We start from the raw sequence: 60,948 nt of genomic DNA on the forward strand, positions 1-60,948 counted from the left end.
AAGGAGGCAGATTAGCCTCCTCCCCCACCCTCCGCCAAAAAACAAGTACATACTGTAGGATGCCACTCATATAAAATCCAGAAAAATGCAAACTAATCTCTAATGACAGAAGGCAGATCAGTGATTACCTAGGAACAGGGGTGGAGGGAGGGATGGTTTACCAAAAGACACCAGGAAATGTTTGCATTTGATGGAAATATCCATTATCTTGATGGTGGTGATGGCTTCAAGAGTGTGCACATGTCAAAACTTATCCAATGATGCGCTTTAACTATGATCAGTTTACTGTAAGTCGATTGTGCCTCAATAAAGCTGTAAAAAAACAACAAAAAGAACCCCTTTCAACGACCTCTTCCACAGGATCCTGGTTGTGCCCGCCTGCAAGGGAGGCTGGGAAATGCACCCTCTGGCTGGCCACTTTCCTCCACTAGGCTTACAGGGGTTCCATCGGTAAGGAAGGAGCCCAGATGGATGGAGAGGCACCTGACACTCCCCAGGCTCTGAGATCAGAGGGACAATGGGGCCCTGTCCGGCCTCTGCCTTCCTGCTGTGACAGCAGATCCCAGTTCAAACCCCAGCCCCTGACTGCCATGGAACACACTTACCCCGTGGTCCCACACCTCGGTTCCCCACCTGTAAGGTGGGGTTGAGACCCCAGGGGAGCTGGACCCACGGTGATGCATAAAGGGCTCTGGTGGCCACGTGAAGCTGCTCCAGGAACTTTTCATTCCTGCCCCTCACTTTCCATGTGTGGAGCCCAGAGGGAACACACTGGCCTGGTTTGGGGGTCACCAGCACAAAGCCCAGAGCAAGGCGATCACAGGATCGGGGGCTGCTGGGAAGAGCCCTGTCACCTGAGAAGGTCAGAGGTGGCCGGAGATGTTGGTGGAAGAAGACTCGGTCCACAGGCCTGGGCCAGGATGGCTCCTACCTCCTGCCCCCGAGTCCTGGCTGGAGCGGGGTGTCCCTGTCCACACTGTGCCTTTGAGGCTGGCCATGGCCACTGTTCCATGAGCTGAGCAGCCCCTAGATCCCTTGCAGGCACTAGAAGTGGCTGGAACACAGAGGAATGGCGGAAATAATGTTCCTGCCCAGTGGAGTGAGGCAAATTAGTGGCCGCCTCTGTGGCCCCATTTCCAACAAGGGCAGCCTGGGGCATCCCGCAGCCGCAGCCCTCCCGCCACCTCGTGTCCCTTTAGGAGGAGCTCAGTGCCTGACACAGAGGGTGCCCCAGCATCAGAGTCTCCCAGTTATTTGCCCCCAGGACCGAAACTGCAAATGCCTCCTGGACAAGCCTCTTGTTTGCTGCCTCATCCCCTGCTCACAGGGAAGGTTTTCTGGATAGTCAGGTGAGAAGTGGACCGCGGCTGGGGGTGAGTTTCCAGCCCACAGGAGAAGAGACAAAGAAACTGAGCTCAGAGAGAAGAATGTCTTGCCCAGGGCAGTCGTGGGCAGGCAGGACCAGGCCTGAAGTTCCCTGGGGCCCGGGCAGGAGGCCTGACCAGTGGCCGTGTGGACATCTGGGGGACGTACGGGTCACCTATGCCTTGACTGGCACTGTCCTGTGTAGGAGCCAGAAGAGCAGCAGATGCGGGCATACCCTCAAGGGGCCACCGTGAGGCTGGGAGGAGCGCATGTGGGGCCATTAAAGGATGGAGTAGCGAAGACAGATGCATCTTCTGGGCCAAGAAATAGTGGTCTGGACACAGGTGGGGTTGCACAGACTGAGCCCCTCCCCCCACCATTCCAGGGGCCCTGGATCACATGAGTCTCTTTTTTTCTTCCTTTTTTTAAGAGACAGGGTCTTGCTCTGTCACCCAGCCTGGAGTGCAGTGTGCAATCACAATTCACTGAAGCCTTGACCCCCCAGGCTCAAGTGATCCTCCCACCTCAGCCTCCTCAGTAGCTGGGCCCACAGGCACCCGCTACCACGCCAGGCTAATTTTTTAATTTTTACTTGTCGTAAAGATGGCGTCTCCCTATATTGCTCAGGCTGGTCTCGAACTCCTGGGCTCAAGTGATCCTCCCACCTCGGCTACCCAAAGTGCTAGGATTACAGGCATGAGGCACCAGACCCAATGGAGCCGCTTTTTTCGTGGGAATGTTGCCTCCCGTTTTGAGCAGGGACAAGGGGAAAGGAGGCTGAGTGTGTGTGCCTGTGGGTGGTCAGGGTAGAGGGCAGCCTGCAAGGGGAGTGAAGGGGCAGGAGAGCCTCGGCATCTGCCAAGAGGGTGAGTCACATCGGAGACACCAGTGAGCCCATGGAAGGCCTTGAGTGCCTGGATGGGATGCGCAGGCAGGCAGGTGAGAACCATGGTCTTGAGCAGAGGAGGGGCAGGACGAGAGGATACTGGAACAGACACAAGACAGGTTTCAGAGACAGGGGCAGGCAGGAGACAATGGGGACTCCCCAGAAGGAGGAGGGGGTTTCTTGGCTGGGAATGGGGGATGTGGGGGCCTGCCGGGCTCTGGGCACCCTCAGCTTCCATCTTTCAGGCCAGCATCCCAACTCCACACTGCCTTGGTCTCCACCTCCAATCCATACCACTCAGGGCAGTGTCAGGCGAGCACAGTAGGAGTTGGTGCCCAGCCTCCAGGCAGCCTGGCTTGTGGCCATCCCTGACCTCAGGCACTGCTTCTTGCCGTGTTCCTGCCACCTAAGTCTCTTAGAGGTCTGGGCTCCGTCTCGCTGCCCTAGAGTCCAGGACCCTGCAGGACGCTCCTCCTTCCACCAGCTTGGCAAGGCTTCCCCAGGCCTGGAGTCCTGCCCAGAGGCACTGGCCACGCTGCTGCTGTCTGGATGCCACATATACCTGTGGGGCAGAGTGCAGGGGCAAGTGTGTTCTCCTTGTGGTCCTATTGCATCAACCACAGAGGAGCTGATCGGTGCCGGCCTCTGGCCGCACACTCCGGTATGGCCAGCCGGTGTGCCAAGGCTCTTGGGGAACCTTCTTCAGCCCTGCCTGCTGACTCCCCCTCACATTGGGGTTCAGCCCTCTGGTGTTCCCACGGTCACTCCGTCCCTCCCTCATTTGTTCATTCATTCAGCTCATCTCTGCCTGCACCTTCAGTGGTCTCAGCTCTGGGCGACAAGCCTCTGCAGGTTTGGGGAGGCACCTGGAACTAGGGCCGGTCCTGCCTGGAGGGCCCATGGTGGGGCAGAGAAGGACATCCCGGGGCAGGGACACTCACTGAGGTCAGAACCAAGCTCAAGGGCACACAGAGAAACACACCAACTAGGGATCAGGGAGAGCTTCCTGGAGGAGGGGGTGCCTGAATGGAGACCAAAAGGCCTAGCTGCAGTGCAGGAGATGAACGGGCAAGGAAGGCTGCTCCATGCTGAGGAACAGCATGTGCCAATGTCCCCTGGGGGTCCTTTGCTGTAGCTGTCCCTTGCAAGCTTGGTGAAGACCCTGCTGAGGAAGGGGTCCATGTTCTGCCTCCCAGCCAGGGCTGATGGGATTGAACAGCACCCGGGGTGGGGCCCTAGTCCGGGCCCCTGGAGGGGCTGATGTGTGTCCTGGAGAAGGGACTGGGAGAAATGGCCGGGAGAAGACGGGAGGGCGCGGGTGGTTTCCAACCCCCTGAAATACTGTCCTGCCTCGGCAGAGGGGGTTAGCTCTGCCCCCGTGGGGCCACAATTGTAGCTCAGAATCTTCTGGGCCACTGTTAAACTCTAGAGACTTCTTGTGGGGAATTTCTCATCACCTGAGGGGTGCAAGGAGGGGCTAGATGCCTCTTTTAGCCTGATGTATGGTTTTGACTATGAGCCTTGCCAGGCATCAGCAGTGGGGTAGGTGGGAGGGGGCTAGCTGGTAGCAACCTGGGAAAGCTTCCAAGAGGAAGCAACTTTGGGAGCTGAGATGAGGAGGTTTCCACATGGACACTCCACAAAAGGGCATCTCAGGATGAGGGAACTCCCTGTGCAAGGACCCAGAAACAGAAGGTATGGACAGGGATGATGTAGCCGGAGCTCAGCCCGGCTGGGGAGGGCACCACAGTGGTGGCAGGGCCGAGCCTGGCCCAGGACCTAGCAGGTGGGCCCCTGAAGGAGCCCAGGCCCCCAGGTGGCCTTGGTGAACACCTGCTGACTGTCTGCAGCAGCATCACACACCCAGTGGCAGTTTCTGTCTCAGTGAGGCCACCTTGGTGCCATCCCCTGCTCTGTGTCCCCTCCCCTTGCCCAGGCCCAAGCATGGGAGGCCCAGGATGGTGCCCTCTGTACCCAGGCCCAGTGCATAAAGAGACAAGCCCAGTCACACTGAGATGAGATGGGATTTTGCTTTGATAAATATTTGTTTGAAAATGGTTTCCCCTATTTACAGTTTTGAAGCCCAAGCCACAGCGCCCAAACCACCTCCACCTGCTGGAAAGGCCTGACAGGGGCAGAGGCTCAGGGAGGCCACTGCTGCTTCCCATGGAGACAGAGCAGGGCAGGCAGTGGGGTGGAGGCCAAGGGGCTCACAGCACCACCCCAGGAGGAGCAGTGGGCCAGACCCTTGCTCCTGGAGGGCCCATGGTGGGGCAGAGAAGGACATCCCTGGGCAGGGACACTCACTGAGGTCAGAACCAAGCTCAAGGGCACACAGAGAAACACACCAACTAGGGATCGGGGAGAGCTTCCTGGAGGAGGGGGTGCCTGAATGGAGGCCTGGGACCTGCCTCGGACAGAGCACCTATGAGGCTCCCAGCTGCCCCTGCCCGCTTCCTATGGTCCCAGGCACCCCTCATAGTTGCTCGATTTATTTTAGAAAATGCTCCCAGGACAAACGGGTGAAGGAACAGGGCAGCAGGGTATGGTTAGGGTTAGGTTTGGGGTTGGGGTTGGGGTTGGGGTTAGGGCTGGGGTTAGGGCTGGGGTTAGGATTTGGTTTGGGATTAGGGTTAGGGTTAGGGTGGAATTAGGCGTGGCGTTGGGATTACGGTTAGGATTTGGGCTAGTGCTTGGGATGTTGTTGGCAGTGTTTGGTGTTAGGGTTAGGGCTAGGTTGGGGTTTGGTTTAGTGTTCCTTTTGGGATTTGGTTTTGGGTTGGCGTTTGGGTTAACTTTAGCGTTTGGTGTGGGTTGAGGTTATTGTTTTCTGGCAGGACAGTGTTGGGGTTGGAGTTGGGTTTAGGGTTTGGGTTACTGTTACTGTTCGGCTAGCATTGGGGTAGGGTTAAAGTTTGCTTTGGTTTTGGGCCCCATTAGAGTTAGGTTTAGCATTTGATATAGGTTGGAATTTGGGTTAATATTGCAGTTAGGGTCATTGTTAGATACACCCTTGGGCCAATTCAGGGCCTTCTCACCACCTGTGGAGGGCAGCTGTAGCCCGATTCTGCAGGGGACCCCAGAGTTTCAGCTGGAGCACCTGTTGTTTGTGGGAGGATGGGAAGACAACTCTCACCTTCCCAGAGTCTCCAGGGCTCATAGTCAGAACCCTTGCTCAATCTGTTCTTGTGGGTGGGGATTGGAAGATGAGGCAGGGAACTGGTCAGCATGGCTAACTGATGCTGCAGCCCCTGTATGTGGCTGCCTGCGGGTGCCTCACTGTCAATGACTTCACTGACATGCTGTCTTTTCTTTTATACTCAGCCACCAGGGCCAGAAGCCTGGCATCACACCAGGCTATTCCTATCCCCCCCCCTCCATCCATCCATGCATTCTTTGGCACATTTAACCATGAGCTCCAGTGTGGTGCCACTTCCTGCCCTGCTCCCCGACCCTGGTAGAGGACCACACATCCCAAGGGGGGAGATTGGTGTCCACATCAACAGACAGATCAGATAGCTCTGGAACACAGTAAGAGACACGCAAAAAACAAAATAGGGCAATGGGATTGAGCTATGGGGGTGGTGATGTCAAACAGAGTGGTCTGTAGAGGTCTGAATGAGGGCAGGGGCCTGAGGAGAGGGTCCTCCACAGCCCCAGGGCATCACCTCCAAGTCCTGCCACTTTCATCGCTTCTTCCCAATCCGGCTGAAACCTTGCCTCCTCTGGGAAGCCTGCCTGATGCCCCAGGCTCTGCTGCACTGATTGTAGTTTCCCCATCTGCAAAAGGGGGCTAGTACCACTTCCCCTACAGGGGCATTACAGGGATGCTCCCAGACCCACAACCAATGCCTGCTTTCTCTCCGCCTTCCTAGCATAAGGGGGCTGGAGTGGGAAGGATAGAAGAGAGGGCAGGGAGGGTGGGGACGGGAGGTGCGTGCAGCATGGGGGAGGGGCTCTCCTGGGGCCTTCCCAGGCAGGCCTGAGCTGAAGCCTGCAAGCTGCTGGAGCTGAAGCAGGAGCCGCCCCCACCCCACCCGCCCCTCCCCCGCCTCCCCAGCCATCTGTGGCGTTGGCAGCAGCAGTGCCAGGGCGGGCGGTGAACATTCTGGCACCATATGAGCAGGACCAGCCTCTGGGGAAGGGCCGCAGCCCAGGAGGAGGCAATGTGGGCAGAGCCCTGCTTGTACCCCAGGTTCCACATCCCCCAATGATGTTCGTCCCCTTGGGGACTGGGGATGGAAGGGACACTGGAGCTGGCAGGCTGGGCCCCCACTACCTCTCACAGGATGCCTCCACTGCTGTGTGCTGCCTGAACGGTGTCAGAACCTGAGAGGCCAGAGTGGAGGTCAGGGAGCCTGTCCCTACTCCTGCTGGGGAAACCAAGGCCCCCTGAGCAAAGAGGCTGGTCCCATGGTGCACACCAGCGACGGTTTGGGCGAAGTCTGTCCACGCCTCAAAGGACTGGGAGAGCCCCGCCCTGAGCTGCCGCCTCTCATTTTGTCTTGACTGTGGTGGGGTGCACTTGGAGGCGCCTCCCTCTGTCCATTGGTTACCCAATCATGTCCCTGGGACCTGAGAGGGAGCAGAGACAGGACTTTGCTTGACACTAAATGGCTCCAGTCAGCTGCCGGTTCTTTTTCTTGTCTCCTTTTTTTCTGGGTTTCCCCTCTTGCCTTGCTCTCAGTGCCTTTTCTCAGCACTGACACTGCCTGAATGTAGCAACCTACTCCCCAGATTAAATGAGAGAGCGTAGAAACTGCAAAGCATACAACATACAGCATATAAGGATGGTGGTGATGGTAGCTCAACAGTGGGAACTCAATGTCCCAAACTGTTTACTTTAAAAGTGGTTAAAATGGTAAATTTTATGTTTTCCATAACTAAAAAACAAAAACATACAAGGTACTTATTGGCAGCATCTTCTAATCTGCCATGTACTTGGAAATGATGAAAGCATGTGTGAACCGTGAGCCCATAGGTCCCGAGGGAGGATATGAGCGAAGCACACGGGCTTTGCCAGCTCTGTTTCCACCATGCGGGACCCTCCCTGGCTGCCAGTGCTCCTCCCCGGGTTCCCACGCTAGCTGCTGCTGGGCTGGCTGGGATGGAAGACCTTCATGTAGCTGGCACCCTCAGGGCTGCCCCTTGCCCACTCTGGGAGGAGAGAGGAGGCTTCACGCCGCACCTTTACCAGGGTGGGACTGGGCCAGCCTGGGCTCTACCCGGGCAGGTCGGTGGGATGCTTCAGACTAGGGGGATAGGCAGGGGGCAACACTGGTCCTCCTGAAGCCACCTTCCCTCCCTGAGAGCTCCTTGGGGAGGAGGCAGGCCCTGGAAGCCACCGACTGGGGGCTGGGGCAGAGCAAAGGCAGGGAAAGGGGCAGCTTGGCCAGGAGGCACCCTTGGGAGCCAGGGTTTCCTCATCTGTAAAATGTGACTCCGCGAGGGCAGGAGCTTGGTTTCGCTGGCTACTGTACCCCCTGGGGCCTACAGCAGGGCAGGGTGGTACACAGTAGGTGTCTAATAAATGTTGAGGGATTGAATGGATGGACGGAGGAAAAGGTTGGGCAGGTCGTTACTGACAGCCTCTGGGTTTCAAGGGCCCATTCACTCTGTCACTCACCTTCGCGCCCGTGCATTAGTTCTCTCATTAATTCATTCCCCCCTCCCCCCCGCCCCCCCCCCCCCCCCCGGCATGCTCTACCGCACTCATTCATTCACGCGCTCAGCCATTCAAGCTCGCGCGGGTTCATTCATTCCCTGCCCCTCTGCCATTCCTCGCCTGGCCCCCGCGCACGCCGCACCCCCGCGCCCCTGCCCGGCCCTGCGCCCACCACTTGCGCCCCGGCCGGGCGCTGCGGGGAGAACGCGCGGGCTCAGCCGCGGCTGCGCGGGGCCAGGGCTGGCGGGGAGCCGGGCTGGGGGCGGGGGGCGGGCGCTCCTTGCGGGAAGCCGGGCGGGGTGGGGGAGCCCCGGCCGCGCCGGCTCCCGGCGCGCTCGGCCTCGGAGGGGAGGGGGCCGCAGTAGCGGCGGCGGCGGTGGGACCCGAGCGCGGCGGCGGCGGTGAGCGGCGCGGCTGCCCTGGGGCCATGTGGACTGGCGGTCGCCGGCCGGGCCGGCTGCGCCGGGCGGTGAGTACCTGCGAGCCGGGAGGGCAGGGCGCGGGCGCGGGAGCGGGCGCGGAGGCGGGGCGGGCGCCACCCACGCCTGGGGCGGTCCCTGCTCAGCGCGGGAGGTGGCCGGCCCCCCGCCCTGCTCCCCTCCGCGCTGCGCCCCCGCCGTGGAGGCTTCACTGGCCCGGGAGGAGCCGGGCCGGGTCTCCTGGGAACTGGGCACTCTCGGGTGGGGCGGGGATGCCCGGCCTCCGCGCGCCGCCGGGAGCGCCCGGGTCCGATCGCGGGGTCCTTGCGCCCTGACACGCGCGCCCCTGCGGCGGGAGGAAGGGAGGGACTGGTGATCCAGGGCGCGGCCGGAGGACGGGGGACCCGCCGCTGTCCCGGGCGGGTGGCGAGGGTGCGGGCAGGCCTGGACCCGCCTGCGTCTGGGGGCAGGGCTAGCCCCTGCTCCGGAGGCCGGAGAAAGGCCCGGGAGCCGGAAGGAGGCTGGACCCGGGGCCTCCTCATTGAGCGTTTGCAGCGCGTGGGCGCGCACGAGCCTCGGACACCACCATCCCATTCAGTACCTCGCGGCAGGTACTATCCTCCTGCCCCTTTACAGGCGAGGAAACTGAGACTCAGGGAGGCCAGGGCCTCGCCCAGAGCGGCACAGCCGGCGCGCTCACCCTCCCTGAGCCCCCAGCACGTTGGATGGGAATTTCTGCTCCAGCGTTTCCGCTTCCTGCTTGGTTTAGAGGTGTTTCCTTCCTCGTCTGTGCCCCACCCCATCCCCAATGTGGTTTCCTCAGGGCAGGAACAGCGTGGGCGACGCACTGGAGTCTCCTGAGCCGGCAGAACGGGAGCAGAGTAGGCACCCGGGAGCGGGGCCGGATGGATAGGGAGCACTGCACGTGCAAAGTCCGCATGGCCAAGGTCGGCCGCCAGTGCAGACTGGGGGCCCAGACCTGGGGCTGTGGGTGGGGCGGGGTCTCCACAGCCAGGCTCCGTCGGAGGCCCCAGTGCTCTGGCTCTCTGGAGGCCATGGACAGGTTCTTCGCCTTCTCTGGGCGCTAGTTCCTCTGCCTGCCAAGAACAGTAGAGACCCCCACTACTCCCAGGGCCAGGCTCCCACGAGGACTGGGCAAAAGCCCCTAACAAACTGCGGTGTGCAGCCCTGCCAGGCTGGGCTTGGTCTCGCCAGCAGGGGCAACTGGCCGTTGGGGGTGGCTCTGCCTGGCGTCTGTGACACGCAGGGCGGGGAGACGGCAGCGAGGGCCCCAGCAGCATCCTGCAAACCCTTAATTTTCCCGACTCTCACTATAATCAGGGCGGCTTGGAAAAGCAAGCACCGTGGCAGATGCGGCTCTGCCCGGGCTCAGCACGCGGGCTCTGGGCGATGGGCGGCTGCGCTGCCGCCAAGGGCCCTCCCCAGCTTTTGTCTCATATTTATAGATTCCTAGGCTCCGCGTTCCGTTTGTCGTCAAAACCTGGAGCTGTTCGCACCTGGGAACTGAGTGGGGAGGGGAGGGCTGCCTAGAACCTCAGCCTGGAGGATGAGTTTTCCATGGGCTAGGGTGGAGTAGGGGGACACCTGTCAGAGCCCAGGGCCGGGAAGAGGAAATGAGCCCTAAGCAATCTGAATGATCTTCCATCCACTTTCCCAAGACTTGGGCGCAGGGTCTGGCCCACATAGCTGCCATTTATGGAAAGCCTGCTATGTACTGGGCCCTGGATCAGCATTTCCACGCATCATCTCCACGGCAACACTTTGAAGGAGCTTCCCTACTCCTGCAGGCACTCCTGATGTTGAAGAGTGGATGGATGGATGAACGGATGGATGGATGGATGGATGGGAGGGAGGGATGGATAGATGGATGGGAGGGAGGGAGGGATAGATGGGAGGGAGGGAGGCAGGGAGGGATGGATGGATGGATGGGAGGGATGGATGGATGGAAGGGAGGGAGGGATGGATGGGAGGGATGGGAGGGATGGATGGATGGATGGATGGATGGATGGATGGATGGGATGGAGAATGGATGGATGGATGGATGGATGGGAGGGAGGGATGGATGGATGGATGGATGGGTGGATGGATGGATGGATGGATGGATGGGTGGATGGATGGATGGATGGATGGATGGGAGAGATTGACTGAAGCCCATGAGTCCATGGCTATTGGACACAGTCCACAAATCATTAACCGGGGTCCGAGGAGGTGGGGCCCAAGGGCTGAGTAGTTGCTGAACAGATGAAGGGGTCAAGGCATGTTACGGGAGCCTGGCCCAAGGCCTGAAGGTGGTGGGGAGAGTGTAGAGTGTTCAAGTCTCAAGACTTAGAGAGGCTGTGTCCTGCTGAAGTGTGGAAGCCATGGCGGTGGGGAGGTGTGGCTCCTCCCCCTAAGGGAGGTAAGGATCGCTGGGACAGATCGGTGCGTGACCCTAGGACTCGCCGTGTTGGTCTAGAATCACCCCGCAGGGTTCTCTTCTGGCTCCCCCTCCTGCCGCAGAGCTGGTCGCTAGCCTTGGTGGAGAGGCCTGGACGGAGGTCTGCAGCCCTGGGTTCTGGTTGCTCCTCTGCTGCTGACTGTCTCCTCTCTAGGGCTCCATATCAGAAGCTTAACACCCATTACAGTCAAGGGAGTGACTTCTGTGGCCTGAGAGCAGGCATCAGATTGTAGCCTGTGGTGGGAGAAGCTCGCCAGAGGTGTCTCTATTGCTTTAATCATTATAGGAATGAATGAATGAATGATGAATGATTAAGTGTGTGAATTCTACACTCACCTAACATGCCGTCCCTAAGCACGCACTCTGCACTGCTCATTGGGGTCACTTAGGTGAGTCTGACACAGACCTTGCCCTCCACGAGTCCACAGTTTGCTGGGAGACATGGACCTTGGCCAGTACAGCAGAAGTCAGGAGCTGCTGGGGCTCTTCTCTCCCCTCTAGCCAGGAAGCGAACTCAAAAGTGGCCCTTGCCTCATCAGGCCATGAGTCTAGAGGACAGTACAGCAGCCTCTGGGGTCTGCCTGGGGTGGGGATCAGCCAGGGCCCAGCTCTCAGCCAAGCAGGGGAATTGCAGTCATTGGTTCAATCAGCAAGCCCTGAACCCAAGTCAGGGATGGAGATGGGTCAGGCCTGGGCTTTGCCTGGGGAAGCCAGACATGGAAATCTGGTCATCCCACAGTGGGTGCATGCTGGGATTAAGAGGTGCATGAGGTAGAGAGGCAACGCAGATATGCTGAAGGGGACGCATGGGTGGATGATACTGTATGGAAGGGAAGCACTAGCAGGATAGAGCAGCAGATGGATGGGTAGAAACCTAGAGGGACAGGCTGGGTGCAGCGGCTCACGCCTGTAATCCCACCACTTTGGGAGGCCAAGGTGAGTGGACCACCTGAGATCAGGAGTTCAAGACCAGCCTGACCAATATGGTGAAACCCCGTCTCTACTAAAAATACAAATAAAATGAGCTGGGTGTGGTGGTGTGCGCCTGTAGTTCCAGCCATTTGGGAGGCTGAGACAGGAGAATTGCTTGAACCCAGGAGGCAGAGGTGAGGTTGCAGTGAGCCGAGATCGTGCCACTACACTCCAGCCCCTGGGCAACAGAGTGAGACTCCATCAAAAAAAAAAAAGGAGAAGAAGAAGAAAAAAGAAAGAAAGAGAGAGAGAGAGAAAGAAAAAGAAAGAAAGAAAAAGAAAGAAAGAAGAAAGAAAGAAAGAAAGAAAGAAAAAAAAGAAAGAAAGAAAGAGAAAAAGAAAGAAAGAAAGGGGGATAGATGGATGGGAGGAAGAGGTTGATGGATGTAAGTAGCAAGATAGGGATGGATGGGTGGACAGATGGAAAAGTTGCTATGGATACAAGACTGGATTGATAGAACAAAATATCACTGGATGGTACATGGGTGGAGGGAAGGAGACTTCTGATACACAAGGCAAGATTGGTAGATGAATGGATGGGAGGATCTTTGGATGGATGGATGGATGGATGAAGGGATGGATACATAAATGGATACAGGTAGTGCCTGGATGCCGGGATGGATGGATGAATACTTGAATATATGTCGATGAATGATGGATAGAGGAATGAATGGACACTGGAAGAGTGACTGCATGGATAGGGGATGAGTGTATATTGATGGATGTGTGGATAGAGGCCTGAGAAGGCAGCTCAGTGCACAAATGGATACAAAGCAGTGGATAGATGCATGGATACGAGACACAAGTAACAGAGGAATGGACAGACACGTGGAGGGATGGGCAGGCGGACGGATGGAGACGGGAGTGAGAGGACCAGTGGATAGATGAGTGCCCGTCAGCGGGTGAGGGACACAGACATAGAGGGATGTGTTGGTGCGTGGATGGCACCTGTAAATGAGTAAGCAGTCACAGGGGTGGATGGTGAAGGATGGTTGGTTGAATGGGTAAAGCTTCAGGTCACTCATGCCTTGATTTCCCAGATGCCAGTGTTTTGCTCACAGACCCCCATGTCCCTCTGCTTCAGAGACATATACTACTCAGGCGCAGGGTCAAGAGGGGGCTGATCAGACACGGAGATTTAACCCCACCTTGACTATTTGGTGGGAGAAAAGCCAACCCAAACTAACAGCTATTCGGCCTTTCCAGGCCTGCGTTGCCCTGGAAGACCCACTCAGGAAATGAGGAAGCAGCAGTGAGGCCTCTTCTAAAGGTCAGCGGCCAGCCAGGGTTCCTACAGGGGCGTCCTTGCCCAGGGATATCCCTGGAAGACCTGGACAGCTGTGTACACGTCCTATCTGAGGAAGGAGAACTGGGGCAGAATTCATGTGCTGACGGCACAACCTGTGTTGGGTGCTGGGGACTCGGAGACATCGAGACCATGGCTGCCCTTGGAGATTCTCAGGCCAGCATGGAAAATCCAGGGACAGCGGGGCAGGTGATTAGGAGCACAAGTGTGCAGATTCCCAGAGCCTCAGTGTCCTCAACTGCAAAAGGGGGATAATAATAGAAACTTCTGACCGGGCATGGTGGCTCACGCCTGTAATCCCAGCACTTTGGGAGCCTGAGGCAGGCCGATCACGAGGTCCCCACGAGGGACCGTGGGGTGGGAGGAGGACACTGTGGCCTTCCAAGATCCTGAGATTCCTCCCCTATATTCTCATCCTGTTTCCAGTCAGAGTAGGCCCACACCAGGCTGGGGATGTTTGTGAACTGACAGCCTGAACCTGCTATGCCATTCGTTCAGTCAGTCATTCAAGAACTACGTATTGAGCACCTGCTATGTGCCAGATCTAATCTGAGGGACAGAGGGGGACAGGCTGTGAAACTGGGACTCTGAAGGTCAGCTGGGAATTAGATAATGGTCAGGAGATCAAGACCATCCTGGCCAACATGGAGAAACCCCATCTCTCCTAAAAATACAAAAATTAGCCGGCCGTGGTGGTGCGTGCCTGTAATCCTAGCTACTTGGGAGGCTGAGGCAGGAGAATCGCTTAAACTAGGGAGTCAGAGGTTGCAGTGAGCCGAGATCGCACCCCTGCACTCTAGCCTGGCAGCAGAGCGAGACCTGTCTCAAACAAAAGAAAAAGAAAAAAGAAAGAAAGGAAAAAAAGTAAACTTCTGTGCTGGGACGAGGGGAATGTTGGTGAAGGTGACCACACCCCTGCTGGCCTATGCCGCAGCCCCTGGCGCATGCCCGCGCCCTGGGGGTTTACCCAAGACCCCTCGGAGCCCAGTTTCCTCCTCCGTGAAGCGGGGTAGCTGTTCCTAGCTTTCAAGCCTGCTGTAAGAATGAAGCAAGGTGATGTTTGGCACTGTTAGCAGAAGCCCGGCACGCCTGCCCACTCGGCAGGCTCCTCCTGACATCCTGTGGCCTGGTCTTCCTGCTCCAGTCCCAGCAGACACTGGGCAGCCTCATGCCCCTTCTCTCGGAGCTGGCAGGGGCCAGCTTTCCAACCACAGGGGCAGTGTGTGCCAGGCAGCAGGAGAGGGGCTTGGGCATCTGGAGAGGAAGCGGGTGTGAGTGCCTGACCGTTGGGGTTCTGTCCTGGGCCTGCCATGCCCAAGCCATGTGACCTCCGACGGGTCACTGCACCTTTCTGAGACCCTGCTTCTTTTAGCAGAAAATAGAGCCTTTGGCTGTCCTGCTGCACAGAGGCAGGTGGGGATTTGGGGTGATGACGCATGCCCAGCACGGAGCTTGGCACGCAGGAGGGGCTTGGGAAGCAAGACTGAATCAGATGAGTCAAGAGGCAGGGGCTGCAGTGCCAGGAGCCGGAAGCCCCTCCAGGAGAGGTTGTCCAGGCTGCTGGTAGGTGAGCAGGCCCAGGCCGTGAGCCCGTGGCAGCCGGCAGCATCCTCAGAGCCTCAGGCCCAGGCGCCTGAGAGCCAGCAGGTTGTTATGACAACGGAAACTTGCCTGATGCAGCCTGAAACTCTGGAAGCAGCTCAGAGGCCTGGTTGGCCACAGCCCCCAGAACACTCCTGCAAGCATGCATGCTAGTGAAATGGCCACATCAGAGCCCCAGTGCTAATGAGTCCTGAAGTCCCTTGCTCATGCCACTTCCCAGCGCTGCCATGGGCTGAGTACTGCCCCATGCCCACCTGACAGATGAGGAGGGGATGTGGCTTGCCCACGGGCCTGTTGGAGTGTTAGAGAAGGGATTTGAACTTGGATCTGCCAGCCTCCAAGTCTCTTTCCCACTGGTGATAGGGCAGGAGCTGAACAGCTGCTGCTAGGGAAGGGCTGTCCAGGTGTAGAGGGGCGACTGTCGGGGACCGTGGGGTGGGAGGAGGACACTGTGGCCTTCCAAGATCCTGAGATTCCTCCCCTATATTCTCATCCTGTTTCCAGTCAGAGTAGGCCCACACCAGGCTGGGGATGTTTGTGAACTGACAGCCTGAACCTGCTATGCCATTCGTTCAGTCAGTCATTCAAGAACTACGTATTGAGCACCTGCTATGTGCCAGGCCCTATGCAAAGAGCTGGGATACAGTGGAACTTACATTCTATGGGGGGACACACACACAGATTATAAATAATTGCAAACATTAATTACAGTTGGGGGCCAGGGCTATAAGGGGCTGCTGCAGGGGTACTTGATCTAATCTGAGGGACAGAGGGGGACAGGCTGTGAAACTGGGACTCTGAAGGTCAGCTGGGAATTAGATAATGGGAAGGAAGGGAAGGGAGAGAGTGAGAGTGTTTCTGGCAGAGGGAAAGCAAGTGCAAAGGCCCTGAGGTCAGATAGAGCTTAGCACATTCAGAACCTGAGAGACTTTCCTTGGCAGGGGGGAGCACGGGGCAGGAGGATAGCAGAGAGAGAGAGAAGACACCAGCAATTATCAGGGCCTTGCAGTGTATATGAAGGTGTGACGTTGTCTAGTCACCTGATTTTATTTATTTTTTATTTATTTATGTATTTATTTTTTAGATAGAGTCTTGCCCTGTCACCCAGGCTGGAGTGCAGTGGTGTGATCTCAGCTCACTGCAACCTCTGCCTCCCAGGTTCAAGTGATTCTTCTGCTTCAGCCTCCCAAGCAGCTGGGACTACAGGCGGGCGCCACCACACCCAGCTAATTTTTGTATTTTTAGTAGAGATGGGGTTTCACCATGTTGGTTAGGCTAGTCTCGAACTCCTGACCTCAGGTGATCTGCCTGCTCGGCCTCCCAAAATGCTGGGATTACAGGCGTGAGCCACTGCGCCCAGTATGATTTTAAAAGGTCATACTCGCCGTGTTTGTGGGATGGGCCAGGCTGGATCCACATCGACTCAGGAGCCGCAGGAAGGGATCAAGTGTCCAAATGAGACATGGTGGTGTCTGGTACCAGCAAAGTGATGGTGAGGATGCAGGGAGGTGACAAGGCCTGAGAAAGGCTGAATCTCCAGGGCCTGGCAGCCAGGGGCGGGGACAGGGAAGAGGGGAGAAAAGAGTTGAAGCAGCCCCTGTTCCTGTCTTGGGTGGCTGAGGCCATGGTGAGGCCATGCACTGAGTTTTGCAGACTCAGTCAGGGGTGCCTTGGGCATTCAGAGAGGTGTCCCGCTGAGCTCAGAAAAGCAGGGGTCCCCAGCACCTGATGGAGGCATCCAGACAGAGCCCAGAAGTACAGCTATGAGCATGCCACACAGGGCCTCGGCCTCACTCCAAGCAACACCACAGGCCAGGCCAGGGATGGTGGTAATGCCCGCCAGGCCAAGGGCCTGGGCTGCCACCCCTGGAGAGCCTTCCTTCACTCTAGCACCCCAAAGCCGCACCCTAGGAAGGATCTCTGTGGAGGGTGCAATGGGCAGGCGTGTCTCCCTTCACACAAAGGATGGAGGGTCCAGGTGTGGCTCTAACCCTTCTCTAAGTTTATCTCCCCGACCCCACTCCCACCTAACTACACCCCAGGCCTCCATGTGCCAAAGGCTCTTGGTCATAGCGTTAACAACTGCTTTTTCTCACCCTAATCCTGTATATTATTGGAGAATTGCACATAGCTGCTACCAACAGAGATGAAATAACCATACCTTAGAGACAAGGGGTTATTTTTCTTTCAAGTTAAAGGAGTACCAGAAGCAGGCCAGGCACAGTGGCTCACGCCTGTAATCCCAGGACTTTGGGAGGCCAAGGCAGGTGGATCACCTGAGGTCAGGAGTTCAAGACTAGCCTGACCAACATGGTGAAACTCTGTGTCTACTAAAAATACAAAAATTAGCCGGGCATGGTAGCAGGCACCTGTAGTTGCAGCTACTTTGGAAGCTGAGGCAGGAGAATTGCTTGAATCTGGGAGGCAGAAGTTGCAGTGAGCCGAGATCATGCCATTGGGATCCAGCCTGGGCAACAAGAGCGAAACTCCATCTTAAAAAAAAAAAAAAAAAAGTACCAGAGGCAGATGATGCAGGGCTGTTGTGATGATGATTCAGTGGTCATGAGAGATCCGGATTCCTTTTGTCTTTCTGCTTCTCCATCTTTTATATATGGCTTCTGCCACAAGTTTGTCTCATGGTGCAAAATGGCTGCCACAGCTCCAGCCATCACTTCCATGTTCTAGAGAAGAAGCGGGAGGTTGGGGAATGGGAAAAGGACACAGGCTGGCTGGCTGATCTTTTTTGCAGAGCTCTGCCAGCAGTCACACCCAACTTCTGTTTATAGTTCATTGGCTACCTCCTGGCCTGGCTGCATAGGCGCCCGGGAAAGGTGGTCTTTTGGCTGACTACCCTGTATCCCAAAAGAAAATGAAGCCTCTGTAATAAGGATGCATGGGAGGACTGTGGGCTGCCCGCAGCCTCTGCCACCCCCTCCCATTTGCTGGTTTGCTGCAGTTCCAGTTTGCCCTGCTTCAGGCCCAGTGCTCACGCCGTCATGGTGGCCATCGTGGCCATCTGTCCACTGCCTGTCCTCTGTGCCCCTGCACCCTGCACCGCACCTGGCAGAGGAGATGTGAGAGCAGGAGAGGGGGAGGCCCAGCCCAGGGCCCTGTGCACCATGGGAGCTCACTCAGGGCGGGCTGCCTCCCCAGGCAGAGCCCAGGACACGACCTTCTCCTCTCTAGCACTTTCTAAGCCCTGAAGCTCAGCTCTCATTTAGTGAGAATCGATTTGGGGGTGGGAGGCCGAGAGGCCCTGCCACTGGATCAATGGGCAGGCGGGCATCTGGCTGTGGCCCTGGCCTGTGAGGACGGGAGGCACAGCCCCAAGAGGGCACAGGGATCCCAGCCCCATGGGAGGAGAGGAGTGGGTGACGGCACCCTTGGGGAGCCCGGACCTCGGACTGACTCAGGAGGATGCTCTCAGGGGCCAGCTCCCAGGCATGGGGCTCTAACCCTACCTGTCCCAGGCAGGACGGCTACGGCTCCCTCCTGGAGCCCAGGACAGAAGCCCCCATCACGGAAGTGCACAGACAGGACCTTCGAAGCCACATGCCAAGCCCCAGCCAAGGTCGGAAGCCCGAGGGCAACGCATCTTGCCACAGCTGGGCAGCTCGGTCCAGCCAGGAGATGGCCCGGGTGTTGCCAGCCAGGCCATCCTCCCCAGAGTCCCTGAACACAGGCAGCCGGGCTGTCACGGGCTCCCTCGCACGCCTGGGCCGCCGGCGGGAGGCCAGACTGCCCTTCTCCAGGTTCCTGGATGAGGTCACTGTGCGGGTTCTGGACCCTGGGACCCTGGAGGCCTTCAGGGTGCCCAGAGGCCGCAGCCCAGAGCCCTCTGCAGTGGATCGAGGCCAAGGCCTAGCCCAGGAGGCCCTTGCAGGAGCTGCAGCCCCAGGGGAGAAGGACCCAGCCCTGAGCTCCCAGCTTTCTTCGGAGGCAGCCGCTGAGGCTGCAAGCAGAGTGGGGCCAGGCCAGGCCGTGGGAGCTAGTGGGCCTTGCTTGGGCAGTGGCCAGCGTGGAGGCCGGGCTGCCCCCCCTCGGAGGCCTCCAGGTCGGGTGAGTCTCAAGCCCAGAGGTCTTTCCCTTCCCATGTGCCGCTTCCCCACAGGTCCTGGCTGACCTGCTCCGATTTCCCTCCCCACACCCCTTTTATAATATCTGTAATGGGAAAGACCTTAATTGCCAAAGCAATGAATCTCTAAGGTGAAATTTCTGGCTTTGGGGCAGGCAGACTATTTCTGTATGGAATGCACATGCGTGAACAGTAATGGTAACAATAGTAATAATCCCTTCCCCACTGCGGCAGAGCCTGGGTGGTTTACCTCGGGCTGTTCTGTGATTATCCTTTTACATTTTTGAACCTGAGACAACCCCACATGAGGCAGGCTGTCCCACAGGCCTGTCAGGCGGGGAGGTGAGCTTTCATAGCTGCCCCCATTATATGGAGTTGGAAACTGAGGTTGTGAGGGGCTGCCACTTGCCCCAGGTGACACAGGGAGTCCGGGCTTGGGCTGTAGAGCTCTTTCCTCGTACCCCGTCCACGCACTCACTCCGGCCTCAGATGGACAGGTGGATGGGCAAAAGATGTGGTGAGATTTCCTTGGCTGTCCTGGGGATGGAGCTGTGCAGAGCGTCGGGCAGATGGGACCTCATCCAGGGGCTGGCACCCCTACCTTGGTGCTGACCTTCCATGCCCTGCACCATCTGTGTTCCCTGGGCCAGGGAGGGTCCTCCTGGGCTGCCCGGATGTTGCTCGTGCCCCAGTTCCACCTTCTCCCAACATAGGATGGAGACGGAGGCCGTGGGCTGGGTTTGTGGGATATCAACCTGTAGCCGCCCAGGAAGGCTTTCCTGCTGGGAGGGGGTCTGTTCTGAGTGAGCATGGTGGGTGATACTCGCCGAGCATTGACTAGTGTTCTCAGCTTCTGACCACCAGCTTGGGTGCAACCCCAGGAGGTCGGCGCCATCATTATGTACCCAGTGCACAGAGGAGGAAGGAGGTGGAGGAGGCGGGTTGGGCCCAGGCACTTTGCCCTCCACCTCTGCACCTCTGCCACCTGTGTGCTGCTGGCCCTCAGGTGGCTTGCTCTGTCCAGGGATGGCCAGGGACAGGCTGGTGGGTGGCAAGTTCTGGTGATTTGAACCCCTGCCAGCCCTTTCCCTGTAGGTCTGCATGGCCAGCTGGGGCCAGGCAGCTCAGGGTGGAAGTGCATCTCAAGGGTCAGTGGCCTTCTATGTGACTCTGGACAGGTCACCCATCCTCGTGCCTCAGTTTCCCCAGCAGTGAAAAGTCAGTCATGACCACAGGCACCTAATAAGCACTGTGTCCCCGCCTGATCCTCCGGGGCTGGTGAGCTGGGAGCCCCGCTTCTCTGCTGCTCTTGGCTCTGCTTACCATGCAGACCACCCTCTGGGGAGTGCTGGGCCCCGGGGGAGTCCTGGTGCCACCCAGGCCCTGTAGGATTCCATCCCAGGGCTTCTTGCACATATCTCTCGGGGCCTCAGGACCTGTTGGGGCCCAACAGTGTGTTCGGGAGGCGAGGCTGCACCCTGGGGCCTGGCCAGGGTGGCCCCACCCAGGAGCCCAGCTTGACTCCTTGAAGCGGGAGGTGGCATCAGCCCCAGCAGGAGGGGCTGGACCATACCTGGCCTTGGAGGCCTTGGTCTCCAGGCCTAACTCCTGCTGCACCCCACCTTCCCCCACCAGCCCCCCAGGATCGTATCTCATGATGGGCGCCAACTCTGAGCTCCCCAGCTCCAGCCTCAACTCAAATACAGCAAGCCCGTGAAAGTGATCCTAGGGTCAGGCTCATTCTATAAACCAGGCACTGAGGCCCGGAAAGCTGAGTCCAGCAGAGTCCTGGTTGGGCTGTGCCCTGGCTCAAGTCACACTCCCCCAGTGTCTCCATGGGGACATTAGAGATAACCGGGGAAGGACCTGGCACAAGGTAGGGATTCAGCCGCCGGGATGATAGTGGTGATAAAGATAGTGATGCCAGCCCTTCACAGGGGCTTGTCTGTTGATTTGAGTACCCACTGTGTGCCTCGCACCTTCCTGGCCTGGACAAGCCTGTGTCCCCAGAATGCTTTCTGGAGGGGGTGGCTCTGGGGAAGCAAGGCAGATCCCTGGCTTCCAGTCACCAACCTGCAAACCATTTCTGGAGAGACAATGCCTGGAGCTCCAGCATGAACCACTTCTGGGAGGAAGCTGCTGCCCCAGGAGGGCCCTGGGTTTCAGTCCTGTCCTGTGCTGTCCTGTCTGGCTGAGTGCCCATGGGTGAGTCTCTGGTCCTCCTCTTCACTGGTCAGCAAACAAGAGGCTATTGTAGAAGGGCTCTAGACCTCTGGTTATCACAGACTTGGGACTGAGCCTCATTTATACTAGTGTGAATGACCCGATCCAATGTTTATCTGAGAACAAAAGTCAAGAAGGAGCAGGAAGCACAGGGCCAGGGGCATGGCCCTGGGTGGGGTCATGACAACACTCCCAATGCAAGTCCCCAAGGCTGCAGTTGGATCCTGTCTGAGAGGCTTTCCGGCTGAGTGACCTTGAAGAAGTCACTCTGCCCTCCTGGCCTCAGCCTCCCGATAATAGGGAAAGCTCAGATGTGGATGGTCCCCTTCCTGAATGGGGGACCCCCAAGATGCCTGGAGAGGGGGCAGCTGCTTCCCAGCCCCGCTGACTGTTGCCATGTGGGAATGTGGGCCGACGTTGCCAGATCTTCCAAAATTTTCAGTAGAAGCCAAAAATACGGATTTTAAAATGTAAACTCCCAATTTTTAAATGTTGGCTCGAATGTTTAAAAAAAAAAAAAAAAAAAAAAAAAACCTTTGTGCAGGCCAAATACAACATGCTGGTGGGCCAGATTTACCTCCGGGAGGCCAGTTCGCAGTCACTAGCCTAGCCCGGTGGCACCGGGGCACAGCTGGGAAAAGGGAGGCCCTGTATGAAGTCACACAGAGCCTAGACAAGACCCAGGGCTCAGGTCACAGGTGGGACAGGGTCACCTCTGCAGCCGAGACCAGGTGCCCGGATTCCCCAGGGGAAGGACATTCTTGGCCCCATCTGGGGACAGCCCCAAGCCAGGGCCTGGGTTCAGATCCTCAACTTGCTGGGTAACCGTGGGCAAGCACTCTTCCTTCTCCCATTGATCAGATAAGGCCAGGAAAGCCCTCGGCTCCTTTGGGACTGCAGCGGAGGCTCTGGGGAACCCCCACCATGCACCCAGCACCAGCGAGGCCCTTGGGGATGCCTGGGGTTCACGAGGCCCAGGCGGCTCTCCGTCCTTGTCCTACCTGTGGGTCAGCCCGTGACACCGATGATCCCGCTCTCCTCCTTGAGACAGCCCCTGAAGGACCACCTCTACCCTTAATGCAGATTCTCCTCCCACCTCCCACCCACCCTTTCCCAGTCTCCTTGGCCGGTCCTGCTCACCTCCTCACCACCAACAGTGGCAGAGTCCCTGGCTCCGTCCCAGCCCCCGTCCCCTTCCACGACGGCTGCCCTGGTGGCCTCCCCAGTGCTGCGGCTGTGTCACCTCTGATCTGACCATTTCCGGGTTCACATCTCCTGGAGCCTCCCCTGAACTCCAAGCCCATTTCCCAGCCCTCGATGTCTCCCCTGGGATGGCCAAGGAGCACCACCAGCCCTGAATTCCCCATGTTCCCCTGCCTGCCTCCAGCTGCTCGGGTCACAACGCTTCTGTCACCTCAGGGGTTCTCTTCCTTCCATGTCTGCTTCTAGACTGCCTGGGAATCTAAGAATCCCTCCCACCTCCACCCCAGGCCCCGTGGGCCTGGCTGGATGCCCTGGGGTCCTGCACTTGCCCCTCTCCACACAGTGATGTGAAGGAGACGCCTCCATTCGTCCCTCCAGGGGCTCCCATCCACCTCATGGCAGAAGCCAAGGTCCTGATGAGGGCGCACGAGGCCCCGCACCCCAGCTGCTCCTTCCCACTGGTTACTGGGATGCTTCCCAAACTCACACCAGGCACAGCCGCAGGGCTGCTCCTCCAGCGACCTCCCAGGACTCACCGCCCCTCCTCTGGCGGCCCCCTCGGACTCACCCGCCCCTCCTCCGGAAGCCCCTCCCCCTGGACTCACCCACCCCCTCCTCCGGAAGCCCCTCCCCCTGGACTCACCCGCCCCTCCTCCGGAAGCCCCTCCCCCTGGACTCACCCGCCCCTCCTCCGGTGGCCCCTTGGGATTCATCTGCTACTGGGCTCAGCTCACTTCATCCGGGCCTCTGTGTTCATCACTGCACCCCTTTCCTGCCCCACCCTGCCTCCCATCCTCCTCTGTACACGTATCCCCGTCGGACATACAGGGTGAGAGGGGTGGTGTACTGATCCCTCTCTTGGGGTCTGTCTCCCCGCATGAGAATATCAGCACAGTGAGGGCAGAGAATTTCATCCAGTCTGCAGCGCTGAATCCCCTAGAACAGGGCTCTGCACACAGTCAGTGTTTGCCAAGTGAATGTCACAGGCAGGGTACCATGAAAAACATCGTAGAAAGCTGCCCACCCCGAGCGATCAGTTGGAAGGCTGGCTCTCCAAAACAGCCACACCCCTTTCCCAGCCCTGTCCCCAGGACGGTGCCTTACGCACAGCCGCCTTGTCGCTCCCAGTGAAGGATTTTCCATCTTTCTTTCCTAGACGAGTAACTGAGGGTCAGAGAGGTTGAGAGCCCTGCCCAGGGTCCCACAGCTGCGGAGGAGGCCCCACCCCCCTAGGGCTCACCTCCGCCCTCCACATGTTAGGCTCATTTCCTCCCCTCAAGGAGGGGTAAGGGCAACAAGATTCAGCGGAAACTGAGGGAACTAGAGCCCAGCATGGGTGTAAGGAGTCCTGGGGGGCCAAGCACCGGGGTTGGGGTCGGAGAGGCCAGCCCCATGCCCTGAGGGAGGGTGGGGCTGGCCTGAGTGGAAGGCAGAGCTGGGACAGGAACCCAGGCCTCTGTCCTTGGCATGGCCCTCACCACCTGGCGGGCCCCCTGCAGAGGTGGGCTCACTCTCCTCTTCATGGTGTCAGAAATCAGCCAGATTTAGGGGGCAGTGGGCAGCCGTGCAATGGGGCCAGATGGTCCGGCAGAGGATTTATGTGCTCCATTATGGGGGCCACAGCAGGACTGACCCACATCTGCAGAGGGGTTTCCCAGGGCAGAGCTATGCAAAGATACGATGCCGGGTACCAAGGGGCTCCGTGCCCTCCCGCACAGGGGCAGGCTTGAAGAAGGGACGCGGATGGTGTTAGAGTGACGAGGACTCTGCCGTGAGAGCAGGAAGGATGCTGCCCAGGGCTGAGGAGCAGGTGCCTCTGGCTGGGGATTAAGACGCACTGCGTTCGTTCAGGCCAACACCACCTGCTCACTGCAGGGCTTCCACGCCAGGCCCTGGACATAGGGAGATGCAGCGGCAGAACGGAGGAGCTCTGCTGTCGGGGTGTCACCGATGCTTTAGATGGGTAGTCAGGGAAGGGAGGCCCCGGCCGTGCAGAGTCAGGGCAGAGCATTCCACATGCAAAGAACCAGTGCAAAGGCCCTAAGACAGGGATGGGCCAGGTGAGCCTGGAGCCAGCAAGGCAGCCAGTGTGGCCAGTGTGTGCCTAGTGAGGGGAGGCTGCTGAGCATGGGGGTCGGATGGTTAGGCAGGGCCAGGTCAGTATTTACCAACCCCTCATGGAGGCCTGACAGGTGGCACAGAGTAACCCCCTCCACCTTGTCTGGGGAGGCCCTACTGTGTGCCAGTCTCTGTGCCCGGGTGCCACAGGGAAGATGGCAAGGGCCCTGGCCCCAAATCCCCAGGCTCCTGCCTATAAACTGCAAATGCACAGCCGATGAGACCCACCCAGCAAAGCTGCTGTGACACTTCAATGGAACTGATTTCTGTGACCGGGCCCAAGGCCACCCTGGGGACAGAGCAGTGGAGGAAAGGGTGGACGGGCAGGTTTCTGACCCGGGCGGCCCTCCCGACGCTGGTAAGAAAAGGAAGTAGGAGGTGGGAGGGAGGCAGCTGGGAGCTCCACAGGGTTCAGCCCATGCAGGGATGGGCACATCATCAGGACCCAAATGGCCACAGGTGGGAGTGAGGAGACAGCAGGGGCCAGTGGCCAACAGGCAGGGCTCCTGTGAGGGGTCAGGAGATAAAGGTGGCTGCTGGGCTGGACCACCAGAAAGAGGTAGGGACTTAAGGCAGACGATGGGGAGAGGTGTGTTGGAGGAAGAGGCAGTGGGTGTGAGTGGGGCTGGACAGCGCCCAGGGGCGGGGAAGGACTGTGCCCTGAGGACTGTCCCCCGAGAGTGCCCAGTGTGCACCCTGTGTTCCCAGCCTCCCTGAGGGAGATCCCGCCCCTTCGCTTCACAGTGGGAACCCTGGGACACCCCACAGACTCCTCATCCTCATGGCCCCCACCCACTGGCCCAAGACCCAGGCAGCGCCACGGTTCTCCAGCCCATCAGGCAGGCCTCGGCTAACCTCAGGGGACTTGAGCAAGCCACTTCATGCGCTGGCCTCCGTTTCCGCACCCATAGCAAGGGCCTCACAGAAAATCATCGAGTCCTGTGGTCAATGAATGGCTGAGTCAAAACTTGCGCTGGTCCCATGCAGGAGCCTCATGGGAGACTGTCCCCGAGGGCACAGCACCTCGGCCAGGGAAGCTTCCCTGCTATCTCCTCCCTAGCCACCCATAAAGATGCCTGTGTCACTCCTGCATGGAGAGCATTAGGCACAACCCGTCTTTTAGTCCCCCCGCCCCTGCCAGGTGCTGGGCTGGTCCAGGGACACAGAGCTGGGACACAGAGTCCTGTCCCATCTGGTGTGGGGGTGAACTCAGTGACTCCACTGAGTTCCCACAGAGGGCCGCAGGGAGGACACAGCCGCCAAGGGGGAGGGCAGTGGTTGCCCCGAAGGCAATGGGTCAGAGGAGGATTTGAGCTACAGTAGCATCAAAGCCAGGCTTCAGGCTCTAGAATAGGCTTGAAGGGCAGGGGCTGCCTGTTCCCTGCCTATCTCTTGCCCTGCCCAGCCCCCACCACTCCGCCAGGGCAGCTCAGCAACCTCCCCCGTCTTTCCCCCCAGTTCCCTTCTGGGGGTGGGGGGAATTCCTATCCAGGCCTTTTAGAAGGGCTGAAACATTCAATGTAAATAATTAATGCTAGATTTTTTAAATTAAATTTTAATACGTTCTTATTAATTTTAGACAAACTCCGTGGCAGGTCATTCGCCGTGAGTGATTGAGGCAACCAGAGACAGCCTTTGGGTGGGAGAGGCTCCTGAGCAGTGGGGTCCAGGCGCAGCTGGGCCCCTTCAGCTGCGGGATGTCCAGCAAGCCTCTTCTCTCTTGGAGCTTTGCTCCCGCATAGGGGGTCCGGGGCTTCCATGGTAGAGCTGTGGGGAGGAGCCCTGGGAAGCTCTATGATGTGTAAGGGGCGGTGGACGTTATTGTTATGACTACTGTGGCCATTCTGCTGAGGGTGGCCTCCCAGGACCGGAGGCGGGCAGCGGAGTTTTTCCTCATTAGCCCCTGGAGAGCAGAGCTTGCTTCCTCTGCTGTGCCCTCTCTGCTTTGTCTGCTGTCCCCTGAGCTAGTGAATGAGTGGGTGTCTGTGGATGGAGGAACACTTGGATTTCTTGGGTTTGGTTTGATCCTGGTTCAGGTCTGACCCTCTGAGTGGACGGCTCCTCCCACCTTGCGCTGGCTCAGCGCAGGCCAAGCCTGCTGGGTGCTGGGGGTGTCCTGGTGAGAACACGGGGCTCCTGCCCGGGAGCTCACAGCCAGGATGGGAAAGGGCCAGGAAAGACAGGCTCCAGTGCCGTGGGATCCAGGCATGCACTGTCCGTGTTTATTGAGCGCCTGCTGTATGCTGGAACCTAGCATGAGAAGCGCTGTCATGGGGACCCGGAAAGGTGGGCCTGGGGAAGAGAGCGGTGTGGGGGTCGCGTTGGCCGGCGGCAAAGTCTTTCCGGCAAACTCCTTGTCTTGCAGGAGGAGGGTTTATGGAGGGGTCCAGGCTCGTGGTCTTGGACAACTTTTAGAGCGTCTGGGGAGGGGAACCGCCATCCGGGCGCCTTAGGGATCCCCTCCCCTGAAATTCCTTCCCCCACCCCAGCCGCTCCGCAGCCCGCGGGTGCGGAAGGGCAGTGGAGCGCCTCGTCCAGCTGCCTCCCCCTTCCCCCCAGCTTTCAGGTGAGGAAACTGAGGCCGGGAGAGCGCCGGAAGGCCGGCCCGAGCACCCGGGAAGTTGGTGGCCGAGCCTGGCCGAGGCCCCCGGGCCCGGCCTTCTAGCTTGGCGCTGCGGCCGGGCTGCGCCCTCGCCCGGCGGGGCGGTGGGGGAGGCGGCGTGGGGCCCGGACCCGAGCGGAGCGCGCTCCCGGCGGACGCGGCGGCGGCGCCCGGCGCGAGGGGCCGGGATGGGCAGTCATCAGTCTTCCCAGGTCTGTCGCGTAGTCCCCGAACTCGGACCCCCGTCCCCCTTGAGTACCAGTCACGGCATAGAAAGACGGGGAAAGCCCCGGGGAGCGGCCTCTCCCGGGTGATGGAGAGCCCGCCCTGCGCCCCCAGCTCCACGCAGGAAGTGCGATCCCGCCCGGGCCGCTCGCTGTCCCCGTCGCTCGCCCGCGCCCACAAGGTTAACGGCGGCGGGTGGGTCCCCCTGCCCGGCGCGCGGAGGGGCTGCCCGGCTGAGCGGGGCTGGGCAGAGAGGGTCTCCAAGCCGCGCGCGGGTGGGTCTGCGCAAGCCAGGCAGGGAGCCCCGCCGGGCGCTCACGGGTTAATCCCTGGGGCCCGGGAGGGGCAAGCCAGGCCCAGAACCCTAGAATCTGAGGGCAGCGGGTCCCTGATTGAGGAGTCGAGGCTCCAAATGCCATCGCCCTCGGATTGTGTGAGTGTCAGGTTCTGCAATCCTGCACGGCCCCGAATTCCCCAACATTCTCCGACTCGGAGGTTCTGCGATTCCGGGGCTCGGCTTCCTCCGGGAGGGAGCGCGGGACAGGAAGGGTTAACGGGCGGGGCGGGGGGAGCAGCGGGGCCGCGGCCGCCGGAGAGTTAACGGGGACAGGCCGAGTCCCCCTCCTCCGGGCGAGGCCGAGATCGCCCCTGGCCGGGCCATCCCGGGCCGGCCCCTTCTTCGCCCCGGGGGGCGTAACTCGGTGCGGGGAGCGCGGCGGCCCGGGCGGGCTCACCTGTTACTCGGCCGCGGCCCGGAGCGCCCATTGAGTCACGGGGGCCGCGGCCGGGACTGGGGGCTGGGGACGCGCGGCGCCGGGCTTCCCACGGACGGGGCCCCGCGGGGTTGCCCGGCCGTGCCCGCTGTGCCCGGCTCTGCCCGGCGCGGGCGCGGAGCGCACGCCTCCTGCCTGCTGACCCTCTCGTTTGGTTTCTCGCAGGCCTCTGCCGCAGACATGGAGAAACTCAGGTGAGTGGAGCGTCTCCCGTGCCGCGGCTCGCGGGGGCCGGGTCGGGGGTGAGGGCGCTGGGGAAGGCGGGGGAAGGGGGCTGTACCCGAGCGCACCCCCTGGGCCCGCGGGCGGCCTCGGCGGGGCTGCGGGCCAGGTGCGTGTGTGTGGTGCGTGTGTGCGCGCCGCGAGGCGCTGGGGAGCCCCGCGCGGGGGCTCCTTCGCCGGCCCGGGCCGCTGCCGCTGGGGCTGGGGCTAGCGCCACTGAGGGCCGGGCTGCCCCCTACCCGGGGCCGCCCGATCCTGTGCGGTCCTCAGCGCCCCTCTGCTCCCTGCCCTGGACTCTCGCTGGTCCCCGGGGACCCTCCGGGTTCCGTTCGTGCCGTTCCGCACTGCCCCGGCGCTGGCTCGCCCCCCACCCCACCCCCTACCCCCCCGGGCTGCCAGTTGCCTGGCTCTGAGCTTTTAAGTGTCCGCCTCTGGGGGGCGGGGGTGGGGGATGGAGTCCTCGCGGCTGGACCAGGCAGCCGCGTCTTGGAGCCATTTTGGGGGAATCCCGCGACAGCTTCTGGGGAGTGTCCCCCGCGGCCTCCCTCCCGGTGCTAAACTTTAAGCCTTGGTAGACTTCACGGGGCCACCTGCGCGGCAGGCCTGGGATCAGCCCGTTTGAATATTTGCCACTTCCTCCACGACTTCCCCTGGCACCCTGACCCCTACTTTGGGAACACCCCTCCCATGTTTTCCTTCCGGAGCCTGAGCCGAGGCGTTGTGTGGGCGGCAGGCCCAGCTCTGGCTGCTGGGTTTCAGCACTATCTCCCCTGGCCTACAGGGTCTTCTTGCCACTCCCTCCCCAGGCCAGAATTGGCATCCTGGGGAGGAGGCCGGGTAGAGGAGCACCCCTCCCCCAAGGAGCAGAGCCCCAGCAGAGCCCAGGCTGGGCCCAGGTCTAGGGCAGAGGGGCCCTGGGCCCTGCCAGCTGACCCTTAGTGCCGTGGGTGAGTGGCTTGGAAATACCCAGGTGGGAGCCTGGGGACAGGTGGGCTCACACAGAGATCCAGGGTGGACTCTCAGAGCAGGGCCATCTCCTGGGCCATGGTGCTGATGTGCAGCCCCCACTGTGGGTCCCACAGGGACAGGACCAACATGTCTTGTGCAGGGAGGAGGGGTCCAGTCTCTGAGGTGGTTCAATCTCAGACCCCAAATACCCGATACTCATCAGCCAGGCCCACCTTGTCGTGGCCAAGGTCCAGGTGGGGGCAGTGAGGCCCAAAGAGCGACAGCCCTGGCTGTGGTCACACAGATGACCTCGGGCCCAAACCCAGGCTCTGGCCCAGGCCGGGGCCCTTCCCTGGCGCCCCACATCGGCTGTCATTTCATCACCTGGGTTGTACCGCCTGTGGGGGAGGAAACACTGCTTAACTCAACTGAGACTTGAGGAAAAACTTAGCATTCATGGGGTGCCCTGAGGCCAGCCTGGGGGTTCCCCGCGGTGGTTCTCTTTCTCTTTCCCTCCTTCCCTGTGCCCGGCCAAGGCTCTCCGGCACCTACTCCTGTGTGCCAGGCACTAAGGACAGAGGCATGACCCCACCCGCTGGGTGCACAGGTAGGCAGGTGTGCCAGGTGGGCGGATCTGCTGCCTGAGCTGCTGATGGCGTCAGCGTTGCTGTCCCAGGCGGGCTGAGGCTTCCCTGGGCTAAGCCATAAAGGCTGGAGGCAGCGGCCAGGGCCCCGGGCTCCGGGGCTGCATCGGGCCATGTGGCCTCTTTCTGGAGTTGCCAGGGGTGGCGTCGGGCAAGGACTCCTAGAACTGGGGAGGGGCCCCGCCCTCCTCTCCCTCTCACCCAATTAGTGTTCTCAGAGTTGCCTGAAGGGCTTTTCCAGAATCTTCCCTTCTGGCCAGTGTCGGGGCTACCCCAGTGGGTTTCTATCCTGCATTTGGTGCCTGGGATTCGGAACCAAAAGCCCAGGGGAGTGGAAGGGAAGGTGGTCAGCATGCCTTCCTGCGCAGAAGGGCACAGGGTTTGGGGTCCCACAGACCCAGTCACTGGCAAAGTCCTGGCCCTGGTTGGGCCTCAGTTTTCTCATCTGTAAAGTGAGTTGTCCTAACCACAACCAGGTTGCAGGGGTGTTGGGTGCCATGAGCCCCTGTGGTGGAAGCATCTCTTCTGGGACCTGGCCCAGGTAGAGGGTCTCTGGGGAATGTCAGACCACACGGTGGTCATAGTGAAGGGGTCCTGGGGTGTCCAGAGGGCTGACCCTATGGTCGGCCTTGCCTCCTGGCCCCTGGAGTGTGGAGTCTGCACATCACAGGCTGGGTCTGTGGGTCTGGATTGAGCTCTGAGAGTGCTGGTCCTGGCCCCCTCCTCTCCCAGACCCCACAGGGCCTGGAGCCAGGACTGACTCATGGGACAGTCCTGTAAATATTTGCCGAAGAGCAAAAGGACCATGTCACCTGGTGGCACTGTGACCCTCGATGGCTCCCTTTGGTGGGCAGGTGTACATGGAGGGGTCTGTCTTCCCTGGTCCCTTCCGAGGGCTCCCACGCCATGCTGTCGCCATGCTTCCGAGTTCCCCACAAGCTGCCACCTTCATGCCCCTGCCTTTGCCCACGCAGTCCCTGCTGTAGAGAATGCCCTTCCCCGCCTTCTTGTCCACATGACAAACTCTGTGTCTTCCCTGTCGCCTTTTCCCTGGGGTTTTCATGACGCTCTTGCCCCTCCCTCCCAAGTGGACTCCGGCCCCCTCTGGTTACCAGCTCTGTGAAAAGACCCAGGTTGGCCCTCCAGTGCTGGGGACAGAGGCGCACAACAGATCCTCCTAGACCAGCGGACAGAATACAGAAGGGGTTTGCCCAGAATGCTCTGGAGTCCCAGGTTGTGAACTCTGGCCTGGGGTATTGGGAAGAGCTTCCGGGAAGCAGGGACACTTGAGCCAAGGCATGAAGGATGAGTAGGAGTTTCCAACGACAGACAGGCCACCCTCCAAGAGGTGCAAAGGCCTGGGGGCTGCCCGGAGCAGATGTGTTTAGGGAAGACAGGTAAGGGGTGGGGAGTGGAGGTCAGTGGGGCTCCCACTGACATCTGGGGTGTCTTCTGTCCTCCCCAGGGCCCCAGATGGGCACCCCAGAGAATAGAGCCTGGGTCTGGCCCCTGGTGTTCTGACAGCCCCAGTGCCTGGCAGAGGCTGGTGCACAGTAGGGCTCCCACAGGCCGGGGGGGCACACAGGAGATATGCAGCCACACCACTTGATGGCCTGGCCACCTTGGCTCTTGTCCTTTGACCCTTGCTCAGCCACGCTCAGCTATCTTGTCTTCGACTGCTTGGAAAAACTATTCTTGTGACTCTCAAATATTTATAGACATTAGCAAGTCCCGGCTGGCTCTCTGTGTGCTCAGAGCCGCTGTGCCTCTAATCCCTCAAATTAATCCCCTCCTCTCCCTCCAAACAGGGTCCCTCCTGCCTGCCTCCTGCAGCCTGCTGCTGGGCAGCCCCTTTTTCTATTTGAACTTCGGTTCTCTCCTCTGTCAAACAGAGAAGTGGGTCAGTCGCCTCTCATGGCTCCTGGGGTGCCCAGAGCTACTCCTGTTTGGTGTCCACGTTTTTCCCCCAAAATAGAATTTGTTTCAAAGTCGTGAACTGTGATAGCCCTGCAGAGACATTAATACATATCCGCACAGTTCAGCGGTTAAGTTTAGAACGACCTCCTGGCGACCACCACCTGTATCAAGGAGTTCAACATGGCCAGCACCCGGAGATCCCCTAAGACCCTTCCCCACAGACAGCCCCATCCTGCTCCGAGCGGTCACCGGGACGCCGACATTGTGCTCAGTGCTTCCTTGCTGTCCTCGTGGTTCTGCCACCTGAGAGGGCATCTCCAGCAGAGATAGTTGTATGTTGCCTGCTTTGGGACCTCATACCTGGATTCCTTCAGCCTGTGTTTTGGGGGTGGCTTTTTTTCACCAAAACTATTCTGTTTGTGAGGGTCCCTTGTGGTGGTAGGTGGAGCTACCAGTAGCTGTCGTCATGGTGAATGGCCTTCCTGGTGGCCTCCCTGAGATCCGTTTTTTCCCTGGCAGACTGCCGGGCAGTGTGCAACCTGGGCCACCTTAGGAAACTCCTGTGCAGGTGTCTGGGGATGTGGGCTGCGATTCTGGGTGTGCACCCTCAGTGGAACCTCCGGGGCACAGGGTGAGCATAGGGTCAGCTCTGGAAGATCGGAACAGACTCTCGAAACCACTTCTCCCCATCACTGTCCCTCCAGCCTTGTTGGGGTGGGCATAGCACAGATTACACTGCCCTGGGTTGCTGCCCACTGGGTTTCCTCACCGGCGAAGGCCGTGCGCACTTTCTACCAAGGTGTCTGTTTTTATCATTGATTTGTGGGAGCTCTTCACATTGTCAGTTACACATGCAGCAGACACACCTCCTGGGGGACGCCGCGTCTCGCTGTTCACATGGTCCTTCGATGAACAAAAGTTCTTAATTTTAATTTTGTTGAAGGTCTCAGGTTTTTTCACTTTCTGATTAAAGCGTTTGTGTCTTGTTTAAGGAACCCTCCTGAAGAATCGAGGCTACTGGCTTTTCATCCACTTGAACTTGGGTTTGCATGTGGTTAGAGCTCAAGGTTGAGCTCCTTTTTGGTTTTGGTTTTGCACAAGGACACCCAGGTGTCTGGGCCACACTCTCTCCTTCACTCCTATGACCGGTGCTCGTGGTCCTTTCCATGTCGGACACTTGTCCAGGCTGAGACACTCTGCGAAAGTGCCAGGCTGATGTCCCAGGAATGGAGACAGATGGAGAGCAGGTGGCCTCGAAGGTCCCGGCCCTGTCCCGCCCTGCCCCTCCACGCCTTCCCCCGAGGGGGCACCCTCTCCCACCCGAGTCTCCCGCCTGGGCCCCGCAAACCATCCCTGCTGCTGTCATTGTTCACTGATCATGGATTCCACAGGCATTCACTGAGCACCAGAGGCTGCTATTGGCGCTGAGGACGCCGCAGTGACCGCACAGGCGAATCTTCTAGTTGACTGGAACAGAAAACTTTTTAAATTAAATAAATAGCACGGTGACAAGTGCTGCGGGGACAAAAAGAAAGGAAGGCAGTGAGTGGGGGGCGGGGAGCAGGTGACCTGTACAGTGTGGCCCAGGGAAGGCCCTGAGCAGGTGCCACTGGGTCAAGGTACCAGGAGGTCCAGGCAGAGGGAGCAGCAGGTGTACCGGTGGCCTGCAGGAAACAGCAAGGGCTGGCGGCCATGGAGGAGGGCAGAGGCGCTGCGTTCTGGATGTGTTGGACCCTCGAGCGACGGGGTTTGCTGATGGGTGTGACATGGGGTGTGGGGGAAAAGGGGGTGTCAAATGCAACTCCAGGGCATTGGGCACAAGCAACTGAAAGGATGGACTTTCTTCCCCTGAGGTGGGGACAGCTGTGGGGGAGGAGGGTTTGGGGGCACACAGGCTTGAGGTGTCCCCTTTTATTTAGCAAACCCCTGCTGCACACCTGCTTTGGGCAGGCGCCTGTCCTAGACAGCATCCAGGTTGGGTTCTCTGGGCATGCAGTAAGTGCTCATTGAGGGTGGGGAACTGATTGCATTGTGGTCTGGGCCCCGACAACTCAGGAAGGGATGTCCTGGGGGTGGGGCTGGCCACCTGGCGGCACCCACCTTCAGGATGGCTGTTGAATTTCCTTGTCCCTTTCCCCCAGGCCCCCTGCTCTCCATCTCTTGTCTCCTCCAACCCACCCACTACCCCAGCAGGCCACACCCCTCCCAGAGTGTGATCCTTCAAGGCTCTCTACCCCACTTCTAAACTTGATCCTACTAGAGGAAGTCTTATGGACTAATTCTCACTAAGGTGTGAATGACTGCCTCACTTTGATTTCTCCCTTTGCAGCTAGGGGCTCATGGGGTGAGGAACCAAGACACTGAGAGCTGGGGTATGAGTCTGTGAGTCACTCCTAATCTGCAGCAGCTCTGATGGTATCAACTTAGGGGGTTGGGGTTACAGGTGGGGCCAGGGTGCCTTTGTCCCCACAGCCCCGTTGAGTTCCCACTCCTCTGCAAGGCCTCCCTGATGGGGTATGTGGTTAAGAAGGTAGACGCACCTAGGTTTCAATCCCAAGTCTGTCATCACTTACTGGCTGTGTGGCCTTCAGCAAATTTTTTTTTTTTTTTTTTGACAGTCTTGCGCTGTCCGCCAGGCTGGAGTGCGGTCCAGGGCTCAAGCAATCCTCCCACCTCAGCCTCCCAAATAGCCTGGACTACAGACAGTCGTGTGCCACCACACAGGGCTAATTTTGTATTTTTGGTAGAGACGGGGTGTCACCATGTCGCCCAGGCTGGTCTCAAACTCTTGGGCTCCAGTGATCTTCCTGCCTTAGCCTCCCAAAGTGCTGGGATTACAGACATGAGCCACCACACCTGGCCTTGGGCAGATTTCGGAAGCTTTCTGACTCTCAATGCAATATCTGTAAATGGGGGTAGTAATAGGACCTGCCTGAGAAGGCGGCTCAGGGGGTTCAGTGCACCCTGGGGTCACGCACTTGGCTTGTGGACCGGGCCTTGCTGTTGTGGCCTGCCCATCTCGGGTGGCTCTGCCCTGCTTGGGCCTTGCTGCCCATCCCTTGGGCAGTGACATCATTCCCGTGAAGGAGAGGGCCCGTGTGGGGCCCTCTGAGGTCTCTGAGCTGGGGGCGGGGCCAGCTCTTCTGCACCCTAGGCTGTCTGCACTTTTCCCCAGGGGCCGGGGCCGTCGATGGTTGGGGCAGCGGCTGGGTGTTTCAGAGGAGGTGATGCCACGTGCCTGTTTCTCAGGGCTCCAAGTCAGGCCCGAATGGGGCTCCCCCTTCCCACCCCCAACTACCACAGGCGAAAATCCTTCTGAGGGCTGGAGGCCTCTGGGCCTGGGCTCTGCACTGGGGACTGCCTGTCTCTTAAAGGTACCCCCTGTGTCTGCAGAGCAACCTGAGAGAGGGCTCATGCTCCACCCCCTGATGGACCCACTGAGGCTCTGGGGCTCATGTCGAGGGCAGCCGAGGTGTCTGTCCTGAGCAGCAGCAGGACGGAGTTGCAGGACATGAGACGGGAAGCGGGAGATGGGGCAGGGGATGCTTGTCAGGTGAATGCAGCAGGGCCTGGGACCAGGTCTTCTGGGCTTCTCAGCTTCACTTCCTCTGCCCCTCGTGGCCACTAGCATGGGTGATGGTCCGGGGTCCGCCAGGAAGTGGCCAGTGCCATGTCTCTGTGTCCTGGGGGTGTGGCTGGAGTGTGAGGGGCCGGTGGTGGCATTTGGAATGGCCGTCCCAGGGAGGGGAGGCTGCCCTGGCCGCACACCACCCCAGGCTGCTGAGGTTGGACACCCCACAGGCCCCAGCCGTGTCTGGGGGATCCCCGGTGAGGGCCAGAGGAGGCACATGGCTGGGCTTCCCTGGGCAGGGCTTTGCCGAGCAAGAGAGAAGGAAAAGAGAGGCAGGGGCAGGTGGTGCTGCTGGGGACACAGGAGGACCCAAGACACAGAGCTGGGCCCGAATCACCCTTCATCTGGAGCAGCTCTGAGGGTGTCAGCTCAGAGTGTGCTGGGGCCGCCGAGATGATCCCCAGATCTCAGGAGCATCTGGGGGCTGGCTGGGGCTTCTGCCGCCATTCCTCCTTGAGGAAACTGAGGCTCTGAGAGCTTCAGAGCCAAGCTCAGTAGCCCCAGTGGCCTGTGGCAGAGCACAGACTGCTGAGGTTGGGGCCTGCTCAGCCACCCACCCTCTCCTGCCCACACCATTCAGCAGGGTAAATAGTCCACATGACCCTCTCAGCCCCCTGGGGCTGGTGCAGGGATTGGGGGATCCTAACACCGCCAAAGGGAGGCTTAGGGAGCCCCAGGCCTGGCTTCAGGAGGGCAGATGGCACCAGCGCCCCCAGCTGTCTCCTCGGCCCCGGCACCTCCCTCCAAACCTTGCTGCTGCTGACAACCCTCCCCGTAGCTGCAGGCTTTTCTTGGAGACTGGGTCTTGCCTCTTGAGTGTGAGTGTGTGTGTGCACACCTATGCAGAGGTGAACGTGGAGTGGGACCAGCCAGGGACCAAGAGCATCCCAGAGAGACCCAGGGCGTGGAGGGGGCCCAGGTCCTGCAGTCCAGGATTACTGATAAGTGTCCGCCGCTCTGTGATCCCTGGAATTCCAGAAACAGGCCTCCTGCTGATCCAATTAATAAGTTTGCCCACGTCTGTGTGCAGTGGGGAGCAGGCTGATGGGGTGGTCAAATTAGCAAAGCCAGCGTGGGCTCCTTGGTGGCCAGTAATGAAGCCAGTAATCGAAGTGCTGAATCGCGACCTCTTCTCTCCTGGGCACCAGGGCGGGTGGCAGGCGCTGAAAGGTTAATTTCAGAGTCCCATGAGGAGCTCGCTTCCGGCTATGGGGCCGGCCCACGGCCATCTGTCTGCCCGTCCTGCCCCTGCACACTGACTGTGTGTGGAAGGGTGAGGCAGGGGTTCCAGGGCCAAGGTGCGCACAGCCCCACCCTCTGGCCAACCCCATCTTCTCCAGAGGGAGAGAGGAGGGAGTAGTGATCAGTGGTGACAGGCTGGTGCTGGGAAAGAGGAGCCCAGGCAGGGGTGCCAAGGAGCCTCCTGGGCCCACCGTGCAGCTCCCCGTGGCTCTCGGAGACAGCCCCCTGAGGCTCCCTGCTCTAGCACTGCTCTCCCACCAGAGCGACGGCCCCAAGCCCAAGCCAACTTCCCGAGCTCCTTGGTGTGAGCATCTCTGCGGCCCCCAGGAAGAGGATCAGATACTTCAGCACAGGCTCATGGCCTTCTGCCAGCTGACCCCAGGCCCACTTCTTGTCTGCACCCCCCACCAACCCCCAGGCCCCAGGCTCCGGCCACACCAATCTCCAGGACGCGCCCTGGCCCCACCGGCATGCTCCCAGCTGTGTGTCCTGCACACAATGGCCCACCTCCCCCCGGATGGTTCTGACGTTGGTTTCAAGGAGGTCTCGGGCTGAGAGCAGATGAGAGCAGATGAGACTGCCGCAGGGCTGTGCGGCAGTCACGTGAAAGGAGTGAGCCTGGTGTGGTGGGTGGTCCTAGAAGGCAAGGCTCCTGGTATACCCTGGAAGGATGGGGAGAGAAAGAGAGGAGTCAAGGATGCATCGAGGCACAGGAGAGGACTTGTCTTGCTGCAGGGTGTGGGGGGAGGCTGTGGATTTGTAGAGGCGATGGGAGCTCAGCTGCGCCCTGCAGATCTGTGCTGCCCATGAGACGAAGGTGAGGCAGTGGAGTTGGGGAGCGGCCAATGTCAGGGCCTCAGCAGAGAGATGGTATTTGCTGGCTGGGGTTGCCACTGGTGAGTGCACACAGGGAAGAAGATGCTGGAGGCCAGATCCCTGGGACGTGCTGGTGCCAGGAGGCCAGGAGGCCAGGAGATGAGGAGCACCCCACAGAGGAGCCTGAGAAGGGGCAGCCAGAGAGCCCAGTGAGAGTGGGAGGTGCGGGAGCAGGGAGAGGCGGCATGTCCCTGGCTGCTGAGGGCTCAGGTCAGGTGAAGGCTGAGACAGGACCAGTTCAGTGACATGGAGGGGACAAGATCCTGGTGGGCATTGGTCCCGTCTCGGCAGGCTAGGAGTAAGGAGGCAGAGGCAGCAAGGTTGGACACTTCCATTGATCAGGGAACAGGGACTGTACCTGGAGGGTGAAGAGAGGGTTGTTCTCAATATGGGAAGAGCAACCACGAGTTTGCCTGCCAGAGAATGACCGGGAAGCGTGGGAGAAACGGATGGTTCAGGAGCGAGGGAGACTAGCTGGACCCCCACCTGCATCTGGGGGAGGCCGGTGGCCACGGTCCAGCCCAGCTGAGGGCTGCCTGGCTGGTCTGTAAATAACGGTGGGTGGCACTGGGTGTCAGGGCAGATACTGGTAGGTGGGGCACGTGGAGGTGACATCTAGGGAAGTTCTCTTTGGATGGTTTCACTTCTCAGCAGAAAGGGAAGAAAAGGAAGCGAGATCATCAGCCTCAGTGGGGATGGGGAGGAGGTGTTGGGAGTTGGTAGGCAGGAGGGGAAGGCGTGAAGTCACTTTCCAGGAAAGTCGGGGGGAATGGCACAGGCACGCCTAGGATCCCTGAGTCGGTCTGTGGATGAATGGAGAGCGAGGCCATCCGCCCGCCACTGTCTCCTGCCATCCATGTGGGTGCAGGAGCCCAGTGGATGGAGAGATTGTACCCTTAGTACAATGAGGAGAGTGATGGGGAGGAGGCCATAATGCTGTCATTGGCTGCCAAGTGAGGGCAAGGCCGGTGAGGGGCTATGAGAACCCCTGGTGGCAGTGATGGAGTGAGGGGCATCCTCAGGCCTGAGCTGGAAAGAGAGTGGGTGTCAGAAGTGGGACCGCACGGGGTCCCCATGGGTGGAGCACAGTGGGCATCACAGAGGGTCTGGGAGCTGGGCCTGACTCCCTTCCCACCTCTAGCAGGGCAGCCCCCACCATGGTGGTCATCTCTCAGCAAGCATGTATTGTGTGTTTCTGCCCACTAGGCTCAGAGCTATGGTCTCACATTCCCTGCCCTGATCCCTCCTTCCAGTCCTGGGCTCCGGAGGCCAATGCACTCCCTGACCATCTCTTCTCTGTAGGTTCTGTGGCTGGAAGAGTCCGGCAGAGCCCACGCTGGGACTGGGGGCCTGGGTTTGGCCCGCCCTGACTCAGGTGTGGCTGGAAGAGGCCTGCAGAGCCCACACTGGGACTGGGGGCCTGGCTTTGGCCTGCCCTGACTCGGGTGTGGTGCTTTCAGCCATGCAGCTACCCAGGGCCTGGGCTCTTCCTCTAAAATCCAGGTTGGATGGAGATCAGTGGGGACAGCAGTGGACTGTGACCTGCAGAGAGGAGGCATGGAGGGATGCCCAGGGACATAGCCTGCTGCCCCGGGCAGCTCTGCCCCACCCACCCTCCTTGGACACCCAGCTGTCCCCTCACTAGGGGACAGAGTCCCCAGGCCTTCACCCTGCAGGCCTTTCCTGAAATCACAGCTGGGAGCTCAGAGCTAGCTGCACTCTCCCCAGGCACCTCCAGTCCTGCAGCAGGCACTGGGTCCCTGACCGGGAGGAGACAGCCCCTGTGCCCTGATGAGGAGGAGACAGCCCTCATGCCCTTGCACTGTAGTGCTGGGGTGAGGATGGAGAAGAGGGCTCCTGACCCAGGGGGGAGGTCAGGGAGCCCTTCCTGGAGGAAGTAAACAGTGAACCAAAGTTCAGGGAGGGCATGCTCTGAGCAGGGGGTCAGCCTGTGCCAAGGTCCGGGGTGACTGCAGCCGCCCCATCTCCCTGCCTGGATTGGCCTGCTTTGCCCTGGCCCTGGGCACGCGCTGGGTCTGCCCACCCTCCGAGGGCTCCCCAGGACATGGTGTACCAGCTCCCAGCACGTGGTTCTGCAGAGAGAGGGGGGCAGCGGGGCAGGGCTGCGGCTGCCTGTTAAGATGAGGTGAGATGAAACATTTCCTGCTGCATCCTGACTCCAGTCTCCAGGCAGGAGGGAGCAGTGGCGCCGCCAGCCAGGTCATCCCGGAGTCGAGGAGCCAAAGGGAGAGGTGTGGCCAGTGAAGGAGGGGGCAGGGGAGGGCAGGGGAGCAAGACGGGAGGCCTTGAGCCCAAGTCCACACCGTCAGGGTGGCCCCAATTGAGCTGGTGATGACCGAAGCTCACTCCTCTCCAGGCCACCCCTCCTGGCTGAGGGACCTAGCTCAGCACCGTGACAGTCCCCCCCGCTCACTACATACACATAGGCCTACACACCGCGTACACACACACGCACATGCATGCGTGTGTCTTTCCCCCGGGGGCAGTTGCACAACAGCCAGCGGCCATGGTGATGACATTCAAAGTCCTCTCTGTGCAGGTGGGGTCCCAGTATCACTGCGGAGGTCAGCCACGGGATTGCCCAGGCCTGGGCGGGCACGGCTAAGCCCAGAACAGTGCTAGCAGTGACGGACTGTCCTATTGGACTCCGGGGCCACCGTGGTTGACCCTCTAGCCACACAGGGAGGCAGACGGCAGCTCGTCATAATTGTCTGGCTGTGCGGGAGACACGCACCAGGATGACTAAAGCGCTACTATTCACATTAAAATCTGGCATCTCAGTGTGAGGCTGGCCTGGAATGGAACCCCAGCCGGGCTGTGTGACCTCGGACAGGCCCTGTTCCTTGAGCGCTGTGAACCTCAGTTTCCTCATCTGGAAAATGGGGTGGGGTACACACCTCCCTTTCGGGGGTCTGAGGACTAAATGAATGGGTGCACACGGTGGGCAGGGGCTGGGGTGCCCCCCACCTTCTGTTGGGAGTGGTCTGCTGTTGGCTTCCAGGCCACACAAAGGACAGAGTCAGCGCAGCAGGAGCAAGTTGGAGGGGACAGAGAGGCTCTGGAGGAATGAGGGTGGCCATGGGGACAGGGAACACAGGCCACCGGCACAGGAGAGGCTCTGCCAGGCGAGGCGATTCTGCCCACCCAGCCCGGGTTCCCACAGGGCTTGTTGCTGCTCCTTTGATGGAAGGCTTGGGGCACGAGGCCTTCTGCAGGGAGACCCCAGATGGCCCTGGCGGGGGGCAGAAGCAGCTCTGCGAGGACTCGGCCCCGGGCCTGTCCAAGGCATCCCAAGGGTCTGATGTGGGCTTCCTCCAGGGGCCAACTGGAGGTTCTGCTGGGAAAGACCAGGCGAGGTCGGAGCAGCTTTGGGGACAAAGACCTTCTCCCAGGGCTGATATCAACTCACTGGAGGCTGAGAGGGTGAGTGTGTGACCCCCCTGCTCAGCCTGGTCCTGCTCTAGGCACTGAGGGGTGCAAAGGCAGGCTCTCAGGGGCATGTGCACAGCCCGAAGGCCAGCGTGCCTGGCAGGAAGGTGGGGGGTGCCAGGAATGGCGAGGCTGGGGCTGTGGTGGGTCCCTGGGGACAAGAATTTGGGGTGAGGAACTGGCCTTTTAGTCTTGGTACAGAGAGGAGTTGGGGGAGCTCTGAGCCAGGGTAGAACATAGTCTGGCTGGGTCTAGAAATGAGCCATCTGGGGGGAACTACAGTTTAGGGGGCCAGGATGGGAACAGGAGACCTGGCACTGCAACACTCAAGGACAGGGCTAGTGGGGAGTGGGCTGGTGGGGAGTGAGGGGCAGCAATTGGCCTCGTCCAGGGCAGGGTGGGGTGAGCTGGGGTTTCAGGCCCCCCCGGGTGATACGTGGAGAGGAGTCAACCTGGAGCCGGAGGGAGGAGTGAGATCCTGGCAGAGGGGACACGGGGACAAAGTCACAGAGATGAGAGCCTGGCTGCCTACAGCCTGGAAGGGAGGAGGAGCAATCTGGTGTTGCCGGAGCATGACACTGTGGGGCCAGGCTGAGCACCACGACCGAAGAGGGAAGACAGAGGCTGTGCCCAGGGCGTGGCGGGATCCCACAGCACACCAGGGGCACAGGGTGGGAGCGGCTCTCGGGCCCTCGGTTGACTGTGCAACAGTGACAGCCGCAGCCCAGCCCCACCCCATTGTCATGACGTCAAGTGGGAGGATGGGAGCCAGGCCTCCCCCGCAGCCTCCAGGAACCTGCTCAGCGCCCTCTGAGCTCTGGGCTCCCATGTCCTCAGCACACCATGGAGCTAGAAAGCGTTTCCTCCTGACACCAGGGGCCCTGGAGCTCATGTGACCATCCTCCCCCAGCCCGGCAGAGCCCCATGGGCTTCAGGGGAGCAGGAAGGGCAAGGCCCCGGTGGCCTCACGTGATGGAGGAAGGACAGCAGGATGACAAAGGCAGGGCCCTGGGGCTCCAGCCCTGACCCTAAGTGGACGCTTACCTGCTCCACTGAAGTCACCCTGTCTGAACTCCATCAGCTGCACCAAGACTTATAGGGCAGTGGGGAGCCAGGGAGCATCCCACCTGTTTGGAAGCGCCCTCTGGCTGTCTTGTGGCGTGGCCTTGCTGGAGGCAGGGCCAGCAGAGAGCCCAGCATAGAAGGGAAGCAGTATCCCAGCAGGAGGGTTGTCCAGCACAGGCAGTCCAAGGTGAGGGGAGGCACCTGGAGAGGAAGAGAGACCTTCAGCAGGGGGAACCCAGAAAGGCTTCCTGGAAGAAGTGGCATCTGAGCAAAGCCTCACAAGAGAGGAGAGGACCTGGGGATACACAGAAGGGAGACGAGGACATGTCCAGGGGAGAGGACAGCATGGATGGGTGTCGGGGCAGCCACATTTGGGGGAAATCTGAAGGCCTGTAGGGGACAGTTGTCCCTCTTAGCAGGGGCGAGAAGAAGCAACAGGCCTGGCTGGCTTGAGGCAAAATGTCCCATCATTTTTCCTGGGGGCCAGGAGTGTGGTGTTGGGGTGTGGCCAGACCTGGCTGTCACCATCTTCCTCTCCTCTTTCTGCCCTGGAATGGGGTGGGGGCCGTCACGGGGTCCCACAGGTGGCCACAGGCTTTTCTGTGTCTGTAGGATGGCGGCAATTGTGGCCTCCCTCTCAGGGCTGAGAGGCGGCGGGAGGGGCATCTCCCAGTGAGAACGGGACACAGGTGCACCTTGTGGTCCACGCCTGGTGCATCCTGAGCGTCCCGTTCTCCTTCCTCACCTGTCAAGGACCTGCAGCTGGTTGTGCAGCCCCTTCAAGCCCTTCCCTGGGGGAGGAAAACAGGTGTCTGTTGACAGTGCCACCCCCAGGGTCCAAGTCCTGAGAGGAGGTGTGCCCTGGAGGCGCAGACAGAACCTGCCCAGTCTCCTGTAGGGCTCCAGGCTTCCTGGGGTCATCTCATCCTGAGACACACAGGGCCCAGGTGGCAGCTGCTCCCCACGTGACTACACCCATGTCCACAAAGGTTGCCAAGGAACACCATGGCAAGGACTCTTGGCAGGTCAGCCTCGGTGGCCCAGGCCAACCCCCAGTCCATCTGTCTGCCCAGCACTCACCAGGTCCTTCTGCTGGTAGGAGCAGGAACCTGGTTCCGTGCACCCAGCTGGAAGTGACACTGAGACAGGTTGTCCCTAGGGACCACGTGCTCTACTCGCTCCCGCTGGGGCCATCGCTGGCTCTGCTGACAGCCGGGCCAGGAAATCAGTGGGAGGCGGCTCATTCCTCCTTCCGCGGTCCCACAGGTCATGGCTCCCCTGCCCTCAAAACACTTCGGCAGGCCTCTCAGCAGGGCAGCCCTCCTGTGCCAGGCTCTCAGCAGCATGCCCCTGCCCACCTTTCCTTCGAAGGGGAGTCCAAGAAAGGGGAGGGCGGCAGCCCCGGCAGGGCCCAGCAGCCCTGGTTCTTGCCTCGTCCTCACCGAGGCTTGCTTTGTGATCTTGGGCCTGTTGCTTAACTTCTCTGGGTCCCAGTTTTCTCAGCTCTAGGGTGGGATGCCCCCCACGCCGCAGGCTGGGAATGAGAATTTCCATCCAAGTGTTGTTACCTGGCTCAGAACCAGAGCGGGTCACCAGTGGTGCTTAGTAAGTGTCCTGTGAGAGACCAGAGTCAGAGCCCGGGTCAAGTCACAACCATGCCCCCTACTCACTGCACCTGCAGGCAAGCCCTGCCCCTTCCCTGGGCCTCAGTTTCCCCTGGGTCCTAGCCTTTCTACTCTGAGCGCCTTCATTCTCCAGTAATCCCGCCTACCATAAGGCCCTCTGCAGATGGGCCCTGTTGGGGTGGGGTCTCCTTGGCAAGGGCTGGGAGGAGGACGCTCATGGGAATCGCTGGCCTTGGTCGGGCCATGGAGGGAGGGCAGTTGTTTCTGGCAGCCTCGAGCAAACGCCCTCATCCCATCCTGTTTTCTGTTCGCTCAGCAGCACTGGGGTCATTTGCTGAGGGTGGACCTGGGACCAGAATTCCAAAGTCCAGTCCAGCCAGAGGCCAAGCCCACCGCCCCAACCCACTTCCCCTTCCCCACCATGCGCTGGGGCATCAGACCCCTGCCCACTTCTGCAGAGCAGCTTGGGAATCCGGTGATCAATGTGCAGCTTGTGGCCAGTGCCAAGAGCTTTCCCTGACCTCTGCTGCCCCCTCGGCCTGACCCATGGGTGCTAATGGTGACTTTTGGGGTGGGGTATGAAAATTTGATCTTTAGCAATTTTTTTCTCTGATTTTTCATCCTCACTGTAGAAAATGACAAATTCAGAAAAGTATAAAAGAAAAATGTTAAATTATCCAGCATTTCACCACCCAGGTATAACTATATTAACATTTCTTTGCTTGCATTATTGTCCGTGGCTGTCCGTATGCAGTTATTTTTTCAATGGGATTATACAGCTCTTTTTCTGAGCGTGCCCATCTGCCCGAATCTTGAAGCACTCTTTGAAAGCCTGATTTCTGGGGCAGCATCAGAGCCTTATTGATGGAACCAGCCCCTTTAGGCAGAGGTTGGATCTCCCGCTTTGGCGCGGGGTCAGCAGGGCTGCCCAGGCGTCTCTGCGAGCCCTCCAGCTGATCCCCAGAGAGAACCCAGGAGGGGGACAACCAAGCAGGCACTCGTCTGGGCGCTGTGTCCTCCAGCAGGCCAGCACCCTAGCAGGGCTGGGGCGGGCCCGTGTCCTTCCTCACACGCATCCGTCCAGCCCACATAGGCCACAGGCAGGGACAGGGGAGCAGGGGCCCCAGGGCAGGGTGAAGTGGACCCCGGATCCCTAACATCTGCCAGGTCCCACAGCCTACAGGACACTCCATACATCAGCCATCAGGGCCTCCTCCTGACCCACCAATCCCGCACGCCAGGAACCCAGCCCTGCAACAGGCAGGCACCCAACAGATGCAGAGCTAGTAGGGAGGGGGAGCTTGCACCCACCACTCCCCTCTGAGGCTGAGACAACAGACCAGACCCCACCTGTGTCCTGTGAGGCAGGGCTGAGGGTGGACCTGCTGCCCTGCAGGGGACAACTGACTTCAGGGGCTGCTACTGCGCCCCCCGCCCAGTGATGGGACAGGATGCTCAAAAGAGGCACCGAGCAAGTGACCAGTGACCCTGCCATGGTGGGACTCGGTGCCACTGCTGAGCTGGGACCCTTCAGAGTGAGGAGTGAGGGCTGGCAGGTGCAAGGCTGGACCCCCTTCTCTGGTACCCACATCCCCAACCCCTGCTACTTTGCAGATGACAAGTTTTCCTGGCAGGGGGTGGGGACCAACTCCCCGTCTCTCTCGGTCTCAGCCAAGGGGCTGTGGCTGTGCCCCTGATGGTAGGCCATGCATGGCCCCTAGCCCTGCCCACCCCGACCTGTTCTGAGCAGCTCTGTCCTCTTTGCCCACAGGCTGCGCAGCCCCTGGGTGCCCTTGTGCCTCGGGCAGCCCCGAGTACTGCAGGGCCGGCTGGCCAGGTCCTCGCCCTCGATCTGGGACAGGTAACATACCTGTTGTCTCCCCTGGCTCCCTGGTGTCTCTGCGTCTGTCCCCAGACATCTGTCCCGTGTCTGTGTCCAACTGCCCGAGACAGATGCAGAGGCCCAGAAGGTGAAGGTGAAGGCATGGGCCGGCAGCACAGCCTCACAGCCCTCAGCCCAGCAGCCCAGCCAAGGGCTCCTTCCTTGGGCTTGGACCCCCTGCAAGTGGCCAGAAGGGGCTCTCGGTGGAAGGCAGAAGGGAGATCCCTCGAGGCCCCACCATGTGCCAGGGGAGCTGGGCACTCACCCCAGTCCAGGGAATTCCCACAGGCAAGGAGGGAGCCAAGAAGCACGTGCGCAGGCGCACACACACGCGCACACGCACTGCCGGTTAGCCCCAGATCCTGGTGTAACTCACCAGGCAGCAAGCCCAGCAGGACCCCCCAGGCTCCCAGACCTGGAAGGGTGGCCCCAGCCTGGAGGGCGTGGCCCTGGCTGCTCTGGGCACCACACCCCTCCCTGAGGGTCTGCTAAGGAGCTGTTTCCACACCCTGGGGACTCCCTGACCCATCTCAGCCCTTGCCAGGACACCTTTTCACCCAGGGGAGGGGGCAGAGGCCTCTGAGCCACAGGCCTCCAGCAGTTTCCCCCAGATTCCCAGTGGCCTGGTGGCCCCACCCCACACAGTGCCACCTCTGACACTGTCCACTGTGTGGAGGGTGCTACTATGTAGAATGTGGACCAGCAACAGCCCTGCCCCCGTGTTTGGGTGCACCACCCCGTTCTGCAGATGTGGAGACTGAGGCTGCTGTGGCAGGGCTCGGGTTATTGCCTGGTGTGGGGGACACTGGACAGGGAAGGAGGTACTGTCTGGGCGACCACAGACCCTAGGTACACAGCCTGGACCGGGCAGAGGGGACACGTTCAGAGGTGTGAGAAGCTGAACCCCCCAGGACTTAGTGACAGGGCTGTGAGGGGTAAAGAGGGGTCACCAGGCCCACCCCCAGGGTGGGGAACATGGAGGGCAGTGAGGGTGTGGTGGATGTGGCTGCATTGGACGGGTTGGGTGTGGAGATGCCTGAGGGCCATAGGTGGGTGGCTGGACATGGTGAGGGTATGGAGCCTGACAGACACCCTGCTGGAGTCGGATGGAAGCCTGGGAGGGGTCCTTGTGCAGCTGGCTTGGGGTGGATTCGGCCTGAGCATGCAGGGCAGGGGTGCAGGTGCAAACCGGGGCCCCAGGAAACAGCCCGGGCGAGGTCGGGAGGGGCCTGTGACGTGAGCGCCGGACCAGCAGAGGTGGGGAAAGACGTGGCAGGAACCCTGGGGCGGCCAAGTGCGGGGCATCAGCTATGCCTGGGGACGGGGTGCGTGTCCATGGCCCAGTGCCAGCAGCAAGCGGACACTGAGGCAGAGAGGGGTGCGAGAGTCAGGGGCTGGGGGCACTGCTGGCCCAAAGATTGGTTGGGTGTAGCAGGTGGTTGGGTGTGAGGGACTTGGGGAGGGGGAGCAGTATTTAAGGGCTGGTGGAACAGGGAGTCGACTGCTGTATCTGGAAGGCCATCCAAAGGCCAGGGGTAAACTGAGGCTCTATGAAGCTGCCTGACTTGTGAGATGTCTGCCCCGAGCCCACCCCGCAGCCCCTTCGTCCTCCCCTCCCACACCTGCCCCGTGGAGAATCCCTGCCTAGCTCATTGTCTGCCTCCCCTCTGGACCGCAGGCTCCCGGGGCAGGGGCAGGGTTTGTCTTACTCCTGGCTGTGAGGTCTCAGACAGGTTGCTGGCTCTGAGAGGCGAGGGTAGGGACCTCAGGGTGCCCAGGAGGGGCAGGGCTGGGTGAGGGGGCACAGTGAGCTGGGGGTGCAGGTCTCAGAATAGCAAGGGCCTGAGGCTGGTCAGTGAGGCCTGGGGTGTGGCTGGAGAAGGGGTGAGGACTCGGGGCTGAGGTGGCCACGTGGGTGGATGGACGACGCCCTCACCTCTTCCCGAGGGCTGTGGGTACACCAGGAGCCCCTGCAGGAACGGTCGACTTCAGGGGCTGCGCAGCAGCCCCTTGTGCCTGCCCTGGGAGCCCAGGATGGCATAGGAGTCCCCGGGAAGCTCACCACCTCCCTGGGGAGGACAGGTCTGTGCTCAGAAGCAGCCTGGGACCTGTAGCTATGGAGTGCTAGAAGTGGGGCGGCCACGGAAGGCTGCCTGGAGGAGGTGGAAGGAGGCCTGAGCACTGTCCCAGAGAGCACTCCCAGAGGCAGACCCGCGTGGGCAGCTGTGGCACTTTGCCTCAGGGCTTCCCTCTTTGCTTGTTACTCTACATCCTCTTGTGGGGACTGATTCTTGGGAAGACCCGCCCTGCCCTTCTCTAAGGTTCTCAAAAACGTAAGCAACGCTTTATTTTTATTTGTTCTTAAAAATACAGCCCTGGGCAGGAATCCAAGAGTGCTTCCTGGAGGCTTGCTGGGTGTGTGCCCGTGGTGCCACATGTGGTTTACTCACGGGGCCCAGGCAGAAGATGCCTCTGCTCGGAGCTGGGGGACAGTGGTGGCCCCAGGGGGACTGGGAGCCTCCTGCCTGCCCTCTACTCCCCTCACTTGGGTTTGGGTCGGGAATGTCACAAGAACGTGGGCTCTTGCCCAAGGTCCCACAGCACATCTGGGCAGAGTCAGGGTTCCAGGCCCTCTCCCACACCTCAAGTTTCCTGCATGACACCCGGGACTTCTGTCCTGTCCCGCCCCCATCTCACAGCAACACAATCCAAAAGATGTTGGTCCCAGATAGCCCCTGGGCTGTGCAGCCATTGCAAGGAAAGAACTGCCGGCTGCGACCCCGCTCTGACCCAGCCAACAGGAAGTGTAGCCCCTGCCTTAGGGAACTCCGAGCCGTCCCTGTTGGAGGCCCCCACACTGTCCTCCTGCCTTTGCACAGCTTTAGTTCAGGTGAATTGTGGGCAGACGGTTCAGAAGAGTGGGTCATGGTGCGTCTCTGTTTCCTGAGCATGTGGGGCTCTGCATCCTGGGTCCTACCCTCCAGGAGACCCCATTCTGGGGGAAGAAAATAGAGCCTCAAGAACTGTCTGGGCTTCTGGAAGGCTTCCTGGAGGAAGGGGAACTTGAGCAGGCCAGGACCTCGCCAGGTTTCCCGTGCTGCATGCAGCCTCACTGGCCACGGTGGTGGACACTGCCTGGGCATGCGCCATTGCCACCAAACCTCTCTCTGGCCCAGAGAAGTCACCCAGGGTACCGGGGCCACACAGCCATTTTGGGGAAAGCAGGTCTGGTCTTGGGCGTGGCATTGCTGACTCTGGGCCTCTGCGATCCCACCCTAGCACTGGGGAGGAGCAGGAGTGAGGGCCCCAGTCACCTGTGCCACCCAGGGCCAGCTCTGTGATAGACAGCCTGGGTGTTGATGGGCGCTCTTTATACCTGGGTCCTTTAAACTGCCCCCAACACACTGGCCAGGTTCTGGGGTCAAGGACTCCTCCAGCCACCACCTGGGATTTACCTGTGAGAGGGGCACTGGTGGAGTCTGAAGAACCGCCTGGGCCAGACTGGCTGAGGGTCAGAGTCCCTGACTCTGGGGCGCCGTGGTCTTCAGTGACGCCCGGGAGGCTGTGTGTGTGTGTGTGTGTGCGTGTGCGCAGGTACTCGCGTGTTAGTGCGGCACGCCCCGGCTGGCCTGCGGGCCTCAGTTTCCCCCGCTCAGCGCCGCGGCCCGGCCCGCCGCCGCCATGTCGTTGCAGCGCGCTGCAGGAGCAGAAGGGCGAGCTGCGCAAGCGGCTGTCCTACACCACACACAAGCTCGAGAAGCTCGAGACCGAGTTCGACTCCACGCGCCACTACCTGGAGATCGAGCTGCGGCGCGCGCAGGAGGAGCTGGAGAAGGTCACGGAGAAGCTGCGCAGGTAAGGGGCGGGGCGAGGGCCGGGCCAGGGCGGGGCTGGGCGGGGGGGCGGGGGGGGGGGGCGGGGCGAGGGCCGGGCCAGGGCGGGGCTGGGCGGGGGCGGGCGAGGGCCGGGGCGGGGCGAGGGCCGGGGCGGGGCGAGGGCCGGGGCGGGGCGAGGGCCGGGGCGGGGCAGGGCGCGAGGCCCGGGAAGCCGCACGCGGTGCTTCCCTCTCACCCTGGCTGTTGACCCCACTCAGATGGGGAGTCCCGAGGTTCTGGGAGGGGAAGCTCTTCCTCCAAAGTCACACTTTGGAGCAGCTGAGCCAGGATTTGAACCCGGCAGATCTCCAGACCCAGACTGGTCCACCCGGGGCCCAGCCATGGTCCCCTGGGTCCTGATGGCAAAAGCTGTGTCTAGCCCGGAGATGAAGCAGTTTAGGGACCATTCCCTTGAGCGCGTGCGGGCTAATGAAGTGTCGATCAAGGTGTGCCGGACTCCCTCAAACACCGAACTTTTCTGAAAGCAGTTTTCTTGTGCACATTTAAAATGGATGTTTTTCTGAAATGTAATACGCACTTTCCCATCTTCTTAAACGGAAAATGCAAGAAGCATGCAACCTTTGCTGTTGGCTTGATTTATTTTAGGTATTTGTAGAGAATCGGCTGGTGTTGCCCCCAGGGAGGACTTGCCATAGGGAGAGGGTTTGTCCCTCTCCGAACAGCCCCACCTCCTGGGTGTTTTGAATGTCACCCTCCATTCATGTGGAAACCAAGCTTGGGCGATGCAGTCAGACCTCAGTTAAAAGCTCTGGGCCCTGCCAGTTACTGCTTTAAGTAATTAAAGTTTCACCTCAGTTTCCCTATTGGCAAGACAGGGGCCATAACACGACACATAGGTTGTCTGAGGCTGGACACCATCCCCAAGCCCCCTCCCACCAGCAATGGAATCTCCAAGCACCTGATTCCCACCTGAGACTCAGCTCCACTCCTCCTTCCTGGCAGAACCGAGTCTTGTTCACTGTGATGTCTCCAGCCTCACCCCGGGGCCCATCACGTAGTTAGCATTAAGTTTCTTCCCTGCTCATTTGCATTTGAACTGTCAACCCCGTAACAGGTTTGTAAGAATTGTGGGTCGAATGTGAGTAAACTGGCTCTGCGTGCGGATAGGACAGAGTCTTTTGTGAATAACAAGCCTTCCCTTCTCATCTTCAGGGGGTCCCGGGGTGGAGGGGGAAATACAGTCCTGGGCCCTGGCCTAGGGAAAGGCTTCTACAAAAGTTTGCTTTAATGGGATGTTTTCTGCTGTGTACAGAGGGGCACACATTCCACCAGGGTGAGGCTGGTGGGGTGAGCTCAGGAGGTCCAAATTCAGCCCCACCCTGCTCAGCAGGCTGTGCGGCCATAAGGGTCGTGGGAGGGCCAGGCCTGGCACGGCAGTGACCCCATTGCCTCCTGCCAGGATTCAGAGCAACTACATGGCACTGCAGAGGATCAACCAGGAGCTGGAGGACAAGCTGTACCGCATGGTGAGGTCACCACGCAGCACCCACTCCCCCACCCCACACCTCCTTCCCTGGGGAAGCCACCCAGCTGACACCCCTGGGCCACTCAGGAGCTGGGACACAGTTCTTGCTGGTCCCACCCCTTTCTCCACGGAACCTGTGGAGCGGGGTGGGTGCTCTCAGGCTAAGGAAGTACTTGGGTCCAGGGCTGCCCTGTGCTGCCTGAGCAGCGGGTGCGAGCACTCCGGCCTGGAGGTGCGTAAGAGGGGCTGTGGACGGAGGACATAAACTGGGAACAGGCCCCCCAGCTCAGCCTGCCAGTCCAAGGACCTGGGACCAGGAGGATAGAGAGGCCGAATTCAGGCCCTGCGTGAGCCAGAGGCAGGTTTGAGCCCTAGCTCCACCTCTCATGGGGACCCCTCTGTGGGGACCCTCACACCACCTGCAGATGACCTCAGTGGGGTCGCCATTTTCTCTGTGAATGCACTGCTGGGACATGTCCAAGAGGGACAGGGTGTGGGTTTCTGGTGCCACTCCCTCACAAGGATAAAGAGGTTTCCTTTCTTTCTACCTTGGTGACCAACTCATTATGGTTTTGAAAGCAACAACCTGCCCACCTTTGTGGTGCTGTCAGAGACGGGGGGTGGCAGGCCTGGGGGCTGGGCCTAGCTCTGCCTGGGTCCCTGGACACAGCCCCTTTCCATTCTGAGCCTCAGTTTCCCAATATGTCCAGTGAGGTGGGCTGGGCTGTATGCCAGGCACAAGTCATCTGTCCTGCGTCCCCACTCCCAGCTCCTGAGGCAGGACGCTGTCACCTCTGTGTTGCACATGAGAAACTGAGGCCCAGAGGCAGTGACATCCCCAAGGCTGTGTGGCTTGGCAGTGTTGGATCCAGGAATTGAACCAGGGTCTGTCTGTGCTCATAAACCCCACACCCTTGGCCCTCTAAGTGTCTTGTCATTCATGGCTACAAGAGACAAAACAGGGGGTGCAATCGAGCGACTGGGTTGGCCCGCCAGAGGCCAACCACGGGCCTCCTCCTCCCACTGTCCCACCCCCAGGGCCAGCACTATGAGGAGGAGAAGCGTGCGCTGAGCCACGAGATTGTTGCCCTCAACAGCCACCTGCTAGAAGCCAAGGTGACCATCGACAAGCTGTCGGAGGACAACGTGAGTGCCGCGCACACTTGGCCCATTGAAGGGCCCAGGCGAGGGCTTCCCAGGATGCGCAGGGAGTCCCATTCTGACTCTGAAGGGGCCTGAGCTCAGCTGCTTCCACCCCAGGCTCAAGGGGCTGGTGCAGGGTACAGGTGGATGGACAGGCCGGTCAGGGCTTTGAGAAGGACTTGGTGCAGTTGGGGAAGGATGGGGCTGCCTCGCTGAAGACGCCAAGGGTGTCCTTAAACAGACCCTCTGCTGTAAGGACTTGAGCTAGGGGATGTGGGGCCATATCATCCCATTCAATGCAAGGCTTCCTGACCTCAAGGCGGGGTCATGGCCACTCAGGACTCCTGCCCTTGGCCAGTCCCAGTGTCGCATCACAGCCGTGCGGCTGCCCATGGGGCCTAATTTCAGGGACCCTGTGAGATGGGCCCAGTTGCCCTCCACAGAGCCCGGACAGCTGCCTCTGCACTCAAGAGTTAGCTTCCGCTCCCTGCCAGACTCCATTAGGCTCCAAGATTGTGGTGTGAACACAGGCAAACAAACAAACAAACAAACAAACACCTCTGTCCACGTGGAGTTCACATCTGAGTGGGGCAAACTCTGGGGTATGTTAGAAGTGTCAAATGCTGTAGAGAAACAGAAAGCGAAGAACGGTACCAGGGAGTCGCCAGCTGCAGGGCCTGCAGATTTCAAGAGGGTGCTTCTGGAAGGGACTGCTGGGCCAGGACCTGAGGGAGCGAAGGAGCCAGCCACGCAGACATCCGTGGGAAAAGCATTGCTTCCAGGCAGAAGCAACCGTGGTGTGTAGCTGTACCTGGTTAACTTGGAGGACCCCCAAAGGGGCCAAAGAGTGCCCAGGGGGAGGGGGAGCCAGGGTCTGAGGTCAGAAAGACCATAGGAGGCAATGTTGTAGAAGCCCCTCTCAGAAACCTGGGCTTTATTCTGAGTGCAGTGGGGAGCCACGGAAGATTCTTAGACAGAGGAGCAACGTGATTGCACGTGCAGCTTCCCAGGGCTCACATGGCTGCCGTGCTGGGAACAGGCTGTAGGGACGACGGCAGGAGCAGGAAGATCAGGAGGAGGCCAGGGCCATAGTCCAAAGGATGATGGTGGCTCAGGGGACGGTGGAACTGGGCAGAGGGCTGGGATTCTGGTTGTGTTTTGAAAATAGAATCAACAGGACTAACCAAGATTTAGGAATGTGGGTTGTCAGAAGAAGAGCTGAGTCCAACCCAGCTACAGGATTCAGAGCCCAAACAAAAGGAGTTGCCTGCCATTTCCTGGCTGAGGACAGCTGGGGAGGGGCAGGAGCTGGGTGGGGGAGGCCCAGGAGCCCTTGGAGTGGAGCTGTCACCAGGGCAGCAGGAGGCCTGGGTCTGGAGTTGAGCGTGAAGGCCGGCATGCCGGCAGAGACTGCCGAGGCAGCACGCAGATGAGAAGCAGGGAGGCCCCAGGACGGAGTAGGGATCAGCAAGGATGCCTGGGAAGGAGTGGCCAGCAGGCTGAGGGACACCAGGCGAGTATGGTGGCCCGACAGCCACTTGAGAAGGGGGCTGCAGTCAATGCCCTGGCCGGCTGGCTTGCCAGCTGCTGAGAGACCAGGTCAGAGGGCCAAGGAGAGGCACTGGGATTTGGGGAACTGGAGGTCGGTGGTGGAGTGGAGTGGTGGTTCCAGGCACAGACCACCCTTCTAAGGAGTGTGGCTCTAACAGGAGGACAGGAGGACATGGGCTCGGGACAGGAGGTGCTTCTTAACGTGACAAGGCCAGGCCCCTTACATAATGGACACTAGTCCCGGGGGCCTCTCTGCGGGGATGCTGCACATGACGAAACTAAGGTGTGGCCAGCTTGAGTGGTTTCCCAGGTGACCCAAGTGGTCTCCCGCAGACAGAGCCAGAACTCAACCTCGGGACTCCGACTCCAGCAGCCCCGGGCCCTGGGCGGCCAGAGTGCTTGCCTCCACCTGTTCACTCTGCCAGAGTGTCCCGTGAGCATTTCCTCCCCGAGCCAGCAGCTGCAGCTGCTCAGGAAAGGCTCCCAGCTGTCCCAGAGCTGGCCACCTCAGACATGGACAGCCCACGGGCTTGGGTACAGCCAGGTGCCCCAGGGGCTATGGGCATGGCACCGGCTTCCCAGTGGCAGCCGCTCCTGGCTGTGGCTGGTGGGGCTCAGCGGCAGACCTGGGCTGGCTGGGCAGTGCCTGCAGCCCTCTGGTGCCAGGGGCAGCCGGTCGACTGGGGTCACACAGGGGGTCAGTTCTCAGCTCTCAGGCAGCCGTGCTGTTCTGTTCCTAGGAGGCCCAGGGAGGCATGGAGAGGGGCTTGGCGACTCCGACTCCCTCCACTGTGTAGGCCAAGTTGGGGGTACCAGCCTTCAGTGCGGGAGGCTCCAGGGTCGTGGTGCGGGGACAGAAAGGTGCCTGTGTCAGAGACAGCCTTCCCTGGACAGCAGGATGCCTGGTGCTGGTTGGGTTGGGACTGTGGCCAGCCCTCGCCAGGAGCAGCCATAGGGGCAGCTCAGGTGGGTCACAGGGCCTCTGGGCCACCCCAGGGCTAGCTGTCAGATCCCTCACAGTGGGGACCCCGAAAGGGCGGGAATGCAAGCCCCAAACACAGGCACATGCAACAGAGATTTTCAGTGGCGAAGCCACACCCCTTGAGTCCTACTGTTTGCATCTGTTTTCAGCTCAGGAGGCTGAGCCAGTGCCCGCCTGGGCCTGGGGTCACACACCTGCCCGGTCCCTGCCCAGCCCTGTAGCCACACTGTTTCCAAGCCACACTGTGGAAGGGGGTTGTGAGCAGCAAGTCTGAAGTGCGGGGTGGAAGGGTGTTGGGGGCTCATCCTGCCTCCCATTCCTGCCTGGCACTCCCACCCAGTCATCTTTGGAAGGATGCCGGGAGCCTGAGGGACAGGGACAGGGAGACCAGGCCTGCTCTACGAGCCTGGGGGGCCCCCGGGAGCTCAGGGCCATTGGGGCTCCTTCTTCTACCACTGCCCCCCAACTTGTGGGAGGTTCCCATCTTGGCAGGGCCCCGAGGGCACCACCTAGCGCAGCGGCAGGGCCCTCCATGCTCCGGCAGCTCCAGGTCAGAACCAGGCTCTCATTTTGCAGGCAAGAGTGTGGAGCCCAGAGAGGGCGGAGCCAGCAGTGGGTCCCTGTCCTGCTGAGCGCACAGCAGGCCCTGTGCACACCACTGCCCCTGCTGGCCACTCGGCGCTGGTCAGGGCGGCGGGGCCTTGGCTGGAGTGAGCGGCGCCAAACGCCTTCTCTTGTCTTTTAGGAGCTCTATAGGAAGGACTGCAATCTAGCGGCCCAGCTGCTGCAGTGCAGCCAGACCTACGGCAGGGTCCACAAGGTGTCTGAGGTAACGTGGCCCCGCAGCCAGGCCCGCCCTGCCCCGGGACCACCGGGCTTCTTTTGTGCCAGTGCCACCCCAAAGCCATTTCCTATCTTTGAGGAGGAAGATGCCGGCTGAGCCAGGGCCTCCTCTGTCCCCCTCGCTCCTGTGGGGTCATGACATTGGAGAGGCTGTCAAAGGCACCCCACCTCACACTGCCGGGCAGCCCCTGGCCCTCACCAGAGTCCCTTTGGCCCACCCCGGCTGCCAGTTGCCCTCTGTTTCCTTTGGGGGGGCTGCTCCAGGTCCTGGCTTCCACTGAGCGCTGACACGGCAGAGTGACCTTTGTGAAGCTTCGCAGGAGCCTGTGGCTGGGCACGATGACTGACAGTGCCTATTTCAGAAAGAAAACATTCAGGAAAGAGGGCGTGGCTGAGGCCACATGGCAGGCAGGTAGCAGAGCCAGGACCCAGAACCAGGCCTGTCTGATGCCAACGGCAGATGGGCCAGCGGCCCACTCCTGCCCGCCTATGGTCGCTGCACCCTGCGCACCCCGCCCCCCGACCCTCCCCTCACATGCAATCTCCCAGCCGGGCCTGTGTTCCTTTCCCCTGGTCCTGGGCCATGCCTGAGACACTCACAAAATAGATCAAACAGTAGCGGGACACCCCCACATGGCACCAGGCACTCTCAGCCCTGGCCCTCAATCTTTGTTGCATCTGTTTCTGAGTCTGTCTTCTTCAGGAGCGCTCCAGCAGCATGACTGGGGGGCTGGGGAGTGGGTCATGCCCCCAGTAGAACCCATAGAACCCACAGGCCTGGGAGAGCAAGTCAACCCCTCGCTGGGCACAAAATGGGTGGGGTGGGGGTGGGGGGTGGAGCCTTGAGTGGGGCCTGAATCAGACGTGGATTCCGGCTTCTGCAGGCGACTGCAGCTTCTGGGCTCTCCTGGGCCCAATCAGAGTGGGGTGGGGAGAGGTGACCCAGGATCCCCAGGCAGTCACAGCACCCACACCCCTGGGAGCTTGTTCAGTACAGCATCCTGGATCCAGGCTCCCCCGGTGTGATTTGAGAAGCCAGGAGGCCCCCGTTCGTCTGTCTGCCTGTCGGTCATGGCTAACATCAGTCCTCAGCTTCAGGGCCAGGGCTGGGCCGCCATGCTAACAGTGACCCTGTCCCCGCCGTCCCCCTCCTCGCACCCGTTCCAGCTGCCCTCGGACTTCCAGGAGCGCGTGAGCCTGCACATGGAGAAGCACGGCTGCAGCCTGCCATCCCCGCTCTGCCACCCGGCTTACGCCGACAGCGTCCCCACCTGCGTCATTGCCAAGGTGCTGGAGAAGCCAGACCCCGCCAGCCTGTCCTCCCGCCTGTCCGATGCCTCGGCCCGCGACCTGGCCTTCTGCGACGGGGTGGAGAAACCAGGCCCGCGGCCCCCCTACAAGGGAGACATCTACTGCAGTGACACAGCCCTCTACTGCCCAGAGGAGCGGCGACGAGACCGGCGGCCTAGCGTGGACGCGCCCGTGACCGACGTGGGCTTCCTGCGGGCCCAGAACTCCACTGACAGCGCGGCGGAGGAGGAGGAGGAGGCCGAGGCGGCGGCCTTCCCGGCGGGCTTCCAGCACGAGGCCTTCCCCAGCTACGCGGGCTCACTGCCCACGTCCAGCTCCTACTCCAGCTTCAGCGCCACGTCGGAGGAGAAGGAGCACGCCCAGGCCAGCACGCTGACCGCGTCGCAGCAGGCCATCTACCTGAACAGCCGCGACGAGCTCTTCGACCGCAAGCCACCTGCCGCCACCTACGAGGGCAGCCCTCGCTTTGCCAAGGCCACTGCCGCGGTGGCGGCCCCGCTGGAGGCCGAAGTGGCCCCAGGCTTCGGGCGGACCATGTCACCGTACCCGGCCGAGACCTTCCGCTTCCCGGCCTCTCCGGGTCCCCAGCAGGCCCTGATGCCCCCAAACCTGTGGAGCCTGCGGGCCAAGCCGGGGACCGCCCGGCTCCCCGGGGAGGACATGAGGGGCCAGTGGCGTCCCCTGAGCGTGGAGGACATCGGCGCCTACTCCTACCCCGTGAGCGCTGCCGGCCGCGCCTCCCCCTGCAGCTTCTCTGAACGCTACTACGGCGGGGCCGGGGGCAGCCCGGGCAAGAAGGCCGACGGCCGCGCCAGCCCGCTCTACGCCAGCTACAAGGCCGACAGCTTCTCCGAGGGGGACGACCTCTCCCAGGGCCACCTGGCAGAGCCCTGCTTCCTGCGGCCGGGCGGCGACCTGAGCCTCAGCCCCGGCCGCTCGGCTGACCCACTGCCCGGTTACGCACCCAGCGAGGGGGGGGACGGGGACAGGCTCGGGGTGCAGCTGTGTGGGGCCGCCAGCAGCCCTGAGCCCGAGCAGGGTTCCAGGGACTCCTTGGAGCCAAGCTCCATGGAGGCCTCCCCGGAAATGCATCCTGCCGCCCGCCTCAGCCCCCAGCAGGCCTTTCCGCGGACTGGTGGCTCGGGGCTGAGCCGCAAGGACAGCCTCACCAAGGCCCAGCTCTACGGAACCTTGCTCAACTGAGCGCCTGCGTGCAGGCCTGGCCGTGGGCCCCTCCCCGCCAGCCCACGTGCCCCAGAGGGGCCGGCCTCACCTCTCCCCAGCCCCCGCTGTTCCCCCGCCCCTGCCAACAATGAGGAGTCTGTTTCTCCCTGCACCTCCTCTCCTCCCCAACCCTGTAGGCCTGAGAGGAGGATCCCCCATACCACGGTGTCCACCCAGCCCCGCCCCGTGGAACTCCACTTAGAACGTTTTTCACACGTCCTTCCCCCATGTGAGAGGAGCATCCCCCCTTTTATAAAGCGAAACTATTTTTATAGAGAAAAAGGGTCTTTCTTAACGCACTTGGCCTCCAGCTCCCTGGACGGCTGCCTTGGCGTTTTCAACACAAAGCTCCTTTATTTTTTGGGTGAGGGTGCGTGGGGCCTGCCCCTTGGAAGGGAAGGGAAGGACGGTGTCCTGTGGAGACCAGACTCTGCAAGTGGGGAGACCACCCCCGCAAGCCAGTGACAAGGAAACCCTGAAGTCGTGTCCACGAAGAGGGAGCTGAAACAAATTCGGGGCTATGAAGTGTTTTAAAAATCCATTTATCGCAGTGTGGCCACCACACCACCCTGAGCCCTCCCACGGCCCATAGTCCCAGGTGGGCCGGGATGATGCCCCAGTGCAGCCGGTGCTCATCTCCGCCCCCGGGTCCACCCCGACACCGTCTTACTCTACCTCAGACATGATGAGGCCCTCCATTCCTGGTTTCTGTAGCTTGCATTCCTTTTGTCTCTGATGCATGCTCTGTCAGTTAGTACTGTATTTTGCATTCATTAATAAAAGACACCGGTGGAAAGAATCTGGGTTAGACTGTTTCTCCTCCTTCTGCCTTTTGGTCTCGGGAACCTGGGGTCCCTGGTGTCCCTCCCCGGCCTTGCTCTCTGCAGCCAAGTTGGGCCCCTTAACCCCATCCCCATAACACCTCGTCCCCACCCTGGCGTCCAAGTTCCTATCTAGGGTGTGGATTCTCCTGCTTTTCCCAACCCACTGGATACAACAGCTCTTTCATCTCATGCTCCTGTGCACTGCCCCACCGATTTCCTGGCCCCTAATCCTCGTGTCTCAGACTTGGCTTCTGCTCCTTGAGAGGTACTGGGGCCACGGATGGAATGTTGGCAGGCAGCCTTTTCCTGGGCACAAGGGATGCTGCCGCTCTGCTCTGTCTTCCTGCTGGTATTGGGAACTGGCTGTCAGTCCGGGAGCCGCTCCATTGGTTAGAGAAAAAAATTGCTTTCTTTTCCCCGGCTCTTTAAGATTTTCTCTTTGACTTTGGCTTTCTGCGGTTTCCCTGAGGTGTGTCTGGGTGTGGAGTTCCTTCTTAGGAATCCTTCTCAGGATCCTCAGGGAGTCTCACATCTGTGGATTGGTGTACTTCACCAGTTCTGAAAAATTCTCAACTATTATTTTTTTAAAAACATTTCTCTGCCCATTCTCTCTGTTTTCTCCCTCCGGGTTTGTTTCTCAGACCTGTGCTACCTCAGGCCTGCAGTGGCCCTGTCACCCCCCACCATGCCCTGTGCCACTCCAGGCCTCCAACGGTCCCTGTCACCCCTCCCCATACCCTGTGCCACCTCAGGCCTGCAACAGACCCAACCACCCCTCCCCGCACCCTGTGCCACCCCAGGCCTGCAATGGGCACTGTCACTCCTCCCCCACCCTGTGCCACCACAGGCCTGCAGCAGGCCCTGCCGCCCCTCCCCACACCCTGTGCCACCCAGGCCTGCAGCGGGCCCTGCCACCCCTCCCCACACCCTCCGTGGTTGCTGCACTCTCCCTGCTACACTGCGCATCATCTGTCTTCCAACTCACTAATTCCCTCCTGTGTCTATTCAGCCGCCACATACAGCCGCTGAGGTTTTCATTTCAGTTATTCATGTTTTTCATTTCTGGAGGTTCTACTTGGTGGTTTTACAAATCCACAGTGCCACTTTCTTAGCTTCCCATTCCCTGGAGAGATTTTCCAGCTCGTCTCTTATTTCTATCAACACGGTGGGCACAACCATTTCACAAGCTGGTCTGGGACTGGACCGTGTGGTCTGTGCAGGCCTCCTCGTGGTTCCCGCTCCGGCGGCTCTGTTTCTCTGGACGCCTGCTCATCTTGGACACACGCTCATCCCTGGCCTTGAAGAGGTGCATGTGTGCGTTCAAGGCTGAGGATGGAGGCCCCTCCCCAAGAGGGCCTTTATAGCTGTCCCTGTAGGTGCCTGGGGGCATGTCCCAGTGGGGAGCACCTCACCCAGGTTCGTGTCTGGAGGTTCCCTGGCACGCCTGGCTTTGTGTGTAGCTCTAGCGTGGCTCTGCCTCTGGTCAGACCACTCCAAGGAGAGTGGGCATCAGCCGTGGCTCCCTGCATCCCTGCCCTTCCCCTTCCTCTGCAGAAGAAGCCAGAGCCAGCCAGGCTGTGTCTTCTCCAGCCACAGCTGCCGCCCCAGGAAGCAGCCTCCCTGAGCCAGAGGAAGCTTGGAGAGGTTTGGGATTCTGTTCTCCTCTCTGGGGCCTGTGGACAGAACAGGGGCTACAGCCCTCACTGAGCTCACTGAGGGTGGGAGAGAGAAATAACTGGCACCCAGTGGGCAGAGGCATTCCCAGAGGGGAACCCAAGCTTCAGCCACCCCAGTGTCAGCTGTGAGATTTCTGTCACCCAGACGTGGGAAAGCTGAGGCCAGAAAGAGGGGCGCCCTGGCTCTCCCACCTCTAGGTGACAAAGGCCCTGCCCAGGTCTCACTCCTGGGGGCTACTAAATCAGACATACCTGCCCTGGGCGGCAGCCTTGGCCCAGATCTGGGGGGCCAGACCCAGGGTGTTGGCCCCCACATTGCCACCTCAGAGCCTGCAGCCCCCGAGATGGCCTCCACACCTCACAGGGCTCTCCTGCCTGGGCTGCAACACCTGCCACAGCCGGGCCTCCAAGGTGTCCTGTTCCCAGAGCAGCCAGGGCCATTAGGTCCCTGCCTAGGACTGGGTAGGGACAGTGACTTTGGCTGCAGAGCCAGGCAGCCTTCGGGCGCAGGAGAGAAGAGGAAGGAGAGGGTCCTCATGGCTCGCAGCGGCAGGGTCAGGCTGACGCTCCTGGGGTGGGGGCCTGCCTGCTGTGCACGGCAGTCAGGACACTGCTCCTTGTGGTACTGAGGCTGGGGGA

At 60.4% G+C, this 60,948-nt stretch overlaps 1 protein-coding gene across 6 annotated transcripts; it reads left to right on the plus strand.

The window, feature by feature from the left end:
- Positions 1–8,191: 8,191 nt before the first annotated feature.
- BEGAIN (brain enriched guanylate kinase associated) lies at positions 8,192–58,608 on the plus strand. Of its 6 annotated transcripts, none has more exons than XM_030803838.1 (7): positions 8,192–8,385; positions 28,058–28,086; positions 49,088–49,249; positions 50,690–50,756; positions 51,794–51,901; positions 55,177–55,260; positions 56,442–58,608. In XM_030803838.1, the coding sequence occupies exons 1-7, from the start codon at positions 8,344–8,346 to the stop codon at positions 57,786–57,788; spliced, it is 1,839 nt and encodes a 612-aa protein (XP_030659698.1). In that variant the 5' UTR covers positions 8,192–8,343; the 3' UTR covers positions 57,789–58,608. The 6 variants fall into 6 exon arrangements, with proteins under 6 accessions (XP_030659698.1, XP_030659701.1, XP_030659699.1 ...); XM_030803841.1 differs by lacking the exon at positions 8,192–8,385 and adding an exon at positions 26,125–26,578; XM_030803839.1 differs by lacking the exon at positions 8,192–8,385 and adding an exon at positions 26,924–27,106.
- Positions 58,609–60,948: the final 2,340 nt, after the last annotated feature.

This window comes from Nomascus leucogenys, chromosome 22a (genome assembly GCF_006542625.1).
Source record: "Nomascus leucogenys isolate Asia chromosome 22a, Asia_NLE_v1, whole genome shotgun sequence".
Classification (NCBI taxonomy): domain Eukaryota; kingdom Metazoa; phylum Chordata; class Mammalia; order Primates; family Hylobatidae; genus Nomascus; species Nomascus leucogenys.

What these genes read in the sequence shown, in the direction of transcription:
- BEGAIN (XM_030803836.1), top strand. Translation starts at nt 40,620, where the DNA reads ATGGCCCTGGCGGGGGGCAGAAGCAGCTCTGCGAGGACTCGGCCCCGG. An exon ending in GTCACGGAGAAGCTGCGCAG is followed by an intron (nt 49,250 to 50,689) that starts GTAAGGGGCGGG and finishes GCCTCCTGCCAG; the next exon opens with GATTCAGAGCAACTACATGG. An exon ending in AGGACAAGCTGTACCGCATG is followed by an intron (nt 50,757 to 51,793) that starts GTGAGGTCACCA and finishes TCCCACCCCCAG; the next exon opens with GGCCAGCACTATGAGGAGGA.